The following is a 71,685-nucleotide window of genomic DNA, read 5'->3' on the forward strand; positions in this document are numbered from 1 at the left end:
AAACAGGAGAATTAGTCAAGAGGCTCCAACTGTGCTATTCTTCCCTCGCATTACTCTGAAGTAATGTTTGTGCTCTTAAAAGAGCTCTCAGGCAGCTTGCTGAACCCGATCCCATCTTGGCCCTGCTTTATGGGACTGTCTTGGCCTGGGAATAATAGTAGGAATCCGACTAAATAAATATTTTGAATAAGAACGCAACACCTGTTGACATCTGAGACTGTGGGTCCTTGTTCCGAGTGCTGGAGTTGTCCTGGCTGCGACAGTCGGCTCGAGCCCGAGCGCTCTGTGGGATTAACACAGCGAGCAAGGGCGGCCCTGCTGCAGGCAGCATCTCTGCGCGCAGCCGGTGCCTCCCGGGCTGTTCTCAGCGTTATGGAGTCAGCGCTTGCAGCCCGCAGCTCCTTCCTCTTCTCCTTTTCTTCGCTCGGGGCGGAGGGGGCTGTGGGACCAGCCTCGTGCGGCCAGGCGTGTCTGTGTGCAGGAGCCGGGCGAGAGGCCAGCCCTCGCAGCGAGCGCTTGCTCATGTTGTGGTGCTATAGGGCTAGCCGAATGAAGCAGGTTGCAGAGAGGAGGTTTTTTTCTCGTCGCGTTTTTTAAAGGAATCCGGTTTTCCTGTCATGCTACCTTGCCCGGTGCACGCGGCCGGGATTTGTGTGCTCGGTGCTGTCGCCCAGGAGGTGTGTCTGCAGCACATGTCATGGTGTCAGTCGGTGAACAAGCGGTCGTGGCTCTGTAGCCCTAGGTGCTGGGGGGAGTAAATGGCTAAGGCAGAAGCCAGCACGCAGGTGGGCTTGTACGGCTTGCTCCGATGGAGGCGTCGTCATTTCTTCTTTAACATTGTTCGCTGAGCTGGCTGGGTTTTCAACTACCAGTTGTCTTTCCAAACAGGCACGGTTATCTGTCTTACTAGAGTCCCATGCCTACAGATGCTTGTGTTCTTAAAAGTTCAAAAATAAAAAGGAAAGAGGAAATTAAATTCGTCCCCTCGTTACCTATCAGATGTCTTCCTGTTTAGCAGTTCCACGCTATTCGTCTCTGTGAGAGACGAGGCTTGGAAAAAAAGTGTCCTTGTGGATCTGTGCAGTTCATGATATAAAGGCTCCTGATGGAAGTGTCAGCTGGGGGAGCTGCAAATGCAGAAGCAGGTCTGAAATGGGGCTGCTGCCTTCTGCCACCAAGAATTAGTTTTTCAGGAAACCTGGGAAGAGGTAGGGAGTATTCTTCTGAAGCCTTTTGTGGCAAATGATGAACGTGGGTGTTGGACTGACAGTCCCATTGCAGACAAAAAGTATGTGTTATGGCCACAGCTGGTGGGGTAGGCAGGGCAGAAGTTCCTGCATGATTGATTTAGGGCTGTATTGTACTGTCAAGGCATTTCACAGTAACATATTTCTCATCCACGTTGCAATGACTAAAAAGCAGCACCCTATAAACTGGAGAGAAGAGCCTTGAAGGTAAACAGGTTAGTAGAGATCAGCAGCATTAGAAGAAAAAAGTTTAATAATTCAGTGAAACTGCTATTATCAAAAAGTTTGGTAAAGAGCAAACAGTTTTCTTGCAGTTCTGTAATTTGCTGAAGTCTTCAACCCTTGGTAAGGAAGCTTGTTGACGGCGGATCTTTGAGTTGTGTAATTCAGTATAAGGAATTGCCACCATTATGCAGAAGGTCCTCAGTATAACACATGGCTTGCTAAAGGCAGTGGTTTCTCCACCCAGGAGTGATCTTTATGCCAGCCATAAAAAATAAATATTTTCAGTGAAATGCAGTTACACGGGCGAATGTGTTAGGAAGGTTTGCATCACACATTGGTTTTAATCTATCCAGAGGAAACGGATGGAGATGCGTGAATTGGTTCTGTTTTGTAGCCTGGAGATACAGGAAGCACTTGGAGGAAAAAAAGGGACTAGCTTGGAATAGTAAGGACTTCGAGATGCCTTTTATGCATTTATATCTTTTGTATGTGGTCTGAGCTGCTGAGAAAAGACAGTAAAATCAGCCCTCTGGGTAATCTAAATTTTATCTTCTTCCACAGTGCACTGATTTTTTAATTATTGTTATTTTTGGTCTGATCAGTAATCTCCTGAGGTTCTCTTGTTGTGCTGGCTTCAGATCTTACCCTTCTTTTCTGCAGAAACATTTACGTATTCTTTTCTTAAATGTTGTGTTTAAATAGGGACACAGTTGGCACTTTGTCAGCATGTTTCAGCACTTTCAAACACCGATATGGCAAGGTAAAACAGAATTTCTGTGGTTGTAAATATAGCTGCTGTTGTGGTTTGAGCATGAGCTGCGTGGAAATGCTTCCTTTCCTATACTTAAATCCCATTTCACCTTTCTTTCAATGTGCTATTTTAAAATTGACTTTAAAAGTTCCTCCTCTAAAGCGTCAACATTCAGTCTGCTTTTCATCTGTATCGTGAAGTGGTGTGGGTATAACTGGAGTTACATGGAACAATCAGTATACTCCTCCCTCCCAGTATGTCTGTGAGACTGCAGCTAACACGCAGCAGGTTTTTTTACATTGCCTTTGGAGGCTCCCCCCGACGTTGCTTGGAGAATCGTCTCTGCTCTGACAGTGGGGCTACCAGGCTGCTGTTCTGTTTGGCGTGCTGCCTTCGGGATGGATTTGCAGGGTCGTGGCTTCCTGGCGTGTTATCCGCGGATGGCGAGCACCTCGTGCAAATGGGGTCTTGTTCGCGCCCGTAAGATGCGGGTGACCAGTGTCACTGGTCAGGCTTAGAAAACTTAAAGCAGTCTTTAATCGTCTCTGAGTGTGACAGGATTTTCATACCTCTTCTCTTTGCTTTGCCTTTTTACTAAAGGGGAAGTCGCTGGCTGGTGGGAAGAGGAACAATGGTGTAATCGGGGCAAGGGGGACGGTCAAAGGGAGAGGAAGACCTCGAACAATGTAGCAAGGCACTGGAAAGGTTGAGAGGCTGTGACGAGTGGGCAGGACCGCAGTCGGACAATTGGCTTTGTCCAGCATTGAGGGACGGTAGGAAATTAGTCACTGTGACTCACCGAGGGTCCTGCCACTGGGTCACTCGGCGCGCTGCGAGGCGTTTGTGTGAGCCTGACCGTCAGGGTGACGTGGGCGAGTGGCACTGGACTCAGGGGCCGGGCCTGAGCACGCTCGTCCCGGGTAGGGAAGAGGGAAGAGGACGCTGAGCTGACGCAGATGCTCAGCAGTGGGAGCCCAAAGCGAGGGCGTGCTACCTGAGCAGGCAAGAAATCGCCCTAGGGAAGCTGCGAAGCAAGCATGCTTCGGCACAGGCGGGCCAAAAGGGCCTCGTGCTGCGATGGGGGGCCTCTCTGATGCTGGTCTCTGCACCGATGAAAAAAGGAAAAGGGAAAGTACTTGTGAGGAGCTGTCTGTTGGCTGGCTGGCTGCTGACATGGATGTCAGGGAGAGATGAGCCAAGAATGCCTTGGAGTGAATTCACACGAAGCCCCTGAATGGAGCTGTCAGCATCCGCAGTGCCAGTCTTCGCATCCTAAAAAGAGATGGGGGAGGGAGGAACCCCCCCCCCCCCAAAAGATGTAAAAGAAGGGGAAGAAAAAGTACTGAAGAAAGTGATATTAGCCACTGTAGGGCTAATCTGTCCTCTTGATGGTCCTACTGTGATTGGGGCCACATTTTTGTCCCTGAGCAAGAAGTAGTTGAGCAGGTCTTCGTTTCTTTTAGGAAGACAGATTGCTTTGAGGGGTGAGGTTAAAAGGATCTGCTCAGATGGTGACAATTCTCCACCTGCTTAACGTTCTGTGAAGATCAGAGTTTTGGAAAACCAGGGTCCAGAGGGGAGCAGCTGTGGTGGAGTAGAGCTGGGCTGGAGCTCAGTCCTGCAGCACAAGGCAGGCAGTAAGAGAAGTAAATCCCAAGCCTGCGGTGGTAGTGCTCTTGAGACTTTTGCTGTGAGCTTGCTTGTTTCATCCAGTATTTACAGCAGAATACCGTTATTTCCCGGGTACCACCAGGCACTGCTCTTAGAAAGCTGTTCACTGGAAAAGGAAGAAGCGCACCGACAGCGGTGCTCCGTGCCTGGGACCCTTTGCAGGCCGCTTGCAGCATCTCGCGGGCTGCAGTTTGGGGACCGCCGCCGGAGCCATTTGCTGCAGCACAGAGATAAGTCGCTGGCTTGGGGTAGGAGCTGGCTCTGGCACGAGGGTAGGTTGTTGGACGTGGCATTCAGAGCATAATGAACGCTGAAAGAACAAGCTGCCTAGCAACCCTCGGCACTGTGGAGCAGCCCTTACTGGGGCAAAACTTCCTCATGGTTGACGGAGCTTCAGCAAGGCAAGGCAATTTCTGTACCCTAATTAATCTACTACTCAGCTATTAATGGTGTGGGGTTTTTTGGGGGGGATTTTGTTTAGGTTTTGTTTGTTTCAAAGAAGATTAATCATTAGAGTATACGATGGTCCACATAATGTGATTTGAGAGAACAAAACAAAAGCAGACCTCGGTCGCAGAATTTTTCAGGCTTGCCCTGCAAGTGAAGAATTCATCTGGCGCGCGGCCGTGTTGGAGAATGGCAGGCTTTGGCAGGCGCTGAGGAATTTCCTGAACTATGAAAAGAGAGCACTGGGCACAGGAGAGACCGCAGATAAGGCAGGTCTTAGAAAATGATTGAAAGTGGAATTCTTCCCTGGTAATTGGTTGTTTGATGCGGAAACCACCTAACTTTCTGACGGCCCAAGCACAGCAAGAAGGCCAAGAAGGGCAGAAAAGAAATACGTAGCGAGGACGTGATGAGAAAGTGTTTTATTGAGAATTTAAGTGATTTTGGCAAGATGCTCAAATCAGTCATGTTTCATGAACCCTTGTAGCTCCAGTATGAGCGGCTGCAGCCTAGTTGCAACAGTGAGATCACGTCTCTCTCAGAAAGTTGGTTATCCCTTGGTCTTCTCTAAATAACAGCAGAAGCCTTAAATATAAGGGGCAACACGCGTGATAGCATGGTTTTCCCCCAGAAGGATGGGGATGCTGTTCTCCTGTTCTTTAACTTCTGGTTGGATCTAGTGGCTTGATGTTAGCATGCAAGCATGAAAATACGTATTTCTTATGGAGCTCTGTGCTTTCCTAGTAGAAAGTGTAACTTTGGGAGTGTGTAGACAGGACTTGCTGAATGAAATTTATGTTTTGGGCTATCTCTGTAGGACTTCACGCTAATTAGTGCTTAGATTCTGCACGTCTCATTAACATACATAAAAGTAAATGTATATGATTTTATTTGGGAAAAAAACAACCATGTTTTAAACATGTGGCATACGTTTGATTTCCTAGGAAGTCTGAAGACCTCAGGCTTCCGCTTCTTACTTTGCAGCTACGCCATCTCTACTGCTGTGTGTCTACTCACCTACCCTGTCCTGCTTGTAAGTTTTCTGCACACAGAATCACAGACTGGGTTGGGTTGGAAGGGACTTTAAAGCCCACCCAGCCCCAACCCCCTGCCCTGGGCAGGGACACCTCCCACCAGACCAGGCTGCCCAAAGCCCCATCCTGCCTGGCCTTGAACTCCTCCAGGGATGGGGCATCCACAGCTTCTCTGGGCGGCCGGTTCTATGGTCCCACCATCCTCTGAGTGAAGAATTTCTTATATCTAATCTAAATCTCCCTTTTTTTAGTTTGAACCCATTCCCTCTTGTCCTGTCCCTGACAAAGAGTCCCTCTCTGGCTTTCCTGTAGGTCCCCTTCAGGTACTGGAAGGATGCTGTAAGGTCTCCTTAGAGCCTGCTTTCTTTATTTTACCGCTTCCTCTTTGTGTCATTTGGGTCTGTTCTGTTTGTTTTGCTTTGTTTTGTTTAATCTTACTTTCTTAGGAAAGTGTTGGTGGCAGAGGAGCAGCTGTTACTCTGGTTCTGCCTTCCTGTTGGTACTGAGGTGTTAGTTTGGGCGTGCAAAAGTCGGCCTGCGTTGAAGAAGTTAAGATGTCTTGGCTACCAGTTAGTTTTCAATAATTCTGTACTTCCTTAAAACTAACCAAGCATGGAGCTTCTTCTTGAAGGCGATTTCTGAAGAACAGTCATGAGAGATGGTGGGTGTTAAGGTCTCGATGTAATTCATGCAAATACCCTTTTAAAATAAAACTTGGAGAAGCACACCTCAGCCCTTTCTCTTTCCATAGCATTACTTTTCCTTTACGGTCTAAAACATGATGAGAATATTGAAAAGTAATCCAAAAGCAAGCAGATGAGAGAAATCCATAGTTAATACCACAATCTGAGTGGTCATTTCTTTGTAAGCTGAAGGTTACGTATTGAGTTGTTTTCCTCACTACTCACTTGCCCTGAATAATAATCAGTTATACTTTCCAAGGCTAGATGTTAGTGGTCATTTTTCCTACCTGTCCAGTTTCACTGCGTACATGTTACTTTGGTGTTTCTCCAGGCCTCTCCTGGTCATCAAGTGTATAAATGGGTGCGCGCAAAGGGCAGCTTTTGTAGGTGTGGGGGCACTTCGTGGCAATGGACCTATTTGTAATCACATTGCTTTTGTGAAACTGCGACTGTGGGAAGCAGTCACGTCCTTGGAGTTGACTTTCTTTATATATATAGATAGATATCTTTATATATCTTTATGTAAAGATAGAAACATTTGTCAGAAACCTTCAGGGCAGAACTCATGCTGATATGAAGGTATCACTTTCTGCTCGCAGCTTTCTTCTGGGGGAGACAGCCTGGTAAGGCTGACAGTGGTGTCACTGATTTCTGTTCTGTCCCTAGGTCCTTTCTCACAACTTGTGCACGGTGTTAAACGTTCCCCATGACCCGGTGGCCTTGGAAGAGCACTTCAGGGATGATGATGAAGGACCGGTTTCCAATCAGGGTTACATGCCATATTTAAACAAATTCATCTTGGAAAAGGTAAGTTTGGGGTTCTTGTGTTCCGTTGTTCCCTTTACCAGGTTTTGTGTCACGGCGTCTTTACTTAGGGTGTTGTCTTTACAGTTGGCCTTTGCTTGCAGGAAGCCTCCTGCTCTGAAGACCTTTGGTTGTGAGCGTGTCTCTGCTGGGTGGTGGCAGGTCTGGTGATCTGGAGAGTCTGTGCCTTCAAATGCCAGGGCGCGCTGTTCTCTGCTTCTTTTCTCTCTCCCTGCTTTCTGTTCCCTGCAGCACCTGGTGGTTATCTGAGCTGTGCTCATGCAGAACCGTGTTCATGACGCACCACACTTTAAAACGATTTGAAAGTGTCTTGCAGCTATAGGTTGTCCCACCTCAGGCTATGGTTGTAACAGAATGTTTCCATAGGCTCCTTTGCCAACAGGATGGGAAAAGTATCTTCAGTGTCTATTCATGAGGGGTTTTAATAAAGAGATCCCCCCAGATATTGACAGTGGGTAACGTCAGGGAGTGCTGCTAAGTTTTGTCTCACGAGTTCGTTCCCTTGGTGCCTGAGCACTCCTTAGTCTTCTGTGGTTGCATGTTGTGTGTTGTTCTGGGGGAAGCTCTGGAAGGCCAGCAGCGTTTCCCTCCCACTGCTCTTCAGCTTATCCTGAGTAGAGGCAATCACTGGGCCAGAGCCGACCTCTGGGAGCTGCATGTTTGAGATTGAGGTTAAAATTCCTGAAAGCAAAAAACTGTCTTGCTTTCTTTCTGACAAATTCAGCTGGGCAACTGGTCTAGACAATACAAAGCAGCCTGTGTTACAGTATGGACGCTAGCTTCAGTACCACCGATTTCTCTTACACTCGGAGGCTGACCCCAGAAACCCTCAAGCTTTGCTTTTGTGGCTTCAGGGATACACGGACGGTTGCTTTCCTTTATGTTAAGTCCTGCTGCTGAAAAGTCCAATGTGACAACTGAGGATTACGCAAGCTCCATAGCCAAGTTTGTTAATTTTTGCTCTGCTTTAATCTACATTTAATACAGGTGAAAAATCTGATATGTCCCTGAGATGCAGTCTGTCACCCTGCAAACAGGAAAAGCTTCGTATATCTTAAGCTCCTCTCCCTCTCTGGTCTGTGCTTCTCTCCAGCCCAGTAGCTGTGCCCTGATTTGTGTGCGGCCGTTGCTGGCTGTTAAAACACTTCCAGGGTACCCACTCGCTGCCTTGGCTATTTCCGATTGGAAAATCTTGCTTTGTCCCTTGGAAGTTTATGATCTCATTTCCACTTAGTATTGGTGGTTTGAGCTCCTACAAGGTTTGCCGGAGACCAAGCAGCTTGTATACACTTTTGGGGGGGGGAGGGCGAGGAGGGCCTTATTTTATTCTAAGTGAAGGATTTCCGAGGCTGAAGCACATTGTTTTTGTTAGTACCACTTGTAGGCAGTAGCAAGCCATTAAGTCGGATTAAAAAAAGCGATAGAAGGCTTTGTCAAGTATAAGCATGCTTTATTGTTAAAAGGCATTTATAGGAAGAAAGTTATGGAAATGAGGAACAATTGGATTTATTAAATAATTTAATTTAATTTAAAAATGAAAGACCTGGTTACATAAACCAGTTGGTGTGAACTTACAGCGTTTGGCTACTCTGGCCATCTTCCTATCCCATGGCAGAAGCACAGCACAAGCTACCTTGCTTTCTCATGAAAGGAAAGGGTGCGACCGTGTAGTTTTTTGTGTTGTTTTCTTTTATTCGTGCCCTACTCTGGCTTGTCATGATTGCATGATATACCAATAGCATTGGCTTATCTTAACTGTTAACTGAAAATGGTACGGGCAGTATTAAATTGCCTGTAACGTCACATTATTTGATCCTGACTAAATGTCTCAGAACAGTTTATAGAGGTAGTATTAAAGATCAGAGAAATGCTTTAGACAGAAGGCTACCTTTGTGGGCTGGCTGTGACCTCACATCTTTCAGAGACGACTTTACGTCAGGCCAAAAGGCAACATGCAGTGGGATGAGTCACTGATTCACGGCACGTCTCCTTTGTTCAAAACAAACAAACAAAAAAAGCAAACAAGAACCCTCCTCTTTCTTCATTCTTCCAAGGCATGGTCTGTTCTTCCAGATGAGGTGTCTGTAGGACAAATGGTACCAATTCATATTGCTAAGTAAAGCTGCTGAAGAAGGACCAGTACTCCACAAGATACAGAGGAAGTTCTCTCAATTTCCAGTTACGTATTTTCTGGTTTGTTGAGCAACTGGCTTACGAGAGAACTTGATCTCAAGGCATTTTGCCTTAAAATGCCAGCAAAATATTTGAAGAATGAATCCTTAGATTTCTTTTAAAAGAGCTATGTAACTGTGACTCTAAGGATTTTGTTATAATTGTATTGGGTGGACTTTGCAACCTTTTATAGTAACCCCTGTGATACTCTTAAATGCAATTGTCACTTTTGATATTCTTTAGTGCTGACTTGACTTAATTTACTGTGCAATAGAGCCTCTTTATATACAACCAAGTAATCATCGAGAAAGGCAAAATGGGCAGTCTGATGACACAAATGGGTTGCAACAAATTTTCTTTATCCAAATAGGAAAGTTGAGTAAATGATTTGAATAACTCGTATTGTCTGAATGATGCGCTCCAGTACCATGCCTCTTGTTACTTAGCAGACAGATAACGTCTTCACTGCTTGTTTTACTTGGGTTCATAACGGCGTTAGGCGTGTTCCAATGTTTACAATGCATGTCTTTTCATACCCATTGGAAATGTTGGTTCCTTTTCAATACCGCTGGTGGCGGTGCTTCACGGTCTGCCTTATTTAGCAGGGAAGAGTCATAGTGGGGGCAGGCAACGAAGGGCATCATTTGAAACCCCTTACATTGTTATCTCATCTTCCAGACAACTTAGCCAATGCTGTTTACATTACCAGTGCTTGTAATATTTGGGGCCTGCTCTCATCGTTTATACTTGAGCCAAATATATTTTGTATTTCCTCATGTTTTAGAGTTACTCGGTAGGTTACTGATGATGGTCCTTTAAACTTTATAGCATACAGCTATAAATTTAAGATCTAGAAAATTGTGTGGGGTTTGCTGCGTTTTTCTTTTGATTATTTTGTTGAATTTCTCAGAAAGGGAAAGTAGGGATCTTGCCAGTATGTTTTGATCTCTAAGACCCTAAGCAGTTGGCAGCATTGGTTCATGTTGCATGTTCCATCATTCAGACAGATTCAGAAATAAAAGCAATAGCTGCTGTGCGGTTGTAGTGTGGAGTACTGTAGAAGTTTCCAAATAACAAGGTGACTTCAAATAGTTTGGAACAAACTCTGTAAAGTGCAGTTAAAATCAGGTACTAGTGCATAGGAAAAATCTCTCTGCAAGGATTCATTCATTCATTAAGCGCTGGAATTGTGTGATATTTGTGCAGGTTGCAAGCAGGGTGAGTATTCTGGCCGAATGGAATAGAAATTCTGGTTTCTCAGCTGAGTTTCATAAATCTCCCATTTTAGTTTCACGTCAAGATGGCATCAGCATAAGAGTCGTGGTAGAGTCTCACAATAACTAAAGCCATTTGGGAAATTCTTCTTAAATTGAAATTCCAGGGTAGTCTTTGACCCAATCTGTTTTTTATAAATATGTTTTGTCTGTGTCATTAAAAAGCAACATGCGTGTGTGTTTATGACTTGGGTTTGTTTGGTCATCAGTTCCTCCTGTTTGAAAATTTTCTATTTTTACAGTTTCTTAGTTAAGCTAGAGGTACTTTTGCAAATGAGTTGAAGTATAACTTTAGAAACTGTTCAAATATTTTACCTTTTTGAAGCAGTTTAGAAATTATTTTTTATACATCCAGAGAGATTGCTCACCAGAGTAATTATTACTTTGAAGTAATTGTTATTATAGTCACCTGGAGTGGGGCATTGCCAGCCAAGAAGCCAAAGTAACCCAGCCAATAGTTGTGTAGCATGGACCTACTGTAAAGTTGATTTGGTTTTCGTTGTGGACTTTTCTTCTTCCTTCCCCTCCCACCCTACACAAATGTACTTCAGGAATTCATGTACCAGAAATAGATAGCATTGCTACGTGAAATTGTTCAGGGAAAATGTTATACTTCATTAAAGAGAAGTATTTAGTTCCACCCGCAACTCCCAGTAACCCCAGAACAATGATGTGGTAATTACATCTTTTATTTAACAGCCAGCCAGTGATCACTTAGGAAAAAAACAAACAAACAAACAAAAACCCAACAAACACAACAGAGGAGAGTTGGAGAGTTATTCTGGAGAGCTGGGCTTTGTGTGCTCATCTGATTGTTTTTTCTGAATAATCTCTAAACAGTGTCTGTGCTCGGGATGCCACATGGACACTCTTTATGAAGTCCCTTTCAGAATCAAGTCTGGATTCTGACAAAAAGGCACACATCTGACATGGGCCTGTGGTGTGGTGTGACCCAGCCAGAGCTGTCCTGGAACCTCCTGCTTAGCTGCTGCCTAATCCTGGTGGCAGGAAGTGCTGTGGGTGACTTGGGTTTTGATGCCTCTTTCAGGCACGATGAACAGAAACCGCTGGCTTTTACTCCAGCTGGGGCCCATGCGTGAGGCATCTCCCTGCCATGTCTCCCCATGGTTGCTGATGGCTGCACGTGCCGAGGTGAGCTGCCTGTAGAGCCTCCCGCCCTGCCTGTGGTGCCTGGAGCACTGGCCGGGCGGTGCCTGGAGGAGGGGAGGTTTCCCACTCCGTCAGCATCTTCCTCGGAGCAGTGCAACCACCAGGACATTTTCAAGGTGGAAGTGCTCATCATCAGGGCGAGTAAAGCTGTTTTAGAAAGGAAGCCAGGTCTTGCTGGGCAGGGTTTGGGGGACAGGCAGGAAAAAACACAGGCAAAAGTAGCCAAGGGTTGAGGTGCTGGCAGGCAGGAGGAGGGAGGAAGAAACCTGGCTTCTAGCTGTTTGCTTAGCCAATGTTCCATTTAAATACTGTGTTTCTCGTGCAACCAACCAGCCACAGTGCTGAGCTTGTGGCTCCTCCAGCTTCTGCCTCCTTCAAAGGGCAGAAATAGCGTGCCTCTTCCATTGACACTTACACTGGTGGCCTGCTCTGCAAGCATGCAAAGTCTATGGTTTTCTTTCGTAGTCTCACTTTTAGTCCTGGAAACTGTACTGTAAAGTGCTGGTTGGCAAAGGCTCGGTTTCCTGTTTGCCTCGGCCTTCTTTTTTTCCTCCACCCAAATCAGTTTGTCCACTTCCTTAGTCTAACTTTGACTTAAGCCACTGCGGCTCACCCTCCATTATATCTGACCAGTTACAAGACTGGATAGGAAATCATACAGCTTATGTTGGTGTCCTTGCGGCATCCAAGCTTGGCGTATCGCAAGAAAATGATGAAGAGTATGACCGGTGTTGTTCCCAGGTGAGGTGCAAGCCCCTATTTCTTACACGTGCTTTCCAAAACCTGCCATTGCAGGGCAGAACATGTCTTCGTTAGTTTCATGTCGGCAAAGAAATAGCATGGCAAAGCTACAGGGAGATAAATATATTTAATCTCTAACATAAATGAGGGTTTAAAAACAAAATAGGGGAAATGAAAGCTTTCGGATATGTAAATAATTCACAGATGGGTATGTACAGATGCTAGGTATGGTGAAGGATAACACAAATGAGGAACTTTCTTACAAGTGAAGTGAAGATTTGGGAGTCGGAGAAAGAAGGTTTTGGGTGGATTAGTGTTCCAGAAAAAAATATTACATGTTTATGAATATTTTCCTTCAAGAGTTACATTTGAGTAATACAAAGTAGGAGAACATTAAAGGTCTTTTCCAATTACTGTTCCTGTATGACTTCTAGCGTGTCCACGTGTAGCTTTTGTTATAACGGCTTCCAGATTCACTATATTGTGTCTTAGTGCTCCTCAGAAGTGCAACAGAAGGGCAGCTGGAGCTAAAAATGTTTATGAAGATGGTTTGGGAGCTGGCTAATGAGCTAGAGGAAACGCAAAATGCACTGTAGCCTCCTTCACATGAAGTCAGGGTGTTATTAACTCGACCAGAAATTGGAGGTTGGATGCAGATTTCACTGGAAGAAATTGTGTAGTGTACCCAGTGCAGGAAATCAGACTGGGCTGCGGCAGTGCTCTTTTTGGGCCTTGACGTTTCTTGCAACCCAGAATTTCCTTGGTGCTTTTAGTACGACTTAGTCTGTTAAACTTCGTCTGTCTGTTATCCTGTGCCATTCATGCATATTAATTTTTTTGTTGTTCAATTTCTTCATTTTAGGTTCAAGGAAACTTCGACAAGGTTGAATTCAACAGAATGTGCTGGACTCTCTGTGCTAAAAAGAACCTCTCTAAGAGTCCTTTGCAGATCAGTGATGAAGATGCATTTAAAGTGTGGGTTATTTTTAACTTCTTATCAGAGGACAAATATCCATTAATCATTGTACCTGAGGAGGTAAGAAACAAAAACTTGAGCCATTTAACATCACTTTGCTTAGTGCCCCAGCTGGGCTATGTTCATGGTTGTTACTCCCTAGAGATTTCAGAGATTTTTTTTCTTTTGATGTAAAACTTTAATTCTCCTCCTTTACTAACGTAAGGCCTCAGGTGCTTTTCTTTGTCTTCTGGGATGCATTTGTGGGGATCCTGCAGGATACTTCAGATACTGATGGTTATTTTTGTCTGTCATTTAAACAGCCCAGAGCAAGTGGAACGTGCAGGCTGGCCCCCAGTACGCAGCTTATTTTGCAGTCTGTGACGACTGTCAGGTACTACAGAGCACTTGGAGCTGTTCAGGTTCTCATCTGACTCATGTTGTGATAATTAATCACGGCACTTGCCTATATGTGATTAAAATTTTGCACAGTTAGTACATCAGTGTGATTCTAAAAAAAATTCTCCTCTCTGCTCTGTGTTACCACGACTTGCAAGATGAATCTTTAGTCTCATGTCACCCTCCTGGTAAAAAGGAGAAGTACAAAGTTTTCAGATGATGTCTGTTTCTGAACAACAGCAGCCACCATCTGAATACTCTTGCTTGAAATGGTTGAAGGAATAGACTGTAGTGAGCAAAATGCCAGGGAGATCTCTCTATGCCTTAAGCGCATGAGCAAGTAGGGGCAATACTCAAATAGGTATTTTAAACCTAAAGCAAGATTTTGGAATCTGCACAATTTAAAGCTTTCCCCCCTGGGGAGGGGTGAGGCAAGAAGGAGAAAGATCAGAACTCCAGGCATAAATAGTCTTCTGCAAAACCATTTGCAGGAATCCCAGGGGTTAGCAGGACAGCACTGGAGTTACCAATTAATACATTTCCAGAAGTTTTTGAAGTTAGAGTCAGCCAAAATGGCATAACTGAGTGACTCTGAGCTGATGTGCCAAACCATGAAGTAGAGAGAACGCCTTTTGCCTATCGAAATGAACCACTTGGTTTTGCCTTATCACTTACTTTTTCACAGGAGACTTTCAGTCTGCATATTTCTGGTTTTGCCAGACTGGCGATGATAGGGTCCTACCAGGCCTTTTTATATTCCTGGGAGAAATAGGACAGTCTTCTCGCTGTCTTGTTGTTGTTGTTCTGAGTGCTAGGAGGTGGAGATCCTGTTTATAAAAGCCAACACAGCTCATTTTTAATGGTGGCAGATTTGACCTTGGGAGGAGGTGAGAGCCACTAATGGCTGTTGAACCTGGGACTCAGATCCGCCCGTGTCTCTGGTTTGTCATTGTGCTCTCGGTTGGGCAGCCTGGCTTGCCCGAGGGTCGGCATTTCACAACTCCTTGTTTGTTGGCATGGTTGGAAGCCTCCGAGCTGCCAGCTCTCAGGTGCTCGCTTAGGACTCCTCCACCAGGCCAGCCCCCGGGCTGTGCCGCCGTAGCAAGCTGATGCTGGGCAACACGCTGTTTGTTGGCAGTCAGCGCTGAGCCCAAAGGAGCTCCTCCAGGTGTTGTAGCTGCTGATGCCTGCTTTTCTTCTCGTCCTTAATGCCCAGGGTTAACCTGTATTGCTCCTCAACTCGGATTATTTTTAAAACTCTAGGGTGGATCGATGTCTGCATCTCCTTGATGATGGCAAGAGTTAAATTGTGCAATGCTCTTTAAAGAACCCTTAGAGAGCCTGGCAAAGAAAGGCTGCTCTGTTCTTATCACGTACAATGCCTGTATTCACTCTTTAACCTTTTGCCTTAGACCACACAGGTAATGTAATCAGCCAGAGCAGGAATGCTGTCTTTTGAATGCACTCCCTTCTGGTTTGTCGCTCCTCCTGGAGTTGTCTGTGCTTCTGGAAAATTCCACGTTTCCTCACTCTTTTACTCAAAATTCCAAAAGTAAAGATGCAAAGTTTTACTTTAGGAGTGTTTATCACTATGGTGAGAGGTGCTTTATAAATAAATACATATATAAATATATCTATACTGCTTTCTGACTATATGTATATATATATATTATTTTCTCTGTATGACCTTCTGTATCTGCCTTCTAAGTTCTTACGTCTTTGGTTTGTTTGTTTTTTGTTTTGTTTTAAATCTTACATCTAAACCCCAAGATTTCCAAGACATTTTTTGTGCAAACTTGCAATTTTTGTATTAGTACTGAGAATTTTCATCTGAATATATCTCTTTTCGATAGTATTCAGAGTGGTAGTGATACCTAATCAAGGTATTTTTCTTTCCATTTACTTTTTATGCCTCTCAAGTTCAAAATAAAACTCGGTTAGATATTGAGTCTTTACCACTTTTTAGCATTGCCTGCTGTTTAATGAAAAAATGACTTCCACGTCATGTATGAATGAGCTGTGACAAGGGATTTTTGCAAAGTGTAGGTAGAACAGATCGGAGGGTGATGGAACCCTTGCTGTTCTGCAGTGTTTATGTTTGGGTAAGACAAATGTAAACCTCTCGTGAATCACTAGAACTTCTCAGCCAGGGAGCAGGCCTTCCTCCAGCCCTGTTTGTTTCTCTTATCGCTGGCTGTGAATATTGCAACATGCAGTTTACTGCAGTTTCTAGTTGGAGCCCTTTGTGTGGAATCCAGCTGTTTCCCCTCCTCCCTCCCGCCTCTTAGGCTTCCCCCCACCCTTTAGGGAAACAGTAATTAGGAGACTTCCATCATACTTTCAGGTTGGAGAGGTGATCGCTTTTTGCATCCCTCTTGTGGATGGCAGGGTTATGATAGAGGGAGCTTCTTACATCCCCAGCGAAGGTGTTGATTCAACTTCACATGGCTGTAGGGATGCCTTCTTTTCCTCCTCAGAGGACCCGCTCCTTGAGATCTGTCTGCACATCTGATATTTTATTTTATTTTAATGAAATGAGCTCTTTCTGCACTCCTCTGAGCAGTCTTATCTGGAAAACTCTGCTTTGAGTGCGATCTCACCTTCTTTGCCCTACGTTGACTGAGGGCTGATGCTGCTGTCTTTCCTTCAGACCAGCGCTGTGTACATTTGCACTTGTGCTGCTGTGTTAGGCCGTTCATATCAGAAGGCTACCTGTGGAGGGGCTGCCCCCACCTGCAAAGCCTTAAGGCTTGATTCCCTGCCCAGGTGTTGATGAGGCAGCAAATTGGAAACTGCTGCAGCAGCTGCTCAGATAGAGAGTGGAACACAGTCTACTTTGGAAAGTTTTCAGAGATGCAAGCTGAGGAGAGCTTTAGAAACTGAGAGCAGGGAAAGCAGTTGCAAAGAGGAAATTTAGAAGCAGAAGCAAAGTGGTACCAGGGCCAGAAGCTGCCCCAGTTGCTTGCTTAGCAGAGGCTGGACAGAAATCCAGAGACAGTGCCTGGCCTGGGCTCTTCACCTGCTGCAGAAGGAGGGATGGCAGCCTGGCCTTTGAGGGGAGTAAGGTTGGTGAAATCCAGCGTGGGGAAGGGCCTGGGTCAGGGTGTGTGGTTTTGGGATGTGACTTTGTGCTTACGGAGAGATGCTGGGTCACAGGCACAAGAGCTTGTGCCTCCGTGTTGGCTGTGGAAGGCACCAGGCTTAGCTGGTCACAGCCTTGGCCTGCGCTGTGGCTTCTGCTGGCTGCTGGTGGGCAGCTGGGAGCAGGCAGGAGAGCTGGAAAGAACAGAGGTCCACAAGTGTCTGTTTTGCAAAGGCATTCATGTCCCTAGGAAATGCAGAATGGTATCAAAGCTGAAAGCTCCCTCTCCTTTCAAGTGAGAAGCTGGGGTATGCGCAAAGTAAAACGTTTCTGTAAACTGAGCAAAGGTGGTATTTCATAGGGGCACAGCTGGACTGGAGAACAACGCTGTGTTTTGTTTGCTTGAGTTAAAATGAGTCCTGATGGACAGATTTCAGAATTAATATTCTTGGCTGACAACAGAACTGTGTCCTGTTGCAGTGGGCAGCACTTCACCAAGCAGCTGTGTCGCTCGTGTGCCCAGAAGGCAAGAGCCCAGGTGGGAACTGCTCCCCTCCCAACAGCTGGTCTCTTCCACTAGATCATCTGAAATGCGGGCATCCAAATATGTGTTCCCTTCAGCTTACCTCTTCCACAAGAAGGTAAAAATTAAAAGGAAGAGATGTGGAGAGAACTGCTGGCATAAGAGGAAAAATATTTCTAGTCCGCCATGAGCTTTCCTTATGTCTCCCCTTTTAGTTGTTGCAGTCTCTGTGTCCTTTCCTGTTGTTTAACCAGACGTTTTCTGTTTTATAAAAAGGTTTCCAAACACTTCCCTTTTTTATTTCTGGACATGTGACTGCAGTCTTGGGAATGCTTTCTCGCCTGAAGCTGTGGTATGTTGTTAGCTGTGTTACAGGGCCATCCGAAATGGTGCAACTTGCCCATGTGTGCGCTGCAAGCTGTATGCCCGCTGTGTTGCAGTACAGCATTTGCATAACTTGTTTTAAGTAAGCCTAAAATATCTGCTATCTCTGCTTTTTAGGCCTGACTTCTTGAGGAAGCAGGATTTGTACAGTCATTTTCTGTTCATCCTCCAGCCTTCAGCTGTATTAACATGGCATTTCTAATCCTTCCACTTAGTACAAAGAGGATCCAAATCTTTTTTTTTTTTTTTTTTTTTTTCTTAGACTGGGAGGCAGAAGTCTAAAGCTGCCCAGTGGTGATTCCTCTGGAGGAATTTTTTGCAGACACGCTTTTTTTGTGGCCACTTTTGCTTTCTTGTTTGCATTCTGTCTTCAGAAACTGATACAATGAACAAAATAAAGGGAATGGAACCTTAGCCGCTCAGAAATAAAAACAAAACTGATGCAACTAGAATAAAAGTTTAGTGTGTGGTGGTTCTGATTGGTCCTCCCGCTGGACCAGGTTACCCAAAGCCCCATCCAGGCTTGAACACCTCCAGGGATGGGGCATCCACAGCTTCTCTGGGCAAAGAGAAACCTTTGACTTGTATCATTTCTTCCCATTGTTCCTTGACTGCTGTGAAAGCTGAGAGAATTCTCAGCTTATGCAGCAAGTTGTCCTTAGGACTTCCTTGGGCACTGTTTTTTGAGTTGAACTTTATTATGCTATTTAATGTTAATTTCAGTTTAAAAAAAAAGTTTTACACTGGTTGGTGAACACAGTTTTCACAAACTATTGTTCCAGAGTAGTAGTTACCTGTGAGGTTCAATGAATTCTGTCACGGGGATGTTTCTGTGGTTGTTGGAAAGGCAGAATCAAACATTTGGCTTCAGAGTATTAGAGCACGTGATGTTCTGATGCGGCGGGGAAAGGAATTGATGAGGATTGTGAAATGGGATATAATTGCTTTCATATCTCTTGCCCAGTAACATGTGCTTCCACATAATTTTGTACGGTGTGGATTTTTTTTTATTTTTTTACATTTGCACTATTAATATCACAAACCCTATTTGAATAGCATGAACCAGAATAGTCCTGTCTGACATGCTCTGCTGGGCATGAAGGCCTCCTTGATATTATTTTCTCTTTTTCATTCTCTAAGAGATCCACTTATATATCAGAAAAATATGTGAAACATCTGTGGAACTTCATTCCCTGTGGCGAATAGTGCCAGGAATATCTGGAAGGGAAAAACAAATAGGTATTGAAACATGGGAAAAGAAAAACTGTCCTCTGAAAGAAGGTACCAAGCAGGTTGTACAGCTTGTGTTGAAGAGCCTCTGCTCTTTATGTTCTCTTTTGTTTTCTCCTGACAAAGTTCTGTCTGAAAAATGTTGATTTGGGACGGAATCAGTTTTCCATACTGCAGAGCCAGTTGGTTCATAACAGCGGGTGCGATGTCAGTCCTGAAATAAAACCCCAGCCGTGTTACGTCTGTCGCAGGGAGTAAGGTCCTGTCAGAATAGCAGCAAACGTTGCTTCACAGTTGCTTTTTAACACTCTACTTCTTAACCACAAGAGCAGATTATGTGTGAGCCAGTATGCTTAATTTGTCAGTTATTTGCTGAGTGGACGTGTCTCTGTGGAGGAGGGGAAATGTCACTTGCTCTCTGAGGTTCCTCATTTGAGCACGTAAAGAACGGTCTCTTGTTTGCTTCCATATTTGCCAGATCCAACTTACTTGCCTATACTTATCTTGCACTGATCCACATTTATAGCCCACCCCAACGCTCGTTGCTGTTGAGCAGATACATCAGGCGTAATTTGTATGGAGACTTTGGTTAGCCCTGTGCTTAGCTGAAGAAAAGGTAAAGCTTGAGATGTTTTATTTCAAAAACTAAGCGGTAACATGCACGAGTCCCTTTCGTATAAGACGAGTTAAGACATCTCATTATTTTAAAATACATACTTTACTGGGATTTTACGGTATTTTTGGTGATGTTAGTCACCTGTAGATGGGAGGTTAGCAGACTAAAATGCTAAAATCTGTTCCAATCATTGAAATAAAAAATGTCCACAAATTACATAAAAGAGTATTTTTAGTGCATTATATTCAGTGCTTACTTTCAGTGCATTACGTGATACCATGTAATAGCCAACAGTTCTGCACAATTTTGCATTACTTCTTTTCCAGACCATTAGTTTGGTATATGTATTGTTCACACGGTTTGAGCGAAGAAGTGAAAAAGAATATCTGTTTAGGTATGATGTTGTTGTTGTTCCTTTCTCTGATAGCGAGCCCTAGTCTGAAGTAATTAACCAAAGCAATTTGAGAATCACATGCCTCAAGGCAGTGTAATAGGTTGTGAAATCAGATTTTTTGTTTTTAGTTACTACCTAGCATTTTGGCAAGTACAACACCTTCTTAATTAAGCCTTAGTTACTTTAGCTTCCCTTTCAACTGAAGTACAGAATCGTAGTTGAGAACTCGTACTGTTCAGAGGGACAGAATGTATTTCAAGTGTGAGGGGAAAAAAAATTCCTGTATCGATTATCATGTCAGCTCATCAGTACTTAGGTTTGTTTGGAAACGAGTTCACAGTGCTACTGTTCTTGCATGCTGTGAAGGTTTTGTTGTTGCTATTTTTTGTTTTTGTAATTTCCCTTTCTATAAAATTTGGAAGTAGAAAGTATGGTGCTTCCTGCCTTTAGCTGAAGGCTGAGGATTTGTGGTAGTTACTGCTCAGAAGCCTTAGATTAATTTTTTAACGTAAGGAGGTTGGGAAGCGAAAACCAGTAAAGTGTGTTTAAAGATATTTAAAGGGATCGGGTACTGAATTTTACAGACCTACAAAGTTTTATGTTAGCCTCAGGAGGGCACGCCAAAACATCCTGATTGCCATCGGCTGCTCTGAGGAGCCCGCGCGTGGAAGCGCTGCGAGGCTGGGCCGCAGGCCATGCTCTGGGGGCAGGCACCCGCTCTGCTGCGAGCAGCCCCTGCCGGCCCCGGGGCCACTTGCCAGGGCATGGCCGTGGCCGTGCAGGGCTGGAAGTCACCGCTGGGGATTCCCACGGACTTGGTGCCCTGCAGGAGTTGCGCTTGCCTACAGCTGGAATGCTGCTTTTGTGAAGGCCCCTAATCAAATTGTGTCTTGGCTGGGAAGAGTTGCATTGGGAGCTGAAGTACTTACCTTCCTTGCTTGGTGAAGCTGACACAGAAAGCTACAACTTCCACAGCCACCCCAAGGGCCTGAGTTGTGCCTGGCTGGTGTCTGCTCTGAAGAGGCTCCTCAGGAGGAGGCGTGCCTCCGAGGGAAAGGTGCGTCCTGCCAATGGGAACTTTCCCTCCTGGCAGTGCCGTGGCTTTCAGTAGCTCCTCTGTTGCGCTGTGGCAGCGTTAATCCCCACGTGCTGTTAGAATAGGGGCTGTAAGACTAAGAATAGTTACTGAGCTGAAGTGGTAGTGAAACCTCACCCATCTGTAGAAGGTGAATTTCAGGTTTGGTAATTTCCTGCTCTGTGAGATGAGTGTGTCCTGGTTACATGTTTCTTGATCACGGATGTGAGGGAAGAGAAGGGATTTGTCTGTACTAGTTGTGAGAGGGAGAAGCAGCAGCCACAAAATCAGCGCGTACACTGCACCAAAATCTCGAGGCTTGGCAAGTCCTTGTCGTGAAATGTTTCAGGGGAAAAACATTTATTTGTACTCCCAAACCTCTTATGTAGAAGAGATTGCTGAGTGCTCAAAAGCTTACTAGGCTGGCTGAAAGGTGACTCTGAGCTGTAGCTGAAAAGGTCATTTGTTCCGTGGTGAAACATCCCTGGCTCTCCTGGCTGGGGTTTTCCTTAGCCATAGGAGGAATTGCGATCTGTCCTCAAGCAGTGCTGAGGAACAGAGGTGAAGCGACATCAGGGGTGAGAAAAACATAGTCCCGGAAAGCATTCAGTTTCCACCATTTTCCAGTGAGGCACATTCACACCGTCCACCTGAGTCATTTTTGATAATGGCTTTCAGACTTCTGAGTCACTTAGTGTTTCCAAAGATCAGCTGAAATGCTTGGCCCGTGTTAGCAGCGCGGGGTGACTGAGCGCTCAGCTCAGGCCTCCTAAGGGCTCAGAGGCTGCTGGCGGGTTGCAGAGAACTGTCAGGTGCTGGTGTGCAACTCCACTCAGCGTGTTTCCCTGCAAAAGCTGCTGAGGGAACAGTCAGCTGTCACCCAAACCCGCAGAAGGTGACACTAGCTTGGTCTGTCTTCAGCACTGGGTTGAACTCTGCAACTGGTATCGTATGACCTCACTTACAGAAACACAGAAGTGTGGTTTTTACTTTGATGTATAGAGGTCTTTGTAGAAAGGCTCTCACTAATTATTTTGTTTAAAGAGCAATTTTCCCCATTTGTAAAGCCGTAGATGGACTTAGTTTAAAAATATTGTGGCGCTCAAGGAGCAGAGTGATGAGTTTAAAAATACATGAAAAAAACAACAAAAAAGAAGAAACCCAACTGTCTTTCCATCTTTTACATTCTTGCATTTGAGTGATGTTATTAGAAGTATTTCCCTGCAGTAATATGTACAGAATGATGAAGGATTAAAGGAGGAAAGAGTTAATTTTGGAAACAGTAAAAGCAGAGGTGAAAAATGTTCCTTTGCTTCTCTTGGTACCTATGCCAACGCTATGTCTGGCGGTGGAGTGGCTGAGAGCTGGTGAAGAGGAGCCTGTGGTCATAGACTGGTGGTTTTTCATCTTGCTTCTTGTCCAGACCGCCACCTTGCTGTTACTGTTAGCAATTTGTTTGCTTTTTACTTCCCACAAACACTTCTTGAAACTTCCTGCTTTCTCACACTTTTGCTGTCATGGCTTGGAAGGTGTTGCGGGGAAGGTGCTGCGGGGAAGGTCCTGTGTGTTCTGTAGGAATCCGAGCACTGCCAGAGGCTCACAGGTTTGATTCTTTGCTTACTACGAGGAGAGTAGCTGCAGATGGGCTTGGCAGTCAAAAGTTCAGCCGAGACTGAAGGCTACAGGAGCCTAAAATCTTTGCTAATTAAGCTATGCACATCCAAGGGCCTGAACGTGAACACAGGAACCTAGCTGTGAGTGATAGCTTCTAGAAGAAGCGTAGTTTATAGCTCTGAAACACTTGATTTTTGTGTCTGCTGAAAATGATTAATTTCTGTGTGTATTTCTGTACAGATTGAATACTTACTTAAGAAAATCACTGAAGCAATGGGAGCAGGCTGGCAGCAAGAGCAGTTTGACCACTATAAGATTGCTCTCAACACCAGCCGAGAAGGTCTTTCTGCATGGGAGCTGATTGATCTCATTGGAAGCGGGCAGTTCAGCAAAGGGATGGACCGACAGACAGTGTCAATGGCAATTAATGAAGTCTTCAATGAGCTCATATTAGATGTACTCAAACAGGTAAGAGCCACTGAGAACTAATGTTTTAAAATAGAACAAGTTGCTGCATCATTACAAAATGGTAAACTTGTACTGACATTTCTTTACCTGATGGATAAAGAGCAGGTAGAAATCAGATAAAGGCATATTAAAGAATCCTTACAAATAATTTACTTTGATTGGAGAAACTGCAGCTTTTCAGATGGCTGTAATTGTTGCAATATGGTAAATGAGTTGCTTGTTGGGAGAATTTGCTTTTAGAAAGGAAGTGTGCTCTGTCTTAAAATACAACCTTACACCATAGCATGAATTCCTTGTCAGCTGACAGAACAGCTACCATATGCTGTCAATTCTTAATTTTGTGACAACTCTTCCATCTTCAAAAATTAGTTGTTTTTTTTTTTCAGTTGGAGTTAAAATGTAGCAAAGTTGTGCTGATACACCTTGTGTGTTCGCCTGGTCTGTACAAAGAGAGGTACTGCTCCAGCTGAGATGTTTGCTTCTAAGTTGCTCCACTTTAGCAGGGCAAAAACTTGCAGATGAGCTCCAGAGCTTTCTTCTTCCTTGTTCTGCTTAGCAGGTGACTTGACTAACAGCTTGTACTCAAACACAAAAAGTCATGCTGGTCTTCACATTCATAGCAAGCTCCCGTCAGTCTCTGGTTTCTCCAGGTTTCCAGTGGCAAGATTATCAGCCTAGGAATGGCTTTAAAACTGCAATATATAAATATATTTATTTATATAAATATAAACATCTCGGGGATCTGTGTCGTCACAGCAGAGCCTACTTAGATAGCTATTTAAAAATGACTTTTACCTGATACGAAGTTTTTTTCATCTATGATTTCTTGGAGAGGAGGAAAAACAGGTTTCTTGGCAGGCTTCTGAAGAAATCATCAGAAGGTCTTGGAACAGGAAATTCCTTCAGAATATCCACAGAACAATGCAGAGGTCTATTTTTGTTAAGTCCTGGTTGCTTATTGGAGGTGAGGGCTGGGGTGGACTCACACACACAGTCAGTTGAGTGCAAAATGAAGTCATCCTGCTGCACAATACCATGTAAATAAAATAACCTGTGTCACATCAGTCCTTCCACTTGAAATTGTAAGGAAATTGGATTGCTTTCCGGTTTTAAAAGAGCGTTGTCTCTCCCTATCCCCCCCCCTTTTTCTTTTTGTCTGTCTCCTTACTTTCCTCTTTGGGTGGCTGGGCCTCTCTCTCAAGGATGTCTGAGTGCCTTCGAATAGTTCCTTGACACTTAAAAATAGCCTGTGTCAAGGTTTGGCGCAGCGCCCCTCGGGCAGTCACTGGCCCGATGCAGAAAGGAGCTCCGTTCGCCCAACTCGTTCAGTCACAGCGTGTTCCCCGACAGCTTGTTGATTCACGGAATCGACCTGGTTGTTGCAGTCCCCGATGGCTTCAAGGTGTCAGTGGCAGACGACAGTGTAGCCAGGTCTCACGCTGCCCCTGTTGCTGTGTGCTGTTATCCCGGGTCTCTCTGACTACGGAGGGTAGCGGTCATAACTAAATCTGTCCTATTTTAGTTTCCTGAAATAAGTGTCCCTCATGATAGCTGGTTTAAAGATATCCCCTGAAGCTGTCAGAAATAATAGATGCAGATTCTGCAGAAATTGTGTAGTGGAAATACCAGTGTGGCTTGGCTTTGAAAGAAGATTGTCTCAGTGTATAAGCGAGGGGAAGAAAATAAACTGATTATGACTTTGTGCAGGGCGTGAAAGAGCGTAGCTGTGGGAGTCCTTCACACGCCCTTGTGGCCACCCAGACCTCGGACCCAAGTACGGAGGAGGCAAAGCAAGCTGTTTTGTGCATTCCTGTCCTAGAGCAAGGAGGTGGAACAGCAAGGGAATAGGCACGGCCTTGGCTCTGGCCACATTTAGCGAGCTAGAAGAGCAGAGCACAGCGGAGCTGTGTGCGTTGGGGGAGGGTTTTCATTTTCTGTGTCTCTGGTTTTGTTTTTTAGACACAAACAAGCTCCTCCAACTGTTCTGATTCTTTCCCTGGGCCTATAAAGAAAGGCACCTTTGGTTTTGTCACAGCACACTTGCTTGCTTATGTCCAAAATTGCTATAGCTAAGAGACACTAGAGAAAAATGGTTGTGGTCTCCTTTCCAACTTTTCCATCCTCTTAACCTGGAATATTTTGGGTATGGTGCTTTCTGTATAGTTTTTCCATAGTTTTATCAATATCGGTGGTCCAATCCCAGCTGAAACTGAAACTTCTTTTGAAGTTAGGAGTCTGACAAAAATATGTAAGCAGTTGGGGAACATTGTTCCAGAAGTGTCAGCTAGAGCTGAAATACCTGCAAACTTTGAGGCTCTAGAATAAAAACTGCCTGGATCACAACAGCGCCACTGTGTAGGACCACTGACAATCAAGTGCCTGAAAGAGTGGCCAACTACTGTGTCATTCCAGTTACTGGATCATCTCTTTTCCAGGAGCTGGCTTTCGAATTGCCATCACTATACTGGATGAAGTATAAAAGGGTTACTAGTGCACCTGTACTTAGTGCTTATATGTTAGATAAGTTAATATTCAATAAACATGGATGACACCTGTTATCATGACAGATTACTGCAATTTGAATTCTTTGTATAAAGTTCAGTGACAAAGTGTGGCCTTCTCTTCCTTCTGTTGAAAAACTTTCTGATAGCAAGATTCAGGACTTGCTTACAAGTGTTTCTCTTTTCCTGAAAGATGACGGAATCAACTTTCTGTTCAAGTAAAATCCTGTGAGTGAAACCTTGGCATCATTAAATCAAGGTATACCTCGGTTCTCTTAAGGCAAAATCCAGACCTGACCAGTGTTGCTGTCTCCCATCCATCCTCTTGGTGACTTCATTGGATCTGTTACCGGTTTCTCTAACGTACTCATAGAAGCAGCTCCTGCGGGATCACTTCTGTAGCAGGGTAAATGAGTGTTCCGGCAGGGTGGGGCCGCTCCCAGGACAGAGGTACTCTTGCTTTGTACCTGGGAACGTGCCCCCGATGGTGTCGAGGTGGTGATACAGGGTGTCTAGGTCCGTATCTATCACTGGGGCGTGCATCCAAACAGGGTTGATAAATATATATATTTATAACATCCGTCATTAAAGCAATGTCCATGAATTTCAGTGATGGCAAGTGTCTACTTGAATGAAGAAAATTAAATAGTAAAGGTCATCAAGGAGGATTGAAGAGTCATAATAGGGACTTAACACTGGCATAATAATAATTATTCAGTTAACCCTCTTTCTTAAAGGCAGGACAGAAGAACAGGAGGTGGTTTCTCATGGGCTAAACAATATCAGTGTGCTGGCATTAGGAATGGAATGTGTAGGGGAAGCCTGTAGGGCCTTGATCTAACTTTTCTGGGTACTCTGCTGGACCTTTAGGCCACCTAACCAAAAGACCAAGAGATTTGGCCAAGCATTTCAGCTGATTTTTCTTTTTTTTTTTTTTTCCTTCCCAGGGTTATATGTTGAAAAAAGGTCACAAAAGGAAAAATTGGACAGAACGGTGGTTTGTACTAAAACCCAATATTATTTCCTACTATGTAAGTGAAGATTTGAAGGACAAGAAGGGAGACATCATACTGGATGGCAACTGTTGTGTAGAGGTAAAAAAAAAAAAAAAAACAAGAACCAACCAACCATGACTGCCTCTAAAGATAGGAATTTATTCTTTTTTTGTGAGCACGGTGGACCTCCTGAGAGCTTTAATTAACAGAATGTTTTTAACTTTATATGAAACAGTCCATACCCACTCTTATGATAAACATTATTAATAGTGGAATTTGTAGATACATAAGAGGGAACTGCAGAAATAGGGCTTGAGAATATAACTTTAACATTAATGTTTGTGACAATAATCCTGTTATCCGTTCCAGGCGTTGCCTGACAAAGATGGAAAGAAATGCCTTTTTCTCATAAAGTGTCTTGATAAAAGCTTCGAGATCAGTGCCTCTGATAAAAAGAAGAAGCAGGAGTGGATTCAAGGTAAGGTTCCAAAAACTTTAAAGTCCTGTCAAAGTAAGCTGGAGTCTTACAGAAGTGCTTTACTCAAATCTAAAATTCTCAGTCTTGTGATTTTTGGTATTTCCATTTTGTGCACGTGGGAAGTGACCATTAGTCCTTCCTGAATCGCCAGCTCCTTAACGATCCACATGGTGGGAATCAGCTTCTTTCAATCAGGTGCCTCAATTTAAGCAGCCAATAACCGGAATGAAACTGCCGTTATTGTTTGCCTTTCCTGTGTGGCTGCACATGTGGGAAAGGGCAGAGAATACACAGAACATCGTTAGTTTGGGGAGAAAGGGAAAGCTTGTTCAGTTCAGTGTTAGAAATTGGCTTTAACTTTACGGTTTTGCTTGAGGTAGTGTGGCTTGAACTGAGGATAAGGCTGTAACTGGGGCTTCCTTTTCTGTTACCACGAAGGAGTTACTCCTTCTGTGAGACCTTCCCAGGTCTGAATGATGGTTACTCATCTTCTGCAGGGTGAGGTAGAAGCCTTTGGAAAGCCACTGTTGCCAAGACCATTGAAATATGTACAACGTTTTAATATTTGGAGCTGTGTGCTTCTGTTCACACTGCCCTTTTTACCTGAAGCACGTATTTAATTGCACCAAAGTCTGATGTATGAAGAATTACTTGATGCCAAAATTCCCAAATGAGATTTTTTCACAGCAGTGGCAGATAAAGCATCGACTACTCCTCAGCGTTGCTGTGTATTTCCTTACTTGAATATAAGTAAAAGAGAACTTTTTAAACTGGGAGAATGTCCACTGCTTGTTTGAAATCAATATTGGAATTGACAGAATGCGTTGGAATTGCCTGACCTTGTGGCACATGGACTATTGAAAACTAAGTGTCTTTTACTAGTGGTTTGTGTTGACAGCTAGCCTGATGAGAATTAGGAGAATCAACAAGTTATTTCTGGTTTAAAAATACATGAAAAACAAACCATAAAAACAACACAGGTATTCATTTACCTAGGCTGTCCAGAAAGTTTAGCATTTTTCTTCACTGGGGTTCTCTTACAGTTCCTCTCCCTTTGCCTTGCATGATCCCTTCCAGCCATACAGACCACTGTGAGCCTGCTGAGGGCAGGGAGTCCTCCGCCTCACAAAGAAGCACGCCAAAAACGGAAAGAATTACGCCAGAAGCTGTTAGCGGAGCAAGAAGAGTTGGAGCGGCAGATGAAAGAACTGCAAACAGCCAACGAGAACAAGCAGAAGGAACTAGAGACCGTGAGAAAGGTGGGAGTACAAGCTGCTGACCTTCGCGCTTTAAGCTCCCTCTCTGTGGTTGAGATGGGCTTCTTGAAGTATATTTGGCATCTATTTCCTGTTCAGGTGTTCAGACACATGAAGCAAACTCCTGCAGAGGAGCTGAGCTTATGTCAGCTCAAGCCCCTAAGTAAATAAAATAAAGCCTTAAGCATTGGCTGTAGCAGCTTCTAAGGTCTGATCAAGTGGCTTTTGGGGTTTACTCACATGGCCCAGGCCTTGTGAAGCTGGTGTGAAGAATTGCAACTATGTTGTGGATGGGGTTCCAGGAGTGGAGAATCTAGTTTTGTCAGTTACTCATTGTTGGGTTGATTCTTTTTTTTTTTCCCCTCCTGTTGGGAATGTCTGCCAAAACTGGGGCTTTCCGTTAAGATTTTCTTAGGTAGTTTTTCCAGAGTTGCTGTTTGAAATTGTGTGGAGGAGCCTTTTCACGCAGACGTAGTTTTCAGAGTTATAAATTGAATTTACAGAGAATCCAAAGATGCACATTGATTTTTGTGAGTAGGTATTGACATAATTTTATTATTAGCAGTTTGGGAGAGATTTGTAGAGCTGAGAAGCATACCAACCATTTATAAACCGTTTAAATGTATGTTCCTTGTAACCATTGAATTGACTTCTAGAAACCTGAAAACTGCACTAGAAATTTCTGAGTATTAGCAGGAGACTCTCTCAATAAATTAATTTCCTCGTAGATAGGTTTTATCCGACATCTAACGACCAAGGTGCCTTTGCTGCAGCTGCACGCTCTAACGTAGATTGAGCATGCTGATGGAGCTTTGTGTGTTGGAATAAGTGGTGCCTCTGTAGTAGCTCTTCACGGAGACTTTATTATTCAGACATACTTTCTACCTTCTATTGCTGTGATACCTTGTAGTGAGGAGTGTGTACTGAAATAGCCATGAGTGCCATTAACCTCCTCATTGCTGCCTGACATCTTGGCTGCTGAACGGAGGCCCTGCTGCTAGAGCAGTCCCCATCTATGCTCTATGCTTACTCTGGAGTCTTCTGTTCACCGTCTTCCTAAATCTTCCTAAACTCATTCTTTTTTTTTTTTTTGCATTCCCGTTTAGGACAAATCTGCCTCAGTGCCTGAGGTTTTCCTAAATGAAAAATGCTAGATAAAACACTAACTTATTTGAAGAAAAAAGCAAAAAACAAACAAACAAAAAACCCACTACAAATATTGTGAGAGCGTGTTAGAGGTGGTGAGTCTGGAAAGCAAATGCAAATCACCCAAAATGTATCTTTGCTTTGCCAGTGGGGAAAACGTTTTTTATTTCATTTTAGCACCTCTATTCTACCATGCGTGTGAGGTTCATAATGCAAAATATACTTCCAAGGGTAGCCTGTGTTTACCTACAAGTTACTGGTAATAACGCCTGTTAACAGAAATCATAAGGATGGCTTTCTGTGTTGAGTTTACTTCCTGGAGAGACAGTGGGAGAAGATGACATGAGAGCAACCCCAAAGGAGCAGTAGGATGTTGACAGGTGCCAGGGAGTGTTGCTGAAATCACAACAGGTAAACTACAGGGAGGAAGATAATTTAGTCTCTGAATTATTGGGGAGCTGCTGGAAGAATTTAAACTGTTTGGTTTTTGTTGTTGTTGTTTGGTTTTGGTTTTGTTTTTTAAAAAGTAATCTTCAAGGAAAAGGCTTTGTAAATGGCTCAGGAAACTGTAAGGTTGAATTTGCTCCTGATGGCTGAGGCCAGCACTTGCATAGCAGCTGCCAAAGTGCATCCCAAGACTGGCTTTTGTCTTGATAGCTCCTGCACTTAAAAACTTCAGAAGAATAAGCTCCTTTGTCTAAAATAGTTGTTTTTCATATCTTGAAATGTAATTTATGATATGCACGCTGAATAGACTGAAAGGTAAGCTTTTTGTACCCAGAGAGCATGCACAAGCCCTGTGTACTCTTTCAATTTGAAGTCCTGACTAGACCTCAGGGACTGTGCTAACTCTTGCTGCAGTGATGTGTTCTTGTTGACAACCCCCCACTCCCCCGGCCAGTTCTCACATTTTGCAACTTTTCCCTAGTTGTCATGCTAGCCAGCAACTGATGTGCTCTGACATGAACTAAACAGGAAACTGCTGATAAGAGATAAGAGTGGACAAACGTGTATGTTCTTGTTGAACTGACTGGCAAAAGCCGAGCACCCACTCTGGCTGGTTACCGCAAGGGGTCATTTGCCATCTCAGTTCAGTATTGGCAATGTTTATTGATTTCCTTCCCCAGCTTCAAATTAAAAAAGGAAATTTCACTTAAATAGCATCTTAGGTTTGACCCCAATTATATGCTTACCACTTACGGAAGAGGAATAATACTGCTAAAAGACTGGTAGCGTAACTTTTAACCTTTCAAAGGAGAACGCTTCTGTGCTATGTTCTATGGCTTAAAAAGAGAAACTAGGAGCCTTCTTCCCTTCTCCCCATCTATCTTAGGCTAGAATGGGATTAGCACTTAAAGGAATTACTTTTGAGATTTGGCTTGGCAGTTTTAGTTGTTTAGGGCTCTGATTAGTTCACGTAGGTGTGTGAGAGGAAAATGATTTAAGTGTTGGACCTTCCCAAATACTGAGCAATGATGGATGTCCCTCTCACACGGAGGGGCTGTGGAAGCACAGTCACCAGCCTGGCATACAACACAAGGGTGCTTGTTTTCTAAAGAATCTGATCTCTGGAAAAATCTGTGAAGGAATGATTTTGTTTTCAGTACTGTTAATGTTTTGACTGGTACTTGTACGTTTCTAACATTCTAAACATACACGCTATTGAAGCCTAGATGAAAGGAAAAAATGCAATGGCTATCTCTTTATTTGCAAAATCAAAATGCAAAAAAATGTTAAATGAGTTGCAAGAAGTCATGACACCAGCAGCTGTTCACATGTCTGTAGTTCTGAGGATATTTCCCCCCCAATAATCTCATTTACCTTACATGACCATTTAGGGGGTGTTAAAGGGATGTGATTCACGTTAGCACAATTACTTTATTATAGTCAACCTTCGTGGCACTTCTGCCTTCCCATGGCAATTTAGTATGTCTCACTTCTGCTTCTGTATGAACACTATATAGGCTGTCATGTTTTTGCTGTTGTTGTAACTCTTGTGCAGTCCTGCCTGCCTGGAGTGTGGTTTTCTGTAATAGCTTTTTTATCCTGTATGAGATAGAGAAGGAAGTACAGTCATTTCTAATGGTTTTGCAAAGTAGTACTCACAGGAAACTTGGAGGAAATCTGATAATTGATTTTTCATTTGTAAATTGAAAATGGTCTTGCAATAAGACTGAAAATTATATTTGGAGATTGACAGGAACCTCTGAGAGTTTTAAAAAAACACAGTTGGCATTGTAATACTTTTGAAAGCTTCCCTTTTTAAAAAATAAAAATAATCAAATTCAATTTCCCCCAAATGGCTTCGTTTTTACAAATTGTTTTTTCCTTCTTTTCTTGATCCTTCTTTCTATTCCAGCAACTGGAAGCAGCAGCTGCACGTGCTGCAGAGGAGGAAAAGAAACGACTTCAGACTCAAGTTGAATTACAAGATCGCTTCAGTCTGGAGCTGGAGAGAGAAAAAATGGTGAGTAGCACACATGGCTTTTTGCTATAATTTCACACAGTGAGCAGTGCTTTCAGCAATGACTTCCCTCATAGGCAATCACTGAAAGCTTTCAGCAGAACTTGCAGGAAGTTGAGTGCAGTCTGCATTACATTTACGAGAGACATAAAATATATTTAGTAGTGAAAAAAGAATGGAAACAGCCTGCCTACAACTTGTATAGCATTCAGAGCTCAAATATTACTGGCAAATCATGAATAGACTGAACTGTTTACCAGATAAAACACAGACTGAAGTTATCGTTGCAGTTTTCAGGGATGAAGAACTTGAGACTGGTATGTGCTATATGAATATACAAAATGAGCAAAGGTATAATGAAAGTGCATTTTAGGAATTTTCTGCGTTGATTATATTCTCCAAACTGTTCTTTTTTTATACTGTTTGTTCTTGTGTATTTATACACATGCAACGTTAAAAAAACCCGCAGCTTTAAAATGCTGTTATCATACCAAGGATTTATAAAACAACTAATTTCTGATCTTCAAGGGTTTTGTTGGGTATAATAGGCTCTTCTGTCGGCTGCAGAAAAGAAGTAGAAATAGGCTGATGTCATGGAACATCTCAGGACAAGTGCACGTGCAGTGCTACTGTATGGGATGAGTGTGAATTCTTGAATACACTCGCTTTCTTGGTCAGCGGGATTTAGGTTAGCTGAGGGAAAGCAGTCCACTGAGCAATGGAGCAGGACACGCCATCCTCTCACACTTGAAACAAGCTTTTTTTTTTTTTTTTTTTGCTGGTGCTTACCTTCTGTGAAGTAAATGTTACATATTACTAAATGCTGAGGCTTTGGTGCTTTATCCCCCCTCAGTTCAATGACAGTGTGAGCCAAAGAGGAGAACGGTCGGTTCTGGTGCCACAACACTCCTAGATTCCCACTCTGGTCAGTGAAACGGGAAATCGGATCAGAGGCTGAATGACCATGGGCATTCAGCTTCTCTTTCACCTTCCTCTAGCACTTACCTTACTTTTTTTGTTATAGTTGCTCTTCTCTTAGCAAAGCCAACATCCCTAGCTGGTGTCCAACCTTTGACGTCTCAAGTTGCAGTGCCAGCATCCAGATATGTGTGAAATATGCTACTGCCAAGGGAGGACTTGCCTGAGGAAACAAGTTGAGTGTGATTAAATGAGCTTGATCTTTGTGTCTAGACACTCTACAACCTTTTTCTTCCTTCAGTTCAGTGTGTATTTGTAAATTAAGTGATGTGATCAAACTGATTGAAGATAGGTTTAAACCACTGTACAAATCCTGTGCAGCATGCAGTAGGCCAATCTAAGTGACCACTGTTTTTTTTTCCTTACTTTCTTAGTTACACAGCTACAAATCTTGACTCCATTTTATCAGTTTTGCTCTGCAGGTAACAGGAAAAGGTCTCTCTGAAAGTGCTGTCAGAGAGAAACCTGGTAATTCCTTCAATGTTGGAAACCTGAATGGAATGGTAGCTCACGTGTCCTCAATTTACTTTGCTAGGTGAGACAAAAAATGGAAGAGCAAGTTGCTCAGAAGTCATCTGAACTGGAACAGTACTTACAGAGAGTACGTGAGCTGGAAGAAATGTATAAGCAGCTACAGGAAGCTTTGGAGGTCGAAAAACAGGCACGTCAAGACGAAGAAACTGTAAGGAAACTTCAAGCCAGGTATGCATTTTACCTAGTAGTGACTTATTTCTGTTTCACTGCAATATTAAACTGTACTCTACTTTTAAAGATTGCTGAGCATTACCACTGCTAATCGAAGCCTATATAAAAACCATAAATACCACCTTTAGCCTTCAGATCCTAAGAAAAAAAAAAATCTACCATCTTTGCACTTAAAGCTCGTCTTGCCTCCCAGCAAAGTGTCCAAAATGCAAGCAATTCCAGAAAAGCAGGCTCTTTATGATGAAAATAATTTCATCAGGCCTGTCCACGCATCCAGAATTGAGATCACTCTGTACAAACTTCCAGTTATGCTTTAATAAAGCACTAACTGTAAATATGACTCACTGTTATGTTTTATCACAGGTTTAAATTTTAACTGATAAAAGGTTAAGTCTTCTCTTACTCATATGGGCTTTGTTTAGTGTGATTTCTTTCTTCATGTAGTCAGTCCTCCCAAGACAGTTAACTCATGCATGTTTGTTTCTTCTGTGGTTTTCGGTGTTGTGCATTTGCATTATTGACTACATTTCCTGAATAGCCCTTTGTAGCAGTGAGTCTGCTTGCACTTCTGGCATGATTTTCAGTGTTACCCTGAATACAAGCCAAGAAGCAGAATTTTTCTCCCTCCTTCCTGAGTGTTTTTTTGTTTGTTTGCTTTCCCCTCAATAATTAGCTTGGCTTTCCTCTGTGTATGCTACACGATGGATACAGCTTATTTTAAAGTGCAGTTAACATCACAATCCCCGTTGCAGATTACTGGAAGAAGAGTCAGCAAAGAGAGCTGAACTGGAAAAATGGCACTTGCAGCAGCAGCAGACCATTCAGCTGACAGAAGCAGAGAAGCAAGAGCTAGAAAACCAGAGAATGATAAAGGAACAGGCTCTTCAAGTTGCTATGCAGCAACTGGAACAGCTTGAACTGGAAAGGAAGGAGGCCCTTGAGCAATATGAGGTGAGCTGTTCTGTTTACCTACCTCTCATGCTTAGCTGGATATGCAGTAGTTCAACTGAATTTGAAGTTCGTCCATTTCATGCTTGTTTAAGGATTAATAAACAAAGGATTCTTAAGCAGAGCTAGAATAGTTATGTCTTTTTTTTTTTTCCAAAGACCAGTAGATATATCTGAAGAAGAGGACGGGTTTCAGACATACCCTGCGCTTTATTACTTTATCCCAATTCACATGCAAGCCAGCTTGATCATATCCTGAAATATTCTATATACACTTGTCTTCTGCTATAGACTGACTATCCATGTGCACTCCCGCTGCTGTCATAACCCAATGCCTTATACTTCTAAATTAGTTATCCTTGCAATGTTTTGCTAATGTAATGGGGCAATATTGTCTTCTACAGACAAAAATTGATGTGCTATTGTAAGCCCTTGCTCCTTAAAAGGTCTTTTAAGGTATTTTAAGGCATGGAATTATGTCAAGGATAGCTAGGAATTAGTCCAGATTCTCAAATGGGTAGCAATGCCTGGTGCCCCAAGTGCCAGGGCTGTTCTCTGTTCACTGAGTGTTTTTGGTGTAGGCCAGTAGCTGTGTTCATGGAATAAACATAAAGAATTTATCAGAATCCAGTGACTACAGGGACTGAATTTCTACATACTTCCTATGGCTTGGGAGGTATTAGTCCTGCATCTGTTTAGGTCAGGAAACAAAACACAGCTAGATTTCTGTTTAACCTGGGGGTGTGTTTATGCTCTCTTCTGTGCCCTTGGAATGAGTTTCTGTGAAGGACAAACTACTGAGCTGTCTTGACCAGCACAGAATACTGCGACTACAAGAACAGGCCCAGATGGAGTATTTTTTTTGCCCATTTTACAGCTGTTGGTTTGTTGGTGTTACATCTGGCACAATCGGTAGAGTTGCTTTCAGAAAACACTCAACTTTTTTTTTTAGATGACATCTCAGGTTTTTTGTACATAAAATAAAATACCACTGTTATCTAGACATCTGGAATACATCTACTGTTATCTAAGCATCTAGAATATGCTACACTTACAAAACAAACAAGAAAATCAGAAGAGAAATGGTGGAGTGGGTCAGTGTGAAAATTGATGTAAGATTTTAGAAATCGTTAAACATTCTAGTCTTTCATTTGCAATTGACCAAAGGACCAATTTAGACAGAAGAATACATCTTCTGTGCTTGGGCTGTCAGCAGTGGTCCATTTCCTAGCTTATGTTTTATGATTTCTTATAATGTCCACTAGAAGGTTGTAGATCAGAACAAGGTTCTAGATAGTCTCTAATTTGAAACTATAGTTTGTGTGTGTTTTCAGCCTTCATGAAGTCTAGCCCTATCTGTGCAGCTAGACAGTCTTATAAAACAAGGTTTGAGGGCTTGCTTTTATACCCTTAGTGACTGACTAGGTTAGTTAAAATGTTAATCTGAAATGAAATGATCCTGTCTGTACTAAACAGAGGGTGGGCTGACATAGCATCGTATGGTCTTTAGGTTTAAAAGGAGGCATTGTCTTTTATATAAATTAAGTTGTTCTTGTTTGCAAATGGGCTGTATTTTATTTCAGGAGGTTAAAAAGAAGTTGGAAACAGCAGCTAATAACACCAAGAGTTGGAAAGATAAAGTAGCTCATCATGAGGGATTAATTCGACTAATAGAGCCAGGTATGTTATCAACAGAAAAATAACAAAAACACTGCATTAATTCCATCTTGCATACTTGCATCATCTAGCTGTTTATTGAAGTCTGCCTTTTCTTGTAGCTTACTGGTTTCACTACAGCCTATAACTACTACGTTTGTCAGAATTGCTGATCATAATAGGATCTTCCCTCAGAATGGTAGAATTGCTCTGCATTCAGAACCCAAATAGAGAAAAAAGCTTGCAACTCTGCAATATAATGCATTATGAAGACACTTGGCAGCAGACCTTCAAAATACATTTTGTGCAGTATAGTGTAAGCACTGAAGTATCTTTACTGGTAAGATTAGTGCCCCCTGAGGATTTGGTTTTCTTTGAAATAAATTTGATGATGATGGTGGGAACAAATACAGGCTCACAGTTGCTTGAGAGAAGGATTAATTAGTATTAAAGCCTCATACCTAGGATGTGTTGAAATCTGAGCAAAATTAAACATACGAAACTTTCAAGTCTTTACTGCTAAAACTATTTATTTTTTTAAAAAAATTATTTATTTGTAAACAACACAAGGATCTACCTGAACATTGCATTTTTGGGTGTTTAATGCAATTAGCCTAAATGCTGATTGCCAAAACCACAAAGTAAAGATATCTAAAATATTTACTGGATTTTTAGAAAAAGTTTAACTTTTTCACTTAATTAATGCCCTGCTAGCCTTACAGGAAAGTATCTTTGTGATGCTGTGCTGGAGAGATTGCTTTCCCTTAGGAACATCTCTAACAGCAAGAATAACGGGAGCCAGTTACTTCTATACAAGTATTTTGCAGGGGAATTAGAGATAAAGATGCCAAAGATGGCAGCAGTTGAGAACTTCTCACACTAAGCACCTTCACTGACTGTGTCCCAGGCATTCCTCCCTCCTCAGTTAGGCAGGCCACCTTTGTGAGGGATTCCAGTCACAGAAGAGACAGCGCTTATCGAATCATCCTGTGGCAACTCCAACTCCACCGGTGGTGTACGAGTGATGTTACTGTTGGAAGCACCTGTTTCAAGTCTTGCACTTTGTCTTCCAGGTTCCAAGAATCCTCACTTGATCACAAACTGGGGCCCGGCAGCTTTCACTGAAGCAGAACTGGAGCAAAGACAAAAGAGCTGGAAAGGGAAGAAAGCCACCTCTGAGTAACAATGGTAGCTGACACACCATTTGCGAATAGAAGCCCACCTTTGTTCATTCTGCTTTGCACAGAACAGCTCATTATTGCTCTTTTGAAGATCTTAGTTTACCCAGCAGGGTGGGCCTTCCTAAAAAGGAAATGCCATTTACCGCATAGGAGTGTCTCCTAAGAGCTCAGTAACTGTAATGCGTGGTGTCTGGCAGTACTGGCTGTTTTCCCTCACGTTTTTAGATACTTGGTTCTTTTATACAAAACGTTTCAACTCAAGATTTTTAATCAAATGTAGCCTGTGACAGTATTGTTTCCATACTAGCCTGTAACAATCTGATAGCATCTAACCATTCACGCAGCATCATTTTCCTTCCAAAAAGCAAGGGAAGCAATTGTTATATTTGTTCATTTGAGCCCAGGCTAAGTCAATCCTGAAGGCTCTGTCCAACTCTGAGGCAGAGCATTACCTTTCCTTCCTTTTAGTCTCCTTTCTCTCTGTGCCTGTTGCTCTTCACATGGGGGGTTAGTGCTTAATATCTTCTTCCTTACCGAGAGTAGGCTGACATCACCAGGTGCCTGTTGCTGCTGTTTCCTGGCTGGTCTGATTTTTGTGTCCTTTGTTTGCAGGAATCCAAACAAAAGAATTGGAGATAGGTATGTTCAAAATGCTGCTGTAAAACGGTTGGAAAAAGCAGTCATGCAGGATTGAGCTTGTTACTGCCTCGTACTTGAGAAGTGCTTAAAAAAATAAGAACTTAGAAAACCATAATGCTTTTGTTCATGGTTTAAAAGATACAGTTTTGACTTATAGATTTCTGGAGTGGATGAATGGAACTTGATGGTATGTACAAGCCTTGATGCAGATGATATTTGGCCATGTTTATGCAAGAAATTTTATACAATTACCATTGCTGTAGATGCAGCTCTCTGTTTTGTCTTATTCTTTATTGGAGGCCAGATTCCAAAAACGTAATGCAAGAGGAAGTCCTGCCTTGCAAAGAGCAGGTGCCCCCTGAAGTGGTTTGTTAATTAGCTTTGACCTCTGTACATACCCAAAACATGGAAAACCATCTTTTAGCACGTGGTTTTTAGTTACAGCTAAACGTTATTTGTAGTAAATAAAAAATAACTGTTTCTAACGGATAACCAGTGCATTTTATACACCATTGTGATACTCAGCTCTCAGTAGAGCAGAAGCTGTACAGAAACAAACTTCGGATTTGGAATTCCATTGCATTTTGTTTGCCTGTTAACTAAGACTCACTCAAATACTGAATCATGGCAGTCATTTAGTCTTTGGTTATATTTTTATACTAATTGAAATCTGTAATGTTTTGGTAAATGGAGTACTGATTAGAATGGAAGGTAAACTGAGGCTCTTCCTACTTGTATTTACTGTACAGGGCAGCAATAGTTCCTTGAGCTTGCTAACAAGGCATTTTTAAAATTGATTTTGTTTACAATGAAATGTGAAAAATAAACTGTAATGGAAATACTAATGTATACATTGATAAACTTTGCTAAAGGAGGTGGAACAGTATTTATAACTACCCAACACCTTTTATGTGGAAAGAAGAAGGTGCCTCGGGGCTAAAACTTTTTAATTTTTCTAACAGTCTTTATTTTGGACAAATATTTTTTAAAAAACACCAAATGATGCATGTTTTCATATTTTTTACTGTTCTTTAGAATTGGCTATTTAATAAAGTAATACAAAGTCATTTACATTTCTGAATGAACTGCTGGCTTTTTGTACCGGTTGCTTTTGGGTTTCTTTTTGCATCAGTTTCTTTCCATGTTAGTGGAACAAATACACCCTTAATAGTATGATCAAGGGGATTTGGGTTAAAGCCATAACGGCAGTAGGCATAGAGACAGTATATATTAAGAACAGCGCCACTTACGTGAGAATCATTACACTCTAAGCCATATTAAATATGAACATATTTGAGACAGCAGCACTCAGTAACAGTATTTTGAGGGTGCACTTTAGGTAATTTCTGAAACGCAAAGTGTGGCAGATGGGAAATTAATTTATACTTCCTCTTATCAGTGAGTTAATGAAAATGGCTGCAGTGAGGGTATGAGGGCACACGTAGGCAAAACAGGCCCTTAATTAAAATGTCATCCACATACAGACTTCATTTTTTCTTAGTTGCTGTTAGAGGAGGAAATGAGCCAAATCTCCTGTAACAGTTGTTCTCCCCACTTGCTCTGACAAATTAAGAAAACACTTTCTGTGAAGTGTGGCACAGTAAAGGGGGGGAAGGGACTTAAAAGCTGACCAATTGCATTTTGAGCAAAACATTCCACTTCAGAGTAAGTCCATTAAAGCTACACCCCAACCATACTGTTAAAAGAGAGAGCCGCGCTCTGAGTCAGTCACCACAGCTCAGGAACCAGCGCAGCACGGAAAAAAACCACAGCCCAGTGGTGCATGATCAGTTCTGGTGACCCCAGAGGTTACAGCATGCTTACACCAAGAGAGAAATAAGTCCGACTGGGGGAGGTGATCCTCAATGAAATGTGATGCTAAGTCAGCCTCTGGTCCATCCCTGAAACATGCCTAGCAAACTCTAGTGTTGCTCTTGCACAGCAGATTTACCTGTGCAGAAACCAGTAGGATGCTGCTGCTTCTGTTCTTGACGACTCAGTACGATGCGCTCGAAGGCCTAATCCTGCCTGCCCAGTTCTGGTTTACCTTCTGCTGATGGAAGAACACCCTGCAAAACAACACAGTAGCATGCTTCTTTTCTCCCAAGGCATGACAGGATTTTGCTCCGTGACCACTTAATGGTGCTGGTGTATGAGACTTCTACCTTGACTCATTCCCAGACTGCACCAGGCAGGTTTCCAGCAACTCTTATTACTGCAGTTTACCTTTCCTGCATGCACAGCCACAAAGGCAGAGCCTATATGGTGCAGCAACATTGTGTTGGGCCACTATCTGTATCCTGGGGAGTTCCGGGGGGTGGAATGTGAGTGGGGAGATTCAAAACAAAACAAAACAACAACAACAAAAAAAAAAAACAAGTAAATGTTCAGTCTTGCAGTTCCTTCTGGAAGAGTAGCCACACCATCTATCTCAGTACAAGTGAGCCGAAAATTGCTCTGCACTTGCTCTGAATTTTATCTTAAATAAAGCCTTTTCTAGGTAAACATTTTTTGAGAAAACAAATGTGTGGCTGACACACCAGTGGGTACCCCCCAGGAACAGAGAGAGCCATGAATTCTTTTTGTCATGTAGCACAAAGCAGTAATTTCGTACTTGCTAGGTAAAGGAAGCAAAAGAGAGGGATTAAAAAGTGCCATAAATTTGTCACTAATGGAATGAAAAACTCCTGCAACACAGGAAAGATTTTAGTCCCCTCCACCCCTTCAGCTAGGGCCTTTCCAACACTGGCTGCACCCTGACAATTAGTTAATAACTGGGGCTGTCTTTTTTTTTTTTTTCTTTCTTTCTTTTTCTATTTTTTTTTTAATCTTTTCAACTCACGGTGGGAGGCCCCAGACCTCCCTGGCTGGCTGTACCCTGCTGGGACTTGGGAGCAGGCTGCCCGCGGGGCCTGGCCGTGGCGGCAGGCGGCCCTTAGCAAACCGGGGCGGCTCTGGGGCCTGTCTCATATTTGGACTTCAGCTGCCATCTGGTGGTAGCTCAGCCCTTAAGCATCTCAGCTTCCCCAGCTAGCATTAGTAACAGCAGTTCTACGCTGTGACCGTCCTGAGACGGTGAAAACCATGACCCTGCTTCATTCCTCTTCAACAACTCCAACAGACCTTTACAAGAGCAATGATGTACAGTGGCCGAAGAACTGCTGAGTGACCCAGTGCTGCTGTATTACGATCACCTTGCTGCCATCGCCATGGTCTGCCATCCTCGACTTTGTGAGCTAATTTGGATCTTCTGTCATCTCAGCTCCGTGTACATGATCCCAGAGTTGTCCTGGGGAAAAAAAAAAAGCTTTTACAATATGAGTGTTACCATTAGCTGAGGTTAAATATGTTCAGAGCCTTAGAGCTAAATCACAAACATTAAAACAAAACAACAACAAACAAACCAACCAACCAACCCACCACGGTACTGAGGAAGGACGAGGCATGCAGATATATCATTCAGTGAGCTCTCAGCTGCAGTGCAAAGCTGACGCTGCCATATGGCTCTGCTACAGAGTAAGGCCAGGGTCAAGGAGAAGCATGTAAGGAAGGTTGCTTGCCTGTAAATAAGGTTTTCCCAGATACCTCATTTATCCTTTACCCTCACCCTGTTGTCGCCCATCCTATTGAACACTGCTCATTGGCATGCAGGATAAAAATGCACTTTTAAAAAACACTTTGGGGCTCCCCACCTGGCAGGATAAGCAGCCATGCAGCACCTTGTCTTAGGGACTCCTGTTACTGGTAACGTGCCCACAAAGTACTTCAGGAGTCCCAGAATAAAACAAAAATAGAAAGTTTGTAACACTACACTAGGTAGTAACTTTTACACTCGGAGTCTCACTGTGCCTGTTAACCAGTTGGAAACACCAAGGAAGCAAAAGTACAGAAGAGCATTATCTGTGTCAAAACCAGGCAACCTTTGAAATAATGGCAAGGCCAGCGGTTGTTTTAGCACTTAAAATGAAAAGATTTGGAAAGTGGTGGTTGCTTCTCACCTCCAAAAGATACTAAAATTGGAACAATATGATAGAAAACAAAAGATAAAAACATCCTGAACAGCCTTAGAAGGAAAATTGAATGACCCCTACAAGCACAATCCTAGAAAGGCCCCTTGATGAGAGCCCCTCTTGCCCCTGATTTCTCATATTTAGCCTAATGGGCAGAGGTAATGTAAAAGGACATGAGCAGCTACTCAGACAAAAAGCTGGTGACTGGCTGGGCAGAATCATAGAATCATTAAGGTTGGATAAGGCCTCCAAGATCACCTGGTCCAACCATCCCCCTACCACCAATATCACCCACTAAACCATGTCCCTAAGCACAATGTCCAGCCTTTTTGGTTGATATGTTGATAAAAAGAAAACAAAGCAAACAAACAAAAAAACAGAACAACTGCCCTCCCATTTTCCCTCTGGCCACTATTTTCAATTCATTAAAAAAATCAAACAAGCATGCAAAATAACCCATCCTTTCTACTTTCATCAGTGTGCTCACTGCTCACGTAGCTCTTCTGCCTATCAAAGGAACTTGCTCTAGCACCAGCTTCATACACTGTTAGAAAATTAGTAGAGCTGCTTGCCACAGTTACACCACGCATAACTGGGCCTCGTATCTTCACGCAGGAACCTGTCTGCGGTTATTCCTGTTGCCTGTTTTCTAAGCACACAAGTGATTTGCTCGTGCTGACATGGGGAGCCTAGGAGGGTGTTTTTGAGTATGTATGAGTGCAATTTGCACAGGCTTGTGTTGGTTGCTCTTAGCTGTAGTTGAACAAGGAACCTGTGTCCTTTCACCTAACCTGACCAACGTCTAATTAGAACACACGGATATCTCAGATGGGATTTAAAACTTGAACATTGCTGTGAGTTTCAAAAGCCCCGGCTTCCCCAGTGTTGTCATTTATAAGCTGTTTCAATGCCTACCAGAGTACAGGGGTTTCTCTTTCTGCTCCAAAGATGCTCATGATGCTCATCTCTGACACATCGCACAAGTGCTGGGGAGTCCATGTCCTCTGGGGCACTGGTACCTCAGCCCTGTGTAAAAAAGGAAAAAGCATTTAAAAAGATGTTTAAGGACAGACTCTTCTTAGAAACCTTTAGAGATTCCTCTTATGGCATAGCCTGGACTGAAATCTTCAATTTGGAGGAACCTGAGGTTGTGTTTTCCCATCTGCCTCCTTTGCCAGGGACACATTGGGCTGTTCTGCTTTTTCCCAGCCATGAAGTCAACTGCCACGTATGCCTGTGAGGGAGGAGCATGCCCCATTTTGCAGCTGAATTTCCCCTGACTGCTGCCCTTGCCAGATAGAATATGTTGGCCCTGAGCTGCTTTGTCCCAGAGAGAAGCCACAGAAAGGTGGGAAATGATACTAGGGAGGCACAGCCTGCTGTAACACAGGTTCCCCCCGAAAAGCTGAGTGGGGCTGCAGGGCCTGCACACTTGGTGTGGGACTGATCTCTGCAGGCACGCAGGTGGCATCTTCTGCATTTTCTGCTTTGTATTAGCATGGACTTTGCCTGCCTGCAGGGGCTGCAAATGCCCAGTGGGTTGCTGCTGGCCCACGGAGCAGCCTGGGCAGATGAGGTGCCAGAGATGACGGTCACTCCAAGCTGCCATGGCCCTGCAGCCCCACTCCCCAGGTGCCTGCTGGTGGCACAGTCCTACCCACAGAGTCCCCAGGCACCCCTCTGGGAGCCACCATCCCCTCGTGCTGGTCCATGCAGGCCTCCCCTTGGCTTAAACCCAGCATGAGTAAGTAAAGGGCTCTCCATACTTCCTCTGTGCCTGTTCTCGCACTGTGTAGAAAGCGGAGGCAGTGAGGCATAAATCACATAGATGACTGGTTGCTGGTCTTGCCATGTAGCCGGACACAGTCATGCTTGCAAAAGAAACTTGCCTGCTCGTGCTCCCACATGCTCTCTTCTCTCTCACCTTTACATATGGTAAGAGCCAAACCAGCAACTGCTCTGAGGCTTCCTCCGAGTGGGAAATCTTCCCTGCCAGCAGGAAAAGATCCAGAACACATATTCCTTGAAACTGTGTTTCCAAGGGATAAACAGCCCAGGGCTGGGCACTGGCATGGAGCACAGCATGGGAACCAGCCTGGCAGAACAGCTCACTAAAGGAAAAGGGAAAAAGAAAACCACGCTGGGTGCCACATGCCCTCACCAGGCCAGGGGGCTCCCTTGGCATTTCTGCTCTCTGCAGAGACCACACCAGTCCTGCACGGCTTTGGCGACAGTTCTGCCTCTGTTTCCCCTCTTCACCCAGCTCTAACCAGTCACTCCTACCGATGTCCCTGCTTGTCCCTGCTGCAGTCTACCTACCAGCGTACCAGTTCGCAGGCGGTCGCCACGCAGCAAACCAGACGTGCTTTTGCAGTGTACCGGTGCCATTTTAACAGAGCCCTCCTGGGCCCAGGGCAGCACACACTGAGCGTGCGCCATCTCTGGGCTAGCGGTGTGGCACAGCCACTCACTACTCTTCCAGCTCTCCATTCTTTTCTCCCTTTAGCCTCAGCCCTTCTGACTAGCCCTGGCTCCCTACGTGCTGAAGCAGGGCGAGAAGACTGACAGAGTTTTTCCAAAGCCCCCGGCTAGTTCTGGGACCCGCAGCACAGGACTCCGCCAGCTCCTGCCCCGGCAGGCCGGCCAGGCAGCTGCAGCTGCTCCCCCGGAGACGGGGAGAACAATAAGAAATACCAGATCTGCCGCAGGAATGCGGGAGATACCGTGGCGGGGGGCCCTGGTGAGTCTGGGCAGGATTTGCTCACGGCTTGGACGTCAACCAGAGGTTGCCACTTGAGCAGCCCTGTCGTCAGGCTGGGGTGGCCTGGGGGATGCTCTGCGGGGCCCTCCCTGCCGTGGCCCCCACTGGGCGCTGGACGCCAGATGGCAGCCGGACACCGCCGCACGGCCCTCCAGCAGGCACGCCGAAAACAGCTCGCAAGAGCAAAGCGTCTCTTCTGCAGACTTGTAATTAATCACATCTGTGGATCCTGTTTTGAAAGGCAGATTCACACAGATGCGGTACTACGCGAGTGTTTTACAGCTGAGCTGGTAGCAAGCTTTGAGCTGCGTCACTTGTGTACGTGCAGCAAAACACTGCTAGTGCACAAAGAAAAACTCAGCCTTTCTGTGCAAGGAAAGCACGCGTAGCACTAACCCCAAACCCTTTCTTATGGTTCATATGACTGACTTCACCGAAAAAAAGGCAAGGAGAGCAAAAACCAGGGAGATTATGAATGAGGAGGCTGTCAGCTCACCCAGTCATCGCTTGGTGGGCTTCCACCTAACTGCAAGGGCTGAGGAGCAGCAATGCATCTCACCCCTTCGCGCACACCGGGCACATCAGTTATCTTGATTTATTCAGGTGACTGAAAGCAAGGTCTTGCATCCACAGCTGCAAAGGCCCAACGTTACTCTGAGAGTCATGTAGTTTTCTGTTGGGCAACATTTTCCCTCAACAACTTATGAACTTTAATCCAATTTTGAAATGTAGGGGAGGCTAAGTTGGATTACATTAGCTTAACTGCTCATGTCATAAACTTGAGAAGTGGGACTGGAGGATTTTTTTTTTTTTTTCCCAGAAACCTTTTGTTGGCCCCCAAATCCTTGTTTTTTTCTTAGTTCAGACACCAAAAGGGGAGGAGGTTCAACTTCCAAAAATAAATCAAAGACACCATGATGCCTGCAGGGTATTTGTTTCTCTGTAGGAACGTGAACCTGGTGGTTTAGTTTAAGAGAGACTAAGCTAACTCTCACATTTTCTACATTCCTTGTTTTCCTGATATATCAAGATCGACAGGTTGGAACTGTTGTTTTAATGAAAACCTACTACTCCTGGGAGGGTTTCCTGTTTTAGAAAGATGATATTTCAGGGCTACAGAATTCCAAGCAATCTGACTTGCTATCACCTTCGTCAGGTCCCTTAACCTCCTTATGCCTCAGTTTCCCACTGATGAAACGTGACTGATATTTGTCCACAAAAAAAAGCACGGAGACTAATAAGTGTCTGCAAAATGCTCGGCTATTCCTAAATAGAGAACTCTTTAAGAATGCCACGGTAAGCTGAAACTGTGTCCGCAACGTGCAGATCAGAGTTTGCTGTCTGAGGCCTCAGGAAGGGTCATTCCGACCAGGGCCACCCCTACACGACCAGAGCTTTCTGGCATGACCATCTGCCAGCCGCTCGCAAAGAAACCTTCAGCTCCTCCACCTTTAATGCCTAATCCCTGGTGGCCTGAAAACCTCTTGTGATCTTGAGTAACAACTACAAATTGAAGCAGCCCTTAGATTTCTAATTAACAAGAGCTAAATCACCACGTAGCTAGCCCCAAAGTGTCATGAAAACTGATGGCAATAGTCATAAAGTTATGCCGCACTCCAGCCAAGCCCTCTTTCATCATCTCTAATTCAGGCTGCTGACTCAATCCCAGGTAAGTTTTCCCCTCCCTTTTGCACTTGGAGACCAGGAACATCCTGGTAAACCTAAACAGGACTGACCTCGACACTGTCTCTCCAGACAGTTTTCAGAGCTTAAGCTCTGCAAAACAGAGCAATAGGTTTTGCAGGTGGGTGCAATCCACTTGTTGAATGCTAGAGTATTTGAGTTGAACATGAAGTGCAACAGGAGTCCCTGAATATGTTTCCAGTCTTGGAAACTGAACTTCAGCTCTCACTTTTGTAAATTCTCCAATACACAATGTTATTTTCACTGTTTTTTTTCTTGTCTGCTACAGGCAATTTAGGATTTTCCAACTGTTCTAACAATTTAGAAGCTCTTCTATGTAAAAACACTTTCTTGTATTACAAAAGTTCCTCTGAATTGTAAAATGCATTACAAAGGGGAGGGAGTTAGTCCCTGGTACAGTGCTTGGGCTGTTCTCTTGGCAGAAAATAACCACTGGCAGCTTTGGAAAAAAACCATGGAAAAGCCATGGAAAAGACATGGAAAAAAGACTTATCTCCCAGATACTGGAAACACAGTCAAAGCTGCCTTAGCTGGGCAAATAGGCACTGATTTCTCAGCCCTATTCCCTGCAGGTGCAGGTCTGCTGACGTCAAGGCTGTCATTATTGCAGGGCTCACAGCCCTTGAAATGTTTTATCTGCAAGCTGTTGTCCAGCCCACAACACAGAAAAGCTCCTCAAATGCTTCTGATAGGGACGGCTGGGACAAAGAACATCGCGTGCCCTTGATGCCTCCCCACTCACCTGCTCCAACTCTGTAGCCAAATGTTTTGGGGAGTCTCTGAAATATGCACTTTGAGAATCCAGTTGCTTTCCTGTTTGACTCGGAAATCTTCCTGGAACGTGCTGCTTCCTGTCTGAATTCCTTTTCTAAAGTCAGGTTTTCTTCCTCCTATGCCAAAGCAGCCAAAGAGGAAAAGACAGCAAAGTTCAGGAAAGCACTCATCTGATAATGCAGAGACTCACAGGTGCAACCTGCACGAATGCTCAGGATTACATGGTCATTAGGAAAATGGGAAAGCCACTAATGAATTTCAAAGCTAGACTCTCACACAGTACCTCTATCTGGCTAATATTTTTTGGGAGACTTGAAGATTCCTGTTACGAGGCAATGTTTCTTGTTAATTTCTTACCCTTTTCCATGCATCAGTGTTATTTTCCTCTCATCTATGTATGTTTTTAGAAAACAAAGCATTGCTCTTATCCCTCTTCAGATATATGAAGCACTTTCATAACCTGGTCATTAAGCACTGCTCAAGGGCAGTTTTATTTTTATTATTATTATTTTATTATTATTATTATTTATGGGGGGGGGCAGGGAGGGAAATGAAACCGAGACATAACAAGTTGTTGGAAGAGCTGGAGCAGAGCCAGCAGCCCTGCTGACCAGCCCTGCAGCGGTGTGTGCTAGTGGCAGGATAGCACCTCGCTGCCCCAGAGAGCTGCCGACGAGCTGCTTCACCTTCGGGTGCAGCAGCGCAAAGCTGCATGAGGACTCTTTTTCTGTTTCTCTGTGCTCTGCAATGCAGACATCCCCTGAGGTCCTGAAGTCGCAAGATGAAAAACTCATCCTTCCTTTTGGCCCATATCCTGAACAGACATATGCACATGCTTAGTGCTGACCATGTGAGTAGCAACGCTGCTCTCTGTGGAGCAATCCACACGCTTGATTTGAGAGCTGGGGAGAGAAGGACACTTGGTTCTTCGGTTGCCTGTTTTGCATACCACTGGTAGAGATCCCACCCAAGAGAGAGCTGTGCAGCAGGATGGCGCTGAACTATACAGCTATTTTTATTTCCATCACTTGTGGCCTTGCTGAGACCTGCTACGAATTATCTGGGATATTACACCCCAGACAAGTCGAAACAACAGGTCTTGCTGCAGACTGTCTGTGTTTAGTGAGATGATTTAGTTACTGCTTTCCCCCCACCCCGTCTTCTTCCTTATTCCCATTAGTGACACGTTGGCTGCAGAGAAAAGTTATTCATGCTCTAGAAATGTAATATTTACTCAAAACAATTTTTATTTGGCTTGGCTTCTTCCCAGTGCCATAAAGTGATAGCCAACCCCAAGTGCTTACATAGACAACATGTGCATCTGAGTCATATTTATGATCCTAGTTATAAAAAGCACACAATCTTGTTGTTTGGTGCAATGGGATGGGACTGAAGGCATCAGCACGTCTTGAGCATAGCCTGTTTCTGGAATCTGCAGAAATTTGCCATGCTCCAAATATAGAACTTGTGGGTGGAAGCTCAGACAGGAGCCAACTTTTTATACCATTACATCACAGGAATTGAGGGCTTCATGCCAAAGGATCCAAGGAAATTAATAAAGAGCAGAGGCTCTCCAGCTGTTTGAATTTAAAGTCACGGCAGAGAGGTAATTATTAATAAAAGTGGCTTCATTCAGAGCATGGTAATCTCACTGCTTAAATTGAACATATCCCCTCTTCACTGCAGCTTACTATTCTGTTGGAACTTATAAAGATAATAGTTAGGAATTAACATCTGTAAGAGATAGGCCCAGCAAAGCTGAGATCATGCTAGATAGAGGACACGCTTCAGTTATAACTTTCCAGCTAAGTAATGCTCAGCGAGTGTATCCATTTGCCAGTGGCATCACTGCTCCCCTGGCTGGAGGAGGTGGCTGGAACGTGGCATGCATTTTTCCAGTTAAAATACACAAGGTCTCAAATGGACAGTGATCAAAGTTGTATCCAGCTAATTTGAAGAGTAATTCAATTTGTTTGACCTCCGTGTGCTGGGGCAGCCAGCATAAGCTCAAATGTTGCAGACTCCTAGGAGCTGATGGTAAAGCATCAGGGCCTGGTACCAAGAGGCAGGGGGTGACCCGACCAACCTTCCAGCCTGTCTGGGAGGTGCTGTGCATGCCTACAGCCCCAGACCCGACACAGCGCAGCTGGGGGTTGGGTCAGGGCAGTGCTGATGCTGGTAGAGGGCCACCACCTGTGCACGTAGAGGCTGCACCTACACAATGCAGAGTACAGGTCTGCTAAATGCTGCTCCCTGAACCTCAAAACACAGTGCACATGATAGACACTTTCCCTGCTCCTATAGTCCCCCAAAGCCTTCACATGGAAAAGGATCATGGGGTCTAGGTGCTGCAACTCTGCGTGCCAAAGGCTGAACTCAGCAGGCTTGTCACAAAACACATAGCCAGAAGAATATAGCAGCCTCTTCGGAAGAGGGGCTCCCCTGGTTTTTAAATCACCAAAATGTTGGTATGCAGCTTCAAAGATTTCCAGCTCATGCTCTGTTCAGTGGTACACAAGAGCTACGAGTAATTAAAAATTTAGCTCTGAATTCTCTGGGAAGTTCCTTATTCCTGTTTTGAAGATAAACAAACCGAGGTGGGAAACAACTAAAAGTTTCTTCACAGGACTGCTAGCATCAGCAACAGAATCCCTGAAGAGATGCTCCTGCACCCACAGATACCATATTGTGCTTGCACATGCATTTTCTGCAGCAGCACATACCAAACAGCCTCACACATCCATGCCTCAGTGGGGGCAATTGTGGCAAAGACCAGGACATGCAGCTACCAATACCCCTGTTTCAAAGCACCTACACACATACGGCATCCTTCTCTCCAGGAAAAGCAGATTTTAAAAAAAATATTTAAAAAAACACTTTAACCAGGTGGCTGCAGGGTCACAGTTTCTATAATGGCAAGAAGACATTTGCTGTTGGGGAAAGGTAAGCAATAAATAGAAGAAATCAAGTCATTCTCCATTTTTAAAATGTGGTATTTCCACCTACAACACAAGCATGTGCATGTAGGGATTATTATGAGACTTGAGGTTGCTCTGGATTCAACAGGCTCTGTTACTAGATACACTTCCTGCATTTTACCTAGAAAAACGTGACACTAACCATTCGCTCATGCCTGGGAACCTACTACGATACCCTGGCTCTATTCAAGGTTTCCAAGCACTACATTTTCTTCCTAGGACGTAGCTAATAATGGTAGTCAGTGTATCTTATTTTTCGTGAATAATCGTGAACATCCAAAGATTAAAAACCTCAGGCTTATTAAACATCCCATTTATAATTAGGAGATGCCTGCCCACGATGCATGACTCACAGAGGTAAGCTGAAGCACTGCAGTGGGTGAGGAGAGCTTTTGCCCGCTGCTTTGCTATGCAATTGGAGGAATCGTACTGGGAACCTGAAGCTGGACCAGCTTTTGGGGCTGGCTCATCCACGTAGGTGCATACAAGAGCCTCTGACATGGCTCTGATATATTTCTCTGAAAAAAAAAAAAAAAAAAAAAAAAAAAAAAAAAAAAAAAAAAAAAAAGGCATGAGGAAAGGAGACACTGAGGGACAATACAGGGTTTTCCTTGACTGCTAAAAATACCTACAACATGGGACTTAAAAAGAGGAACAGATTTTGGTAATTGGGTACCTTAAAGAGGAATTTATTTTAAAAGCCAATTATTAGGGATACCCCCTAAAATTACCACCAGATATTTTCCATTGTGTGATCTGCAGAACCTGAAACACTTAATGCTTTAAAATGTTAAGTAAAAGAGGAAAGACTCCTTATTTCCTACTTTGAATCTCCAATGCATGTTTAAGGAGTGAAGTTGTCATTTTACCTCATACTGTCACTTCACAGCTTTTCAGTGAATCTTGCACTAAAGGGAGTCTGCAACCATAAAGCACTGCCCCTCTGACAAGTGAATAGAAGGTAGAAGAAAAAAAGTCAGTAAAATGAACAGACTTAGCATACCATCGTGCAGCCCAGAAGCTGGAAAATGTCTTCCTGTCAAATAGTGGACACTGATCATTGTCAGCTCTTCCTTTCAGATACTGCAAGATACTGACCTCGCTTCCAGGACCGCTGCATTAGACAAATAATTATAATAAGCAAGCGGGTCTTTGGAAATAGATGAAACAATTCAGCAGAACTGACTGCAGTTATAACCAGCCTTTAACCCATGGCTAATCTCCAACTCTCTTCCCACTGAAGTCAGCAGCAATCCCTCCCCACCGCATCTAGAGTCATTAGAAATGCAGCAAGCATTTCAAAATTTGGAGACCTTGCCCGTTCTTAGAACTGGGCAAGAGTCAGATTTCCAAAATACTATTTATGCTGCATAGAAACTTCCTTCCCAGAAGTCCCTTTGTTTCCAGCAGACAATCCCGTATTTCACTAGTTCTGGACACAGCCAACCATCATCCCATTTAAAAGTTATTCCTTTGGCCGTCATCTCCCAGCAATGATAAATATATTTGATCAGATATTTTACCTTCTCTAATCATGACAATTACCTTCTCTTCTGAAATCACAAAGAGAACAGCTAGACTGAGGACCTGCTTTTTCTTCTGATATTTTTTGTAGCTTGTAAAACCAACTCAAACTAGTAGCACAGAAATTGATGCAAACATATAAAACATGGAGAATAGTTTTATGAGAAGACAGATTTGTGGCTTCTTGTTTTGACTTTTTTCCATGAGATTCTTAAAAGTCTCAAACCCTGAAATTAAGGAACCTTGGTGGTGCCTTATTTCCCAGCAGTTTCTTTAAAAGATGAGTCATTTGGAAAGCATGGAAAGTATTACAGTCGTTGCTTTGATGTCTTTAATAGAAATTTGGGATGGATTTGAAAGAAATGAGGAAAGTGCTGTTATTTCCTTTTGGAATGGCAGACTGACATGACTGGTGCTGTTACACAACTGAACAACCAAACGGCAGTGCGCACGCTAACCCAGCAGCGGGCCGAGGATCTCGTCCTCCTAATCAAGTTTATAGTTGGATGCTAAAGGGCTCAGCAAACAAACACTCGTGTTTATTATAGCAGAATGAACAGAATGTACTACAGAGAATATGACTCACTTTTCCATAGGACGCCTGTCTATTCTCTGAGTTTGAATAATGAAATATTGCACCTCTCACTTGTGGTTTGTTGTACAAAGTTTTAATGAGTTCATCCCAATGAGCTGTAGCCCTGCCACATAAAAACTGATTGATTTGCGTTGTGAAAATGTGTGCTTTTTGATAGGACACTCTGCTCTAGGCCCTCCTCAATCAGCCCGAGAGGCTAGACTCTCTCACAGGTGTTTTTAGTCTTGAATGCTTTTTGAAAATGAAAAATATGAAGTCAGCTTCAGCCGTATGTTGGCTATTTTCCCTTGGGTGACATACTGTCCTGCTGCATCCAAAGTACCCGTTCTCCTTAGTATGGTGTTTGTCTTATAAACTGGGGCTTTAAAACCATTATTTTCTGTAGAAAAAAGGTTTGTTTTAAAGCAGAGTTTGTGAAAGGGGCATTTAAGAAGTGCTCACGCTTTTACTTCAAAACATACAAAAAAAAAAAAAAGAAAAAAAGAAAAAAAACAGCCTCTTAACTCACAGGAAATTCTGAATAAAGCTTGCTTGCGAAAAGTAGGTGTCCTTATAAGACCCTCCTGAAAGAAATTCAAATGAAGGGCAGGGGAGGGAAAGAGAATTTAAGTAAACAAGTGAGAAGAGCCAGGGAAAACAAGAGCAATGAGCAGAGTCTCAGGTGGCTGACTTGGCAGAGGGGGGCGTGAAGGAAGGAAGAGGCTGTGGGACAATGAACCGCTGGTGTTTACAGTAGTCAAGGAGTCTCAAGAGTTTGTGACTTTAACCACAAATTGCTTAACAATACTGTATGCTCCTTTTCTTTCACATCCAGCCCCAGTCATGTGGACAAATTCCCTTTTGAACAAAGAGGGTGGCCACAGGTGCATGGGTGATATTAAGGATGGTGCTGGTGGAGAGAGGAGGACCTGTGGTGATGTTTCATTGCCTCCTGAAGTTACAGGGGAAAAGATGGCTCCTGATCCAGGCCTTGGCCCTTGGACCCTTGGCTGGTGAGTAACAAGTTAAGGATGGACAGACTGCCTGTGGTGTAGATGGGGCTAGTCACATCTAAAAAGAAAAATATTTTTCTGAAGACAGTGAAGGCCTTCAAGTGCCAGAAGAGTATGATGAGAAATGGTGTATCTGTCACTTCCCAGCAATGGGTGCAGGAGAGCAGAGGATCCATGAGCAAAGAGGCAGATGTAAACCGGCACTTTAGAGATCAGCTTGTCTCTGTGGCTGTTTACCAAGCATAGGTAGTTACTGCTAAAATCAATTTGACTCATGCTTGCAGAGGAGATTAACCTTAGCTAAGATTCTGCAAACTAGAAAAAACAAGTCACAAAATTAAATATTCCAAAATTTAAAAGTTTTCTCAGGTTATGTCTCGTTTCTGTAGGAATTCTTAGCATCAATCTGAAAGTGCAATATTTCTAAGTTATTTAAGTGCCCTCTTGCAGCCTGAAATGTTAGCTGTAATAATGGAGAAACTAAATGAATGACAGAAAAGCCAGCCCTAAAATAGTTACCATTAGCACCAGGAAGGTTGGGGGGTAGTTATTCTGTGGTTTTCCGTGCTCAGTAGCAATGTGTCATCATAGAGAGCGTACATTTAATGGATGAACAATGCTGTGTATGGTATCATTTCCCAAGGGCTAACTGTGCAACAGTTTCTCCAAACTGCTAAATTTCACTGGTGGTGCAGTTCATAAAAACATATCTTTATACAGCTGGGACTTTAAAAGCTCTGCAAAAGCCTGTGATGCCAAGGACCTTCATTTGGAGGCACACCTACATTTCTAGTGCTTTGGAAGCTGGCCTTTTCCAAAAACCTTTCTATAGATGCTAAAGCAAGGACAAATCTGGCTGCAGTCCATTCTCCATGAGTGAATGTATCTTAAAGGGCCATTCCCCTCTCTTTAAAACCTCTAATTCTTCACATGTTTCTGTTTAAAAAAAAAGAAACAACAACAACAAAACACACACACAAAAGAACCAACCCTTGTGCCTATGTCAGTGTCTTAGCTGTATAAATTTAAACATTCCATTGTAAGCTAAGATTATCTTGCCTCTTGCCCACTGAGACATGTGGGTTTGGCTTTATAAGACTCCATAACTGGCCTGCCTGAACCCTGTCCAGTAAGTTTTCATCTAAATTGATTAGGACTTGGAACATATTTTCTTGGACAAATTGTGTTCTAATGAATAGAACACTCCCTCACAGCTGTCCTGCCAGAAAGCCAAGATTTTTTCTGTCTAGAAATCATCCCAAAGTGACCCTTAGATAAAGTTCAGAATCCATTTTCATTTTTTAATTAAGAAAAGATTTGCTTAATTCCATTCCATACATTTCAGTGCTAGGCAGCTGACACATAATTCCCCCTAAACATTTTATTTTAAAGAATTTGGTTATGATGTCAGATCTGCCCAGACAATGCATTTCTAAACACGCTGTTTATATTAAATGCAAAGCATAAAGATGGCTTCAACAGAGGAAGAAGTCTCTGTAGATGGCACATAGAGCAAACTCAAGGTTGACTCTATTCTCTACACTGTAAGTTTATATATTACCAAAAATAACCAGGAGCACACTAAAGCCTCACACAGGCACAAGGGATTTCCACAGTGCCCTTCCCAGGGACACAGCTGCCCAGTAGGCCTCTCCTCCCACCCAGTAACTAACTGTGTAAACTTGCCTTTAAGTCCAAGTGTGGACTGGTTGGGCATTTCTCCTCAAAAAGGGGCCCTGGCCACTTATACAATTTCAAAGGTAAGAGCTTTCACTAGGATGAATACATCCTTTCTTTTTAGCATTTTGCTCCATAGCTCTTCCCTCAGATGCCCCAGCTTGAAACCTCGTTAAGTGTCTGCTTTATGATCAGCCCATCCGTAGTTTTTCTTGTATGACCATTGCCATGGTTCACCAGGAGGATTTCATTCAATCCAGAATACTCAGTGGACATCCATGATTACATCATTTTGCTTATCTTTTAGCAAGAGTATTTCTAGGAACCAGAAGTACACTTTGAGGCAAGCTCAGATCCTTTCTAGTCTTGCAAAAGATGAATCTGACCCGTGCACGTTATGTGGCAATAACACACCTTCAGGATGGGTTCAGGATTTTGCTGACATATGGTACTCAGAAATAAAAGGTGTTCATTTACAGGAATTAAAAGTAACAAGTCTTTCAAGGAACATCAATTCTCGACTCTTTAAACATCACCTGTATCTTTAGTAAAACAGGAAACTAAGGCAAAGTCACTTATATGCTAATCTTGAATCGAAAGTGACTCCTTCAACTAATAATCATACTTACAGAAGAAATAGGTAAATAATGACCAGTTGCTTGGCTACTGTGTATTGTGTTATTGCTTATGGAAAACAGGTCATAAGAAGAGAAGAAGAATGGGAAGTTTCTGCTGCTCTCAGAAGACCAACTCTTCTTGCTCACTGCACAACACATGGCGCTGCAGAATTTTACCTGAAATCACACAGGGAAAAAAGATAGGTGCTACAATTATTCCCTGATACCTTTATGTAAGGCTGGTCCAGCCAAATCGGCATAATTACTCAATTTGGATGATTAGATTAAAAAAAAAAAAAAAAAATCTAACCTAATTACTAAAAAGTTCTCACAAGCAGGTTCAGATGGAAAAATATCACATACTTTGTGTACAGGCATTGACACCTTTGTTTGTAGGCTAAAAAAACTGGCTACATTTGAAGCCATTGCTTTGAACCTGTGTTTCTTTTCTGTGTTCTCTTAAACTGGCTCAGTGTAACCTCAATATAATGACAGGGAATGAACAGGAACAAGATTTGCTAACACTTTTTTGCACTGTATTCTGCAGCCTGCTATTGTCTGCAAATGTGGTTACAATGAACAGATTATACAACACTTCTGAAAGCATACACAGAAACTGTGATATAATCATGCTCGGAGCAGTTATCTTTAAACACAAGCATGGATTCAGCACCCAGTGGAGGGCGGCAAGCAAAGTTATGGGCCCAAGGCAAAACAATGACCAACTGCCAAGAAACATCCTCATTAGTCTTTGTTCGAATTTGTATTTTTAAAGTCATTGTGCAGTTCAATTAAGTTTGTAACATGCAGATGAGAAAGTGGAAAAAAATGTGAAGACATAGGGAGATGAAATGCTAAAGCACTGAAAGATGTCACCTCCTCTGTGAAATGCTTACATTGTGAAATAAAAAGAGAAGAAAGAACGAGTCATTTCAGGATATGTCTGGAATGAGAGATAAGACCAGGAGATTACAATCTTCTGGTAGTCTTCCACAAAATCTCTTTATTTGCATTCTGCATCGTGCGGTCTGATTCTGAACACACATCATCAGGGCACTAAAGGGAGAATAGACAAGAAGATGAGCTGCAGTCTAAGAAATAGTGGAATTTCAGGACATGGTGGCACTTGCAAGACTAAAGCCTGGCCCACACGTTCCGTGAAGATGCTAGCAAAATTTACTGATGAGCTCAAGTTTTGATTAAGCCTATGTCATCATAGAATGATTAATTCAGAGATCAAGGATGTAAATGGGATAAGAAAGCAGAAAAGAGAAAGAGAGAGCAGAACTCAAATCAACCCGCGTGACCATCGCTGGTGGTCCCTGTGTGCTACCAAGTTGATCACAGGCTTTAAGCATTTCTGGTTGTACTCCAGCCTGTTCTACACGCTCAGCTCCTCTCTCTGTTTATCTGTTTTGCAGTGCTGGATGTGTGAGTAGTTTTGTGAAATTATATAAAGCTTTTAAGCAGAGACAGCCAAAAATGTTTAGAGAGAGACAGGCAAACTATTTCTTGAGCTGAAGAGGAGATTTCAGGCCAGATCCCAGATATCACGTCCAGGTTAAGTTCCCCTTGCACCATTCCAGAAGAAGAGAGGACTTCAAGCTGTCCTTGGAAGCAGCTGGGAATTTCCTTCTCCTGGTGGGACCCACAAGCGGTATCAGGCCAGATGAAGTCAGATTCGTGCTGTCCACTCTCTGCCAACAGCGGGTGCTCCTCAGCTGACCAGACACAGGGACAACTGGCATTCAGTGCTGCAGTCCTGTGGGGACTGTGGGGAGAAGCCCAGCCAGCTGAAGCTGCAGAAATCACATGAGCATTTCCTGCCCTTGCTTCACATAAAGGCCACGGTGGAGAGGCAGCTTTTGCTTCTTGTTTCCAGCTGCTTTGGCAGGTATCAAAACCAGAGAAAGAAGTGAGTTACTACGAGGGGGCCTGCCCCTCATCTTTGCAGGAACCAGAGGATTTTGCCCTAGCTTGTGCTCTTTTGCCCACAAGGCTGCCCTCATCTTGCTGCATGACTCAAAGGCTGGCATGCAGCAGTCCCCCTTTGTGCACAGGCAGACAGGTAAAAGGCGAGTCTCTGACAGCAAGACCAGACATTTCATCACCTTTAGCTCTTAAAATACCTAGTAACTAATCGGCACCCATTTCACAGAAGTCACATGGGTAGCCATTGTCCTGGAGCAGCCCTGGCTCAGCAGTCTACTTGTATGTTGAATTTCCACTGTGCTTAAAAGACAGTTTTGCCTAGTCTCCACAGGGGAAAAAAGAAAGAAAAAAAGACGTGCTGAACACCAAATACAAGCTCTTGGTTGCTAGTGTTTGTCAAGATCTATCTGTGTTGTAGGACTGCAGATTTGTGCTCTCTGTGGTAAAATTGGGGGACAGAAAGGTTACAGGAAAGGCGCATTTCATCTCTCTGTAGCCAGTGTATAGCACCGAAGGGAATGAGCCAAAATGTCAATGCTACGGAGAGACGGCAATGGAACAGAAAGCTCAGAATTATGGACACAAACTAATGAACCAGCAGTACTGGAAACAGGAATAACCTGTCAAAGCTTCATCTATTGCAAGGGACAAAGTAAAAAGTCACAATTTCTGATGCTCTTGATGGAAACAGAGTTATGCAAGACTGATACTGTTCACACTGATTTAATTAAGACTCTGTCAGCACTGTCAAGCCTAATTGGCCTGGTATTTCACATTTATAGAAGTCAGCTATAAAAACGTGCTCTGCACTAAAAAACAGCATTCTATAAATGGTCCCAGTCCTAGAAGGGTCATCTTTTTGGCACGGCAGGCTCTTGAGAGCATCCCACTTATGTGCTAAGATATCTCTAACTGAAAAGATTATAAGCTCATATCGCATTCCTTGCCCACACAGTCCTCTCCTCACAGTTTGTGGGAATCTGGGGTGTCCAAAGAATGCAGAGTCAGGCTTCCTGGCAGCATCCCATCAAGGAAATAATTTCACAGAGAATTAATCCCCAATTCTGACACTTCTTGTCATGTTAGATTCAAATCTCTGCATTTGCAGAGCTGCGATGAGTGTGGAAAGGCAAGGACTAGACAATGGACTTGCACCGCTTGTGAACATTTTGGTTTCTGGGCTCGTTAGTGACAGAAGCGGTTCTCTATGTAGGGAAACCAGCTCATCTGGATGTCAGCAGCAGCCTATGGGTAAGTACAGCACAAACCTCAGCTACTGTCGTGTACAGTCTTGCCCTGCAGGACCACAGCACCTCCAGCACTGATGCCAGCAGCTGTGGGATATGCCCTTCTTGCCTTAATGGGCAGCAAGTATACATCAGCTGGGAGTCAACAGGGAAATCGGTTATGTCTCTAGTGGGCTGCCTCAGGGAATACTATAGATATGATTCAAATAGAGGCAGCAAAATGAAGATCAATGAGAACAAACAACCAACACTCCCAGAAAATCCCATGTTCTGTAATTGTTATTGCTTCATCAGTGACAGGAAAGAGCTGTGTTTTAAAATAGAAGTTCACTTAATTGAATTTCCCTTAAGGCACAGAAAATAAGCTTCCATGAAGCAGTATCAATTGTTCAACAATAACATGCTCTCCTGACTGAAAACTGAGTTAGGAATTTGTATTGTGTTTTCAGAAAACAATTTCTAGCCCATTTTCCTCCTCCTCCTTCAGATAACCAGGCAGATTCCACCTCAGGGATCACTGAATTAGACTACATGGGTTGGTCAATGTGTAACCAATGCCCCAGCTTCTCCACATCCCTGTTTAATGGAGGCTTGTGGATCTATTACAGAGCTTTAGATGCACAACATGATTAAAGGAACTGGTTGCTTAAATACCTTTGTAGATATGGTTGTTCTCTGTCCTGGGATCTGATGATCAAAATTCTATCAGTCTAGGTGAGGTGAGCTGCACACAGGACTCACATCTTTGTCACTCCTGGGTCACAGGGCACAGAGAAATATGAATCTCAGAACACTAAAAAAAGGGAAAGAAAGGAACAAAAAGCACAGGACAATGACAGGCCATACCTCTTTCTGATAATAAGAAAAGTGTTAAGAACCAACAGCCGTATATTAACACGTGAAATATTATCTTTCTGAAAGCTTGTCATAAATGTGGCTCACACCACAGGGATGGTCATGCTTTCCAAGTTTGCACAGCAGGAAGAATATTTCCTAGGGAATAAGGTCAAAATATTAGTATTAAACTGAGCCAGTATGGGCCAAATTAATGAAGTTACTACTCCATCATGGACTTCCATATGTGAAATCTGAGAAAGGGGTTGTATCAACAGCACATCAATCCACGGCACTGGTCAGAGAAGGAAAAACTAAACTTCAGTTTTGAAGTTTCATTCAGCTTTGGCACAGAAAAGTTAACTTTTGTTTAAGCTATGCTTCTGAACAGATAATGTTAATTAAATGTTTGCATTCAAATCTTATTACACAGTGCAATAAGTTTGCTTTCTATACAAACACTGTACGTCCGGAATGGAACAGGAGACTGGGGAGGCAGACACTAATGAGTAATAGTTAAATCCCATGGACCTTTTTAATACTCAAAGCAAGGAAAGGGGAATGGTTGCCATCTCCGGACTCTGTACGTGTCTGTGTCTAAGCTTCTCATTCTCCAAGTATTTGCAAAATCATGTGTTTAAATATTCATTTTCTTTCTACTCTATTACTGCTTAAAACTCCTTTTTCAAGCCCAAGAATGACATGGTCAATCAACGTAAATTACACTTGGTAAAAACAGAAATCTTGTAGCAGCACTGGGTAAGTCAAATGCCAAATTAGCCCTGATGTGAAGCAAGGCAGCTAAATCATCCATCCAGATGGGAAGTGTTGACAGTCCCTTTACTCTAGCAGCTCTAGTTACAATACAGAGAGGTGTGCAATTTGGCTTTGTTAAGCAGACATCATGGAACTATTTATTCTGTCCACAAGTCTAACAGGAAGTTTATTAAACTTGTATATTGCTGGACATACCACCTGGCTGCTGTGTTTTGTACTGGAATGCAAAATTGGACAGTCCAGTTCTGTACTGACGTAATGTACTGCCATGCGGAGGATTTCTCTTCAAGCCTGAGACCTATTTCTCTGACCCTGGGAGCACATTGGATGTTGTGCATCCAATTCCTGACAGGAATGCTTCATTTTTGCTCTTGAGCAACCACTTTTGAGCAAGCCAGGAGCAGAATCCAGCTCTTCTTGGCTGGAATAATCGGGATGTCCCAAAATGGAGCTTTTTAACAGATGAGTGAAAAAGCAGAGAGCCCAAAGGACTGTCCCTCTCCAAAGAAAATCATACGAATCAACAAGCAAAAATTCCTCTTTGTAAGTGAGTTAGACTTTCTAAGATGGTGCAACAGCTGTGTGCTGTTGGGCTTAGCTCTGCTCCAGCATACCCCTGAATATACATCTGTCTGTCTCAGCAAGGCCCCACAGGACAGAGTGAGACTCCTGGGTCTGCCTTTGGCAGATGCTGCACCAAGTCGATTTTAAAACTCGTCCTAGATTTCTTGTGGGAGACCCGCTCAGTTGGACAACTCCTCAAAGCAGACCTTCCTGCCACCCCAGCATATTTTCTTTTCCTCCCTGTATGCAGGACACTTCCCCTCCATTGGGCTTGGTTGGGCTGTAGCTTCCTCCCCTGCCACGTGGTGGGTTGCAGCCAGCACAGCTGCTGAGGACACGCTTGCTGCTGCCACCGACGTGCTCTCTCTGGCAGTTTGGAAAGGTACAAACAGTGTGGCTTCCTGCTCAGGAGAGCTCTTTGCTTCCCCTGGGATGAGGAACCCTGGCCCAGGCTGCTATTAGTGGGGTGCAGGACAACGGTTGGGGACACAGCATTATATTAATCTGAAGGTCCCATAGGGAAGAAAATGAGGGCCATGACCAAACTTTTCAGACTTCACTTGCTGAACCATGAAGTCCCCCTGCAAACGTATCAGAGAGATGCAAAGGAGTCCTGTGTAATTTTTGTAGTTTCTCATCTCCATGCAGGGAGCTGTTGGGAGTTACCATCCCTTACTTTACAATATAAGCTATGGGGCAGAATTGAATTCTAACCACGTTAATTGCTTTCTAGAAATAATTATCAATTTAAAAATCAATCCCAGATAATTTCTCCTCACCCTGATCAAATTTTTCTCATGACAGCACACAGTGGTGTTTCCAGACTTCTGTCCGCCCCTCAATGTGCACTTAAAATTTTGTTGAATTCAGCCACTGTATATTCTTTCAAAGCGGATAGTTTAAAAGATTGCTTGTTTTTAGCTGAAACAGTAGCAAATACAAAAGGTGATTTGTCCAAATAATCCCTCCCAGATTTAGGGCATGCCAACTGGACTCAAACTGTTCACAGACTAATTAGATTTAAAATAGGAAACTTTCTCCTCTGCTTGTGCTTATTTTTTTGAAAGTTATACGACAAACACAACATCAGAGCACTGTAATGTTTAACAACTATAAAAAGCCTCTTCCCTGACACTTCACTCTTCACAGCAGCTTGCAGAAGATAATTTAAGGTTTAAGATGAAGGCACTATTTGAAATACAAATTGAGGCACACTCATCCAAAGCACACCAATCTTTTTGGCCTATTCTGAACAGAGAAACTAACTGCTGTGAACATTTCAAGCAGGCTGGATAGCTCTGGAAATGGAGGATTACACCTTTACACTTCTAGCTTAATACAGGAATAGGCAAACCCCAGAATATGTACAGGCATGTGAACCTGCCATCCCTTAAAACCCCTTTGTGGCATGGGCCTAAGACTTCTTTAATTATACACTTTGCTTCCACACCTTCACCTGTATGCTTGGCTTTAGGTGTTACTGAACCTCAGCATCACGTCCACGAGCTACCACAAAGCAGCACAAAACACGGGGTGGCAAGGACCCCTGGACATTAGAGCCCAGCCTCCTCCTCAGAGAAGCTCTGTCACCAACACCAGAACAGACCAGCACTTTCAGCTCAAGAAGTTTAGGCATAAAAACCACAGCAATATTCAAACTGCAGTACTGCCTGAATTGGTGACTACTCCAGGGACCACTTAAATCTTCAGAGATGTCAAGAATCATCTCCTGTGAAGAATACAATGGGGAGCAGGGTTCCCAAGCTACACAGAAGTTAGTAGTGTTTCATCAAGCCTAGAAACACGGATTTATTATTTATTTATTTATTATTATTATTTTTACAAACTGTTGAAATGAATAGATTCCAAGCTTTGAGGGGAAAGTAAAGCTAACTACATACTATCACTGTTTTTTTGGACTTATCTCTCTGTACCCAAAAGCTAGGATTGAAAACATTTAGTACATAGCAGAGAGGAACTTAAAGTATGCTCACTTATTTAAACCAGCTTCCAGCATCCTTGTTCAAAGTACATGCACAACAGATATAAAGTTTCAGTGTAACAGCGATTATCTTTTTCTACAATGCTTGCTTGTCTGTTCCCTTTCCAGAAAATTAATATTTATCTGTAGGTAACCTAGGCTTAGGACAGGAGCTAGTAGGGTAAGACCACAAAGGACACTGCTCTTGATGTGTTCACGCAGCTAATGAGTTCCCCTGATGAAGAGGAAGCAGAACTGGTGTCCAGGACATTGATTATCACTTCTCAACATGTTCCTGATGCAGCTGCAAGAGGCGAGGCAAAGAAGATGCCCCCTAAGCAGCCTCCCGGGGTGGCCAGGTGCTAAGGAGCAGACTGACTTTAAGACACTCTCATTTTGCTCTTAATTTTTTGTTATTGGACACAAAGCCCCATGTGTTCAGTTCACGTGCACAGTGAAAAGATTTTTACAGTAAAAGTTCAGATATTTTCTATAAGTTCATTGAAGTTTAGTAAAGTGTTTTTTTCCTCATTGCTAGGAACGTGTCACTTGAGCTGGAAAACTTCCTGGCAAAGAGCAAGTGTTTAACAGAGAAGTCAGACCATGCAGAGAGATCAAGAACTCCTTTCTCAGAAAGCCTTACACCTTCATCATGACTCCTAGGGCTTTGCAAGTGCCTGCAACTACATGCCCCAGAACCAGACTTTAGTTTAAAAAGGCAAAATATTTTTTCCTGAGTTTGAACTTTAGCTTTATTTTGAAACCTTCCTCTTTTTTTCCTGACTAATGGAGCTCATAAAGGAACACCTCCCTCAGGCCAAAAGCATGGAAGATGCTTGTGATGATCTGCCAAGATTTTAACAAGGGCGTCCTCAGCACCTCGAAGTTGCACGTCAGTGGAATGTGGCCCATATTAATAATACTTTAACTTCTCTCAACACGCTCAGAGACAGCCTTGATGCCAACCCACAGGTCCTGACAGCAGAATGACAGCATCCACACAGGCTATTAACCCGAAACACAAACGTTTGCATTTTTTGTTAATCCCCTCAAGTACTTGGTATTTCAGGATCTCTTTCCTCATAGTTGCACTCACAAGACTATGAAATTTAAATTACTTATTTTAGCCTGAAAGAGACTAGCTGCATGCTGGTGTTAATCTTGAGAACTGTCACTTGTTTATTACCATAGAACTATTGGTATATAGCAAACATATCAGATTTAAAAATGAAATGCTTCAGGAAATTGGCTCAGACACATGCAAAACCTCTCTCAGAAAGAACATTTCTAGGGTGTAGGTGGGATTCATTCACAATATGCCCAGTGAGCATTTCTCTGCATCTCCAGGAGTTAGCCCAGTAGGTACAAACACTGCTCCTCCTCCCTACTCCTGTCCTGGGGCAAGCCCAGGAGTGCAGCATCACTTCACCCGGCACTTCGCAACTATCGGCCTCTTTCCAAATATTGTACTAACATTCAAGCTGCAGGAGTGCAGACTGACTCTTTGCAGAAAGTGGTCCAAGTCCTACAGTCTTTTCTAAGACAGAAGCCACTCTAGAACAAGTGAGATTAAGAACATCTTCATTTGAATATATTCTTTTAAATTACTTAATCAGAAAGAATATTATGGAGAATGGGGATTTAAAGCAATTATGTAACCAAGCCGATTTTATACTGGTCTTATCGGAAGATGTTGCAACAAGACACTTTGTGCATTGGGTACTTTTCCAAAATTATGAAACCAGAGGACAGAACAAATGAAACTGAAAACTCAGGCTGTTGGTTTCATGTAGTTTCTACAGCTTGGCAAATCAAGCCCAAAACAAAATCCTAAAACTTCTCCCTGCTCCCAAGGAGAGGAAAGAAGTGCCCTTAAGCACCATTATAAGACTCATTTAGCATTACTTCTTCATCTCAGGTTTGTTAAGAAACCACAGTGGTGACCCTCCTTATGCCTAGAGAAGAAAGCTGACATGAAAAAGTGAAGAAAATACAGAATCACAGAATCACCTAGGTTGGAAGAGACCTCCAAGATCACCAAGTCCAACCTCTGACCTAACACTAACAAGTCCTCCACTAAACCAGATCCCTAAGCTCTACATCTAAACGTCTTTTAAACACCTCCAGGGATGGTGACTCAACCACTTCCCTGGGCAGCACATTCCAATCCTTAACAACCCTTTTAGCAAAGTTCTTCCTAACTTCCAACCTAAACCTCCCCTGGTGCAACTTTAGCCCATTCCCCCTCATCCTGTCGCCAGACACGTGGGAGAATAGACCAACCCCCACCTCGCTACAGCCTCCCTTGAGGTACCTGTAGAGAGCGATAAGGTCACCCCTGAGCCTCCTTTTCTCCAGGCTGAACAAGCCCAGCTCCCTCAGCCGCTCCTCGTAAGACTTGTTCTCCAGGCCCCTCACCAGCTTCGTAGCCCTTCTCTGGACTCGCTCAAGCACCTCCATGTCCTTCGTGTAGCGAGGGGCCCAAAACTGAACGCAGTACTCGAGGTGCGGCGTCACCAGAGCCGAGTACAGGGGGACGATCACCTCCCTAGCCCTGCTGGCCACACTGTTCCTTATGCAAGCCAGGATGCTGCTGGCCTTCTTGGCCACCTGAGCACACTGCTGGCTCATATTCAGCCGACTGTCAACCACTACTCCCAGGTCCTTCTCTGCCAGGCAGCTTTCTAACCACTCATCTCCCAGCCTGTAGCTCTGTTTGGGGTTGTTGTGCCGCAGGTGCAGGACCCAACACTTGGCCTTGTTGAACTTCATACTGTTGGCCTTGGCCCATCGGTACAGTCTATCCAGATCCTCCTGCAGAGCCTTCCTACCCTCGAGCAGATCGACACACGTACCTAACTTGGTGTCATCTGCAAACTTGCTGAGGGTGCACTCGATGCCCTCATCCAGATCATCGATAAAGATATTAAAGAGAACTGGTGCTAGCCTCCAACCAGATGTAACTCCATTCACCACAACTCTTTGGGCCTGGCTACCCAGCCAGTTTTTAACCCAACGAAGCGGACGGCAGTCCAAGGCAAGAGCAGCCAGTTTCTTGAGGAGAATGCTGTGGGAAACGGTGTCAAATGCCTTACTGAAGTCAAGGTAGACCACATCCACAGCCTTTCCCTCGTCCACCCATCGTATCACTTTATCATAGAAGGAGATCAGGTTCGTCAAGCAGGACCTGCCTTTCATAAACCCATGCTGACTGGGTCTGATCGCCTGCTTGCCCTGCAAGTGCTGCATGATGACACTCAAGATAATCTGCTCCATGAGGTTCCCTGGCACTGAGGTCAAACTAACAGGCCTATAGCTTCCCAGGTCAACCCTCCAGCTCTTCTTGTAGATGGGCGTCACATTTGCTAGCCGCCATTCAACTGGGACCTCCCCCGATAGCTAGGACTGCTGATAAATGATGGAAAGCGGCTTGGCCAGCACCTCTGTCAGTTCTCTCAGTACCCTTGGGTGGATCCCATCCGGCCCCATCGACTTGCGTACATCCAAATGCTGTAGCAGGTCGCCAACCATTTCCTCGTGGATTGTGGGGGTCACAATCTGCTCCCCATCCCCTTCCACCAGCTCAGGGTCCTGGGTATCCAGAGACCTGGTCTTGCCGCCAAAGACTGAGGCGAAGAAGGCATGAAGCACCTCAGCCTTTTCCTCATCTCTTGTCACTAAGTTTCCCCCCACATCCAGTAAAGGATGGAGATTCTCCTTAATCCTCCTTTTTGTGTTTCAGAACTGCCTCCCAAGGGACTCTGCCAACCAGTGTCCTGAACAGCTCAAAGTCTGCCCTCTGGAAGTCCAAGACAGCAGTTATACTGGTCCCCCTACTGACTTTGTCAACAATACTGAGAGAAAGAACAGCAAGAAAGTAAGTTTAGTATTACAGATTTGTTGCCAAAGTGGAGGCAGATCTTTCCTTCTTGACATGACACAGACCTTACTCTTGGGCTAGGTGTGCTGTACAGGAAAGAACCGGGATCCCCCCCAGCTGCTCCACTGGTCTCTGTCTGGTTAATCTCTACCAGAAACACACTTGCCAGCCCTCTCCCTCTTCCGACCATTGTAAGCGTCAAGGTTAAAGATCAAAATCTGAAAACAAAACATGCTGAAAGACTTGTCCTCTCTGAAAGTGAGAAGAAAGCATGTCTAACTATTCAGACTGCATGCTTCTCAGTACGAGCATGCTGGATTATCGGAGTTCATATGATAGCTTTCACCAAGGGATCACACAACACAGTGCAAACAAGCAACATGTTAACCCTGTAAGGCAGGGATAAATCAAGATTTTCTGTATTTCACTGAGCAGGAGAGTGAAGAGCTGAGAAATTTAGGGATTCACAGTGTTACATAGCAGCAAGCAGTGCTGTGAAGGGAACCTCCAACCAAAATAACATGCACGCATAGAAAAGAGTCCAAACCCCACAGTTTGTCTAATTCTCGTGGGATTTTTGACTTAAGATTTCATCAGGTCAAATAAAGCATGGCCCACTCAAGGCTATATATACATATGTATATATATATATATATCATATAACCATTATGTGACCTTGACAAAACTTTTTTTATTTTTTTATTTTTTTTATTTTTTTATTTTTTCCCTGCCTTTTAAGGGTGGGGGAAAAAGGGCACAAAGACTCAGGTGAGCATTACAATCCCTCCAGCTTCAATCTGCTCCACTTGCAAACAATAGTAGTACTTATCTGTTTCGGCACATTATATACATATTTTATAGGCATATAACTTATATATACTTTTCTGTTCTGGAATGAGAATAACCTTGGGCACAGCATGAAGAAGAATTTCACATCAGAGGACAATTATCCTGCCATAGTCACACATTGAGGAGTAGCTACTCTAGTGTACACTGGGAGCATTCTATCTAGGAAAAGGCATGCACAACTCCAAGTTGAAGATACTGTGGGGGCAGACACACAGTCACAGAAGAACCCATAGTCACCATGCACCCTGTTACCACAAGGCTGCGCAGCCTGCTCAGAATGCTCCTGAGCAGTAGCATTACCCTTTCTTTTCTAGGCTGTAAAGGAGTGGGGGAGATGCAAGAGCAGGTTTTGATGTTGGTTCTAGGAATATAGCAAGATAAAACCATGTCTATGCAATAGTGCTGAACAAAAATAAGCTAGGCATCTCCAAAGTCATCCAACATGTCTATTAACACTCCTAGTAAGTGACAGCTTTTACCTTTTGCAGCTACCAACACCAGTAACTGTTATGAATTTAGTGATTCAACATTTCAGTGAAGAGTAAAGAAGATTATAGTATCTGAAAGGAACAAAAAAACCATGAAATCTGATCCCAAAAGCAATACTTCCCATAACTCAAAACTAGACAGAATGTGCTTAAAAATCTAGCAGGGACCCACATTCAAGCTTTGGAGAAGTTATGGGAACTGCAGCCCTCTCATTTGGAGCAGACATACATCTTGGGAGATTCATCCTTCTTAAAGAGAAATTGTTTAAAACACATTTTTTGGTAAGCTTCAAACTAGCAGACATTGTGATGCTCTGGGCAGAAGACTAGATTCTCACTCATTTCCCAATAGGCTTGATTACAGCCAAGAGCACACAGAGGCCAAAGAGATGCCTCCCACAAACTTGTAAGAACCCTTCTTGCTTTTTTAAACCTGAGAAGACCTTTGGTCCAAAGCCTTGCAGTGTGGAGTTCCCAGAAATGTGACGATGCAATGAAAAATAATCCCTAAAGAGCTAACCTTATTAGTAACCTGCTTCTCTCTACTTGAAGTTGGTTTGGCTAGAAAGCCTGAATCTCAAACCCAGGAAACGATGCGTATGAAATCGTAATGCCCAAATAGGCATGGACAGAGCTCCCTGTGATTTCACACAGTCAGTTCTCAAGTTACAGAAGTGAAGACCTGGATTTGTGAGTGGCATCAACAAAACCTACGTATCCAAATCCTGAGGCATCTTCAATGGCTAGACCCAAATCTTACGACCCTCACGTTCTTCCATTAGCATGGACACATGAGCATCTGAAGGATGAAACTTCGCTCTCAGTCTACTTGTTTGACAAAATGCACACACACTCAAAAGGTCAGAGACTGGGAGTTCATTCTGTGCTTTTATCATACTTCAGGAGACATGGGTGGATGGAGGACTAACTGCTGCCAATAGAAACATTGTTTTCTATTCACAGGGACATGCAGCAGCAAAACCAAAATTACTCAAAACAAATAGTACTGAAATTACTCAGGTCAAGGACAGTGGAGCCAAGAACACCCAAGAAGGGTGGGACGCAGGTACCTTACATCATCTTGACGTTTTAAAATAAATTTTTCGGAGTTTATCTTTCCTACTTTCATTTAAAAAGTCAGTTGTGTGACAAAAATCTCTCCCTCTTCTCCTGCTCTTGTATTCTTTGAACAGGTCAATCAATATCTCTGATTATACAAAGAGAAGTTCTTACTGAGGTGGGATCCATAAAACTTGGCTGCTGGGGAAGTGCACAAGGAGAGCTGCTTACAGCAGGTGCAAGCGCACCCACTGTGCCAAAATAGTGGGTTTCATCTGCCCATCAGGCCAACAAAAGAACTGGACTTTTAGTTTTAAAGTAGCTATAAGTGGTTGTGCTATAAATGTTGAACCAAGAGTTAGCCCAAGCATAGCTGTGCCTCTTATGTTGCAATGCAGCTCAAACAACACAAATGCAGCGTGTGTACAGATGGACAAGCCAGTTTCCAACTAACATCCCAAGCAACCATACAGACACCATCCCAGTTGAGGTCCTAAAATTTACTCTGATTTCTGGTCAGGTTTTTCAAGCTTCAGTGAACCTCTGGCTGCTGCTAGCACAGGTACAAGAACCAGAGCTACCAACCCCCTGGGGATTACAGGTTAGTTCTCCTGCTCTGGCAGCAAATAATTTGCTGGATTACGTAACTGTGTGAGAATCCAGCCCTGCGAAAGCCCATTTATGGAGTAGACGAGTGGCATTACATGCCCAGTCGCATACTCCTCTGCCACAGCAGCCCCGTAGCACGGTGCTCCTCACCCTGTTGCCAGACAGGCATCACCTGCGTCCCCAACAAGGAAACACCAACCACCCTCCTATGCAATCCACAAATGCCATATCACCCTTGCCCCTTGCTTGGGCACGTGCAAAATGTTTATGGGGCGGTGGGAGCACAAATGATTTTGTGTGTTGACTCATCTGGGGCTGCTAGCCCCTCTCCAGGGCCGGTGTCTTGTACCCTGGGTGGCCTCCAGCCTGGTGAGCGCAGCTACCCCTCTCCTCCCAGCAGTCTGCTGCAAAGCATACACAAGCCAGCAAGTTCACAATCCCAGATTAGAAAGTGTCACCAGTTAATATCACCTGATGGTATTGTTTAGCTAAGGTTTTTTTTTTTTAAAGACATGTTTATAGCAGTCATTTTGATAGAATAATCACAGCACTTAGTGTTGGCTTTCATCTCCCTCATGTGACTCACTCCTTCCATTTTCTAGCGCTCGGCTGCGATTGCTGTAGTGGTTCAGCTATCTGCACTAGTGCTAGAAACAAGCTTGTGCCACCAAGCTTAGATCTGGATCAGAAACGCTGGAGAGTGCAGGAGTTTGGATCAGGAGGTTTTAATCACTCTGCCACAGGGAGGCTGACTTATCTCTGCAGCTGGCTCTGCTGTGTGTCTGCTGGCTCACAGGGGACAGGGGCAATCTGGGGCTTAAAAGGGGAAAGATTGATTTGGCTTCAGTCTCATCTCTAACTATGTGTTTAGAGATATCTTTATTTTACAGATACATATATCTCTTAACACATATATTTAGACATGTCTTTATTTATAAATACAGGATTTTGAAAGTTTCCCTTCTCAACAGGGAAGAAGACACCTTATTTCGGAAATACTAAAAAGTTCTAGAGGAGTCAGAGAGGAACGTCCCCGCCTCCCTGCCCTGAAAGCAGTGACAGCCTCGTTGCGGAGGGATTTCCCAGGCACCAGGTGTGGCAGTGGTGCAGAGCGGAGGCAATCGCAGCCCTGTGACAGCAATGCCCCTGACCCAGCCTTGGCGGGGGTGACAAAGTGGCTGAGCCTCCTGGCCCCAGTACGAGGCAGCTGGCAAAGGGCTCCCAAAGGCTGTGAAGCGAGCTGCACTGAGCAACGTGTGGGGCGTGTGTGCATTAATTTCAGTTCCCTGTAGTGTTTCATCATTTCACATATTTTTGCATAAACCGGTGTAAAACCTTCTGGCTTTTCCAAGCAGCATTAGAAGCATAGCTAAACATGCAGATTTCCAGCAACCGTCCTTCAGTTCACATTCTTGACAGTTTTCAAGAAAAACTGTCCATACATGATTTGCCAATTTTTATGGAATTTTGGCTCAAGTATTTTTAACTACTTAATGTATATCACATTTATTATCATCATCAGTGGAAAATATTATCTTCTCAGATTTCTGTATACTGTAAGCACTGGGAATATAACTAATTAATCCCACAGTTTTACAAATATGTAAAGCCATTACAAATACATCATTGAGTGCATTTTCTCAAATTCCTATGCAGCTTGCAGCTTGGTTTCTGGCAGCACCAATATCCTTCTGCTGATAATCATATTGCCCTTCAGCCCTAGAATACTTCCTGGAATAAACCTATTGATTAATTCTCGTGACTTACTAACTCATATGGCAATAGGGAACTATTTGTATTGGTGAAGGCTGTTTGCCCCTCATATATGCACACGTTTTCACTTCACATTTGATGCATCTCTCAAGCAGCCCTACAGTTTGATGCTATCCATCATCCCATTGCAGCT

General features: G+C 43.6%; 1 protein-coding gene across 3 annotated transcripts; it reads left to right on the forward strand.

Moving 5' to 3' along the window:
* The first annotated feature begins 743 nt into the window (after positions 1 to 743).
* SWAP70 (switching B cell complex subunit SWAP70) lies at positions 744 to 39,000 on the forward strand. 3 transcript variants are annotated; one of them, XM_035327023.1, is made up of 13 exons: positions 744 to 785; positions 6,725 to 6,865; positions 13,103 to 13,276; positions 22,753 to 22,980; positions 26,429 to 26,575; positions 26,846 to 26,954; positions 28,032 to 28,213; positions 31,716 to 31,823; positions 33,334 to 33,500; positions 34,256 to 34,454; positions 36,035 to 36,131; positions 37,181 to 37,295; positions 37,901 to 39,000. In XM_035327023.1, the coding sequence occupies exons 1-12, from the start codon at positions 759 to 761 to the stop codon at positions 37,288 to 37,290; spliced, it is 1,689 nt and encodes a 562-aa protein (XP_035182914.1). In that variant the 5' UTR covers positions 744 to 758; the 3' UTR covers positions 37,291 to 37,295; positions 37,901 to 39,000. The 3 variants fall into 3 exon arrangements, with proteins under 3 accessions (XP_035182914.1, XP_035182913.1, XP_035182915.1); XM_035327022.1 differs by having other exon boundaries at positions 37,181 to 39,000; XM_035327024.1 differs by lacking the exon at positions 744 to 785 and adding an exon at positions 5,800 to 5,944 and having other exon boundaries at positions 37,181 to 39,000.
* Positions 39,001 to 71,685: the final 32,685 nt, after the last annotated feature.

Source organism: Oxyura jamaicensis, chromosome 5 (genome assembly GCF_011077185.1).
Source record: "Oxyura jamaicensis isolate SHBP4307 breed ruddy duck chromosome 5, BPBGC_Ojam_1.0, whole genome shotgun sequence".
NCBI classification, from domain to species: Eukaryota; Metazoa; Chordata; class Aves; order Anseriformes; family Anatidae; genus Oxyura; species Oxyura jamaicensis.

Coding starts and splice junctions, on each gene's coding strand:
- SWAP70 (XM_035327022.1), top strand. CDS start 759: ATGGCTAAGGCAGAAGCCAGCACGCAG. Junction 26,576..26,845: donor ATGGCAACTGTTGTGTAGAG/GTAAAAAAAAAA, acceptor TATCCGTTCCAG/GCGTTGCCTGACAAAGATGG. Junction 36,132..37,180: donor AATTCGACTAATAGAGCCAG/GTATGTTATCAA, acceptor TTTGTCTTCCAG/GTTCCAAGAATCCTCACTTG.